The following is a 72089-nucleotide window of genomic DNA, read 5'->3' on the forward strand; positions in this document are numbered from 1 at the left end:
GATTATGTAAAGTGATTCTATTTAGATTGGAAATCCTATGTATATTATGTAAAGTGATTCTATTTAGATCAGAAAACCTATATAGATTATGTAAGTGATTCTATTTAGATTGGAAATCCTATATAGATTATGTAAGTGATTCTATTTAGATTGGAAATCCTATGTATATTATGTAAAGTGATTCTATTTAGATGAGAAATCCTATATAGATTATGTAAAGTGATTCTATTTAGATTGGAAATCCTATGTATATTATGTAAAGTGATTCTATTTAGATTGGAAATCTTATATAGATTATGTAAAGTGATTCTATTTAGATTGGAAATCCTATGTAGATTATGTAAAGTGATCCTATTTAGATTGGAAATCCTATATAGATTATGTGAAGTGATTCTATTTAGATTGGAAATCCTATATAGCTTATGTAAAGTGATTCTATTTAGATTGGAAATCCTATGTAGATTATGTAAAGTGATTCTATTTAGATTGGAAATCCTATATAGCTTATGTAAAGTGATTCTATTTAGATTGGAAATCCTATGTAGATTATGTAAAGTGATTCTATTTAGATTAGAAATCCTATATAGATTATGTGAAGTGATTCTATTTAGATTGGAAATCCTATGTAGATTATGTAAAGTGATTCTATTTAGATTGGAAATCCTATGTAGATTATGTAAAGTGATTCTATTTAGATTGGAAATCCTATATAGATTATGTGAAGTGATTCTATTTAGATTGGAAATCCTATATAGATTATGTAAAGTGATTCTATTTAGATTAGAAATCCTATGTAGATTATGTAAAGTGATTCTATTTAGATTGGAAATCCTATATAGCTTATGTAAAGTGATTCTATTTAGATTGGAAATCCTATGTAGATTATGTAAAGTGATTCTATTTAGATTAGAAATCCTATATAGATTATGTGAAGTGATTCTATTTAGATTGGAAATCCTATATAGATTATGTAAAGTGATTCTATTTAGATTGGAAATCCTATGTAGATTATGTAAAGTGATTCTATTTAGATTGGAAATCCTATGTATATTATGTAAAGTGATTCTATTTAGATTGGAAATCTTATATAGATTATGTAAAGTGATTCTATTTAGATTAAAAATCCTATGTAGATTATGTAAAGTGATCCTATTTAGATTGGAAATCCTATATAGATTATGTAAAGTGATTCTATTTAGATTGGAAATCCTATGTAGATTATGTAAAGTGATTCTATTTAGATTGGAAATCCTATATAGATTATGTGAAGTGATTCTATTTAGATTGGAAATCCTATATAGCTTATGTAAAGTGATTCTATTTAGATTGGAAATCCTATGTAGATTATGTAAAGTGATTCTATTTAGATTGGAAATCCTATATAGCTTATGTAAAGTGATTCTATTTAGATTGGAAATCCTATGTAGATTATGTAAAGTGATTCTATTTAGATTAGAAATACTTTATAGATTATGTGAAGTGATTCTATTTAGATTGGAAATCCTATGTATATTATGTAAAGTGATTCTATTTAGATTGGAAATCCTATGTAGATTATGTAAAGTGATTCTATTTAGATTGGAAATCCTATGTATATTATGTAAAGTGATCCTATTTAGATTGGAAATCCTATATAGATTATGTAAAGTGATTCTATTTAGATTGGAAATCCTATGTAGATTATGTAAAGTGATTCTATTTAGATTGGAAATCCTATATAGATTATGTGAAGTGATTCTATTTAGATTGGAAATCCTATATAGCTTATGTAAAGTGATTCTATTTAGATTGGAAATCCTATGTAGATTATGTAAAGTGATTCTATTTAGATTGGAAATCCTATATAGCTTATGTAAAGTGATTCTATTTAGATTGGAAATCCTATGTAGATTATGTAAAGTGATTCTATTTAGATTAGAAATCCTATATAGATTATGTGAAGTGATTCTATTTAGATTGGAAATCCTATATAGATTATGTAAAGTGATTCTATTTAGATTGGAAATCCTATGTAGATTATGTAAAGTGATTCTATTTAGATTGGAAATCCTATGTAGATTATGTAAAGTGATTCTATTTAGATTGGAAATCCTATATAGATTATGTAAAGTGATTCTATTTAGATTGGAAATCCTATGTAGATTATGTAAAGTCATTCTATTTAGATTGGAAATCCTATGTATATTATGTAAAGTGATTCTATTTAGATTAGAAATCCTATATAGATTATGTAAAGTGATTCTATTTAGATTGGAAATCCTATGTAGATTATGTAAAGTGATTCTATTTAGATTAGAAATCCTATATAGCTTATGTAAAGTGATTCTATTTAGATTGGAAATCCTATGTATATTATGTAAAGTGATTCTATTTAGATTAGAAATCCTATATAGATTATGTAAAGTGATTCTATTTAGATTGGAAATCCTATATAGATTATGTAAAGTCATTCTATTTAGATTGGAAATCCTATGTAGATTATGTAAAGTGATTCTATTTAGATTAGAAATCCTATATAGATTATGTAAAGTGATTCTATTTAGATTGGAAATCCTATGTAGATTATGTAAAGTGATTCTATTTAGATTAGAAATCCTATATAGCTTATGTAAAGTGATTCTATTTAGATTGGAAATCCTATGTATATTATGTAAAGTGATCCTATTTAGATTGGAAATCCTATATAGATTATGTAAAGTGATTCTATTATGATTGGAAAACCTATATAGATTATGTAAAGTGATTCTATTTAGATTATAAATCCTATATAGATTATGTAAAGTGATTCTATTTAGATTGGAAATCCTATGTAGATTATGTAAAGTGATTCTATTTAGATTGGAAATCCTATGTAGATTATGTAAAGTGATTCTATTTAGATTGGAAATCCTATGTAGATTATGTAAAGTGATTCTATTTAGATTGGAAATCCTATGTAGATTATGTAAAGTGATTCTATTTAGATTGGAAATCCTATGTAGATTATGTAAAGTGATTCTATTTAGATTGGAAATCCTATATAGATTATGTAAAGTGATTCTATTTAGATTGGAAATCCTATGTAGATTATGTAAAGTGATTCTATTTAGATTGGAAATCCTATGTATATTATGTAAAGTGATTCTATTTAGATTGGAAATCCTATGTAGATTATGTAAAGTGATTCTATTTAGATTGGAAATCCTATGTATATTATGTAAAGTGATTCTATTTAGATTGGAAATCCTATGTAGATTATGTAAAGTGATTCTATTTAGATTGGAAATCCTATATAGATTATGTAAAGTGATTCTATTTAGATTGGAAATCCTATGTAGATTATGTAAAGTGATTCTATTTAGATTGGAAATCCTATGTAGATTATGTAAAGTGATTCTATTTAGATTGGAAATCCTATGTAGATTATGTAAAGTGATTCTATTTAGATTGGAAATCCTATATAGATTATGTAAAGTGATTCTATTTAGATTGGAAATCCTATGTATATTATGTAAAGTGATCCTATTTAGATTGGAAATCCTATATAGATTATGTAAAGTGATTCTATTTAGATTGGAAATCCTATGTAGATTATGTAAAGTGATTCTATTTAGATTGGAAATCCTATGTAGATTATGTAAAGTGATTCTATTTAGATTGGAAATCCTATGTAGATTATTTAAAATGACTCTATTTAGATTGGAAATCCTATGTAGATTATGTAAAGTGATTCTATTTAAATTGGAAATCCTATATAGATTATTTAAAGTGATTCTATTTAGATTGGAAATCCTATATAGATTATGTAAAGTGATTCTATTTAGATTGGAAATCCTATGTAGATTTTGTAAAGTGATTCTATTTAGATTGGAAATCCTATATAGATTATGTAAAGTGATTCTATTTAGATTGGAAATCCTATGTAGATTATGTAAAGTGATTCTATTTAGATTGGAAATCCTATGTAGATTATGTAAAGTGATTCTATTTAGATTGGAAATCCTATGTAGATTATTTAAAATGACTCTATTTAGATTGGAAATCCTATGTAGATTATGTAAAGTGATTCTATTTAAATTGGAAATCCTATATAGATTATGTAAAGTGATTCTATTTAGATTGGAAATCCTATGTAGATTATGTAAAGTGATTCAATTTAGATTGGAAATCCTATGTAGATTATGTAAAGTGATTCTATTTAGATTGGGAATCCTATGTAGATTATGTAAAGTGATTCTATTTAGATTGGAAATCCTATATAGATTATGTAAAGTGATTCTATTTAGATTATAAATCCTATGTAGATTATGTAAAGTGATCCTATTTAGATTGGAAATCCTATATAGATTATGTAAAGTGATTCTATTTAGATTGGAAATCCTATATAGCTTATGTAAAGTGATTCTATTTAGATTGGAAATCCTATGTAGATTATGTAAAGTGATTCTATTTAGATTGGAAATCCTATGTAGATTATGTAAAGTGATTCTATTTAGATTGGAAATCCTATGTAGATTATTTAAAATGACTCTATTTAGATTGGAAATCCTATGTATATTATGTAAAGTGATTCTATTTAAATTGGAAATCCTATATAGATTATGTAAAGTGATTCTATTTAGATTGGAAATCCTATGTAGATTATGTAAAGTGATTCAATTTAGATTGGAAATCTTATGTAGATTATGTAAAGTGATTCTATTTAGATTGGGAATCCTATGTAGATTATGTAAAGTGATTCTATTTAGATTGGAAATCCTATATAGATTATGTAAAGTGATTCTATTTAGATTATAAATCCTATGTAGATTATGTAAAGTGATCCTATTTAGATTGGAAATCCTATATAGATTATGTAAAGTGATTCTATTTAGATTGGAAATCCTATATAGCTTATGTAAAGTGATTCTATTTAGATTGGAAATCCTATGTAGATTATGTAAAGTGATTCTATTTAGATTGGAAATCCTATGTAGATTATGTAAAGTGATTCTATTTAGATTGGAAATCCTATATAGATTATGTAAAGTGATTCTATTTAGATTGGAAATCATATTTAGATTATGTGAAGTGATTCTATTTAAATTGGAAATCCTATGTAGATTATTTAAAATGACTCTATTTAGATTGGAAATCCTATGTAGATTATGTAAAGTGATTCTATTTAAATTGGAAATCCTATATAGATTATTTAAAGTGATTCTATTTAGATTGGAAATCCTATATAGATTATGTAAAGTGATTCTATTTAGATTGGAAATCCTATGTAGATTTTGTAAAGTGATTCTATTTAGATTGGAAATCCTATGTAGATTATGTAAAGTGATCCTATTTAGATTGGAAATCCTATATAGATTATGTAAAGTGATTCTATTTAGATTGGAAATCCTATATAGCTTATGTAAAGTGATTCTATTTAGATTGGAAATCCTATGTAGATTATGTAAAGTGATTCTATTTAGATTGGAAATCCTATGTAGATTATGTAAAGTGATTCTATTAAGATTGGAAATCCTATGTAGATTATTTAAAATGACTCTATTTAGATTGGAAATCCTATGTAGATTATGTAAAGTGATTCTATTTAAATTGGAAATCCTATATAGATTATTTAAAGTGATTCTATTTAGATTGGAAATCCTATATAGATTATGTAAAGTGATTCTATTTAAATTGGAAATCCTATGTAGATTTTGTAAAGTGATTCTATTTAGATTGGAAATCCTATATAGATTATGTAAAGTGATTCTATTTAGATTGGAAATCCTATGTAGATTATGTAAAGTGATTCTATTTAGATTGGAAATCCTATATAGATTATGTAAAGTGATTCTATTTAGATTGGAAATCCTATGTAGATTATGTAAAGTGATTCTATTTAGATTGGAAATCCTATGTAGATTATGTAAAGTGATTCTATTTAGATTGGAAATCCTATATAGATTATTTAAAGTGATTCTATTTAGATTGGAAATCCTATGTAGATTATGTAAAGTGATTCTATTTAGATTGGAAATCCTATGTATATTATGTAAAGTAATTCTATTTAGATTAGAAATCCTATATAGATTATGTAAAGTGATTCTATTTAGATTGGAAATCCTATGTAGATTATGTAAAGTGATTCTATTTAGATTGGAAATCCTATGTAGATTATGTAAAGTGATTCTATTTAGATTGGAAATCCTATGTAGATTATTTAAAATGACTCTATTTAGATTGGAAATCCTATGTAGATTATGTAAAGTGATTCTATTTAAATTGGAAATCCTATATAGATTATGTAAAGTGATTCTATTTAGATTGGAAATCCTATGTAGATTATGTAAAGTGATTCAATTTAGATTGGAAATCCTATGTAGATTATGTAAAGTGATTCTATTTAGATTGGAAATCCTATGTAGATTATGTAAAGTAATTCTATTTAGATTAGAAATCCTATATAGATTATGTAAAGTGATTCTATTTAGATTGGAAATCCTATGTAGATTATGTAAAGTGATTCTATTTAGATTAGAAATCCTATATAGATTATGTAAAGTGATTCTATTTAGATTTGAAATCCTATGTAGCTTATGTAAAGTGATTCTATTAAGATTGGAAATCCTATGTAGATTATGTAAAGTGATTCTATTTAGATTGGAAATCCTATATAGATTATGTAAAGTGATTCTATTTAGATTGGGAATCCTATGTAGATTATGTAAAGTGATTCTATTTAGATTGGAAATCCTATGTAGATTATGTAAAGTGATTCTATTTAGATAAGAAAACCTATATAGATTATGTAAAGTGATTCTATTTAGATTGGAAATCCTATGTAGATTATGTAAAGTTATTTTATTTAGATTGGAAATCCTATGTAGATTATGTAAAGTGATTCTATTTAGATTAGAAATCCTATATAGATTATGTAAGTGATTCTATTAAGATTTTAAATCCTATGTAGATTATGTAAAGTGATTCTATTTAGATTGGAAATCCTATGTAGATTATGTAAAATGATTCTATTTAGATTAGAAATCCTATATAGATTATGTAAAGTTATTCTATTTAGATTGGAAATCCTATACATATTATGGAAAGCGATTCTATTTAGATTGAAAATCCTATGTAGATTATGTAAAGTTATTCTTGTTAGATTGGAAATCCTATGTATATTATGTAAAGTGATTCTATTTAGATTGGAAATCCTATGTAGATTATGTGAAGTGATTCTATTTAGATTGACAATCCTATATAGATTATGTAAAGTGATTCTATTTAGATTGGAAATCCTATGTAGATTCTGTAAAGTGATTCTATTTAGATTGGATATCCTATGTAGATTATGTAAAGTGATTCTATTTAGATTAGAAATCCTATATAGATTATGTAAAGTGATTCTATTTAGATTGGAAATCCTATGTAGATTATGTAAAGTGATTCTATTTAGATTGGATATCCTATGTAGATTATGTAAAGTGATTCTATTTAGATTAGAAATCCTATATAGATTATGTAAAGTGATTCTATTTAGATTGGAAATACTATGTAGATTATGTAAAGTGATTCTATTTAGATTAGAAATCCTATATAGATTATGTAAGTGATTCTATTAAGATTTGAAATCCTATGTAGATTATGTAAAGCGATTCTATTTAGATTGGAAATCCTATGTAGATTATGTAAAATGATTCTATTTAGATTAGAAATCCTATATAGATTATGTAAAGTGATTCTATTTAGATTGGAAATCCTATGTAGATTATGTAAAGTGATTCTATTTAGATTGGAAATCCTATGTAGATTATGTAAAGTGATTCTATTTAGATTAGAAATCCTATGTAGATTATGTAAAGTGATTCTATTTAGATTGGAAATCCTATGTAGATTATGTAAAGTGATTCTATTTAGATTGGAAATCCTATGTAGATTATGTAAAGTGATTCTATTTAGATTAGAAATCCTATATAGATTATGTAAAGTGATTCTATTTAGATTAGAAATCTTATGTAGATTATGTAAAGTGATTCTATTTAGATTGGAAATCCTATGTAGATTATGTAAAGTGATTCTATTTAGATCAGAAAACCTATATAGATTATGTAAGTGATTCTATTTAGATTGGAAATCCTATGTAGATTATGTAAAGTGATTCTATTTAGATTTGAATCCTATGTAGATTATGTAAAGTTATTCTATTTAGATTGGAAATCCTATGTAGATTATGTAAAGTGATTCTATTTAGATTGGAAATCCTATGTAGATTATGTAAAGTGATTCTATTTAGATTAGAAATCCTATATACATTATGTAAAGTGATTCTATTTAGATTGGAAATCCTATATAGATTATGTAAAGTGATTCTATTTTGATTGGAAATCCTATGTAGATTATGTAAAGTGATTCTATTTAGATTAGAAATCCTATGTATATTATGTAAAGTGATTCTATTTAGATTGGAAATCCTATGTATATTATGTAAAGTGATTCTATTTAGATTAGAAAACCTATATAGATTATGTAAGTGATTCTATTTAGATTGGAAATCCTATGTAGATTATGTAAAGTGATTCTATTTAGATTGGAATCCTATGTATATTATGTAAAGTTATTCTATTTAGATTAGAAATCCTATGTAGATTATGTAAAGTGATTCTATTTAGATTGGAAATCCTATGTATATTATGTAAAGTGATTCTATTTAGATTAGAAAACCTATATAGATTATGTAAGTGATTCTATTTAGATTGGAAATCCTATGTAGATTATGTAAAGTTATTCTATTTAGATTGGAAATCCTATGTAGATTATGTAAAGTGATTCTATTTAGATTGAAAATCCTATGTAGATTATGTAAAGTTATTCTATTTAGATTGGAAATCCTATGTACATTATGTAAAGTGATTCTATTTAGATTGGAAATCCTATGTAGATTATGTAAAGTGATTCTATTTAGATCAGAAAACCTATATAGATTATGTAAGTGATTCTATTTAGATTGGAAATCCTATGTAGATTATGTAAAATGACTCTATTTAGATTGGAAATCCTATGTAGATTATGTAAAATGACTCTATTTAGATTGGAAATCCTATGTAGATTATGTAAAGTGATTCTATTTAGATTGGAAATCCTATGTAGATTATGTAAAATGACTCTATTTAGATTGGAAATCCTATGTAGATTATGTAAAATGACTCTATTTAGATTGGAAATCCTATGTAGATTATGTAAAGTGATTCTATTTAGATTGGAAATCCTATATAGATTATGTAAACTGATTCTATTTAGATTGGAAATCCTATATAGATTATGTAAACTGATTCTATTTAGATTGGAAATCCTATGTAGATTATGTAAAGTGATTCTATTTAGATTGGAATCCTATGTATATTATGTAAAGTTATTCTATTTAGATTGGAAATCCTATGTAGATTATGTAAAGTTATTCTATTTAGATTGGAAATCCTATGTAGATTATGTAAAGTGATTCTATTTAAATTGGAAATCCTATATAGATTATGTAAACTGATTCTATTTAGATTGGAAATCCTATATAGATTATGTAAAGTGATTCTATTTAGATTGGAAATCCTATGTAGATTATGTAAAATGACTCTATTTAGATTGGAAATCCTATGTAGATTATGTAAAGTGATTCTATTTAAATTGGAAATCCTATATAGATTATGTAAAGTGATTCTATTTAGATTGGAAATCCTATGTAGATTATGTAAAGTAATTCTATTTAGATTGGAAATCCTATGTAGATTATGTAAAGTGATTCTATTTAGATTAGAAATCCTATATAGATTATGTAAAGTGATTCTATTTAGATTTGAAATCCTATGTAGCTTATGTAAAGTGATTCTATTAAGATTGGAAATCCTATGTAGATTATGTAAAGTGATTCTATTTAGATTGGAAATCCTATGTAGATTATGTAAAGTTATTCTATTTAGATTGGAAATCCTATGTAGATTATGTAAAGTGATTCTATTTAGATTAGAAATCCTATATAGATTATGTAAAGTGATTCTATTTAGATTGGGAATCCTATGTAGATTATGTAAAGTGATTCTATTTAGATAGGAAATCCTATGTAGATTATGTAAAGTGATTCTATTTAGATAAGAAAACCTATATAGATTATGTAAAGTGATTCTATTTAGATTAGAAATCCTATATAGATTATGTAAGTGATTCTATTAAGATTTTAAATCCTATGTAGATTATGTAAAGTGATTCTATTTAGATTGGAAATCCTATGTAGATTATGTAAAATGATTCTATTTAGATTAGAAATCCTATATAGATTATGTAAAGTGATTCTATTTAGATTGGAAATCCTATGTAGATTATGTAAAGTGATTCTATTTAGATTGGACATCCTCTGTAGATTATGTAAAGTGATTCTATTTAGATTAGAAATCCTATGTAGATTATGAAAAGTGATTCTATTTAGATTGGAAATCCTATGTAGATTATGTAAAGTGATTCTATTTTGATTGGAAATCCTATGTAGATTATGTAAAGTGATTCTATTTAGATTAAAAATCCTATGTAGATTATGTAAAGTGATTCTATTTAGATTAGAAATCCTATGTAGATTATGAAAAGTGATTCTATTTAGATTGGAAATCCTATGTAGATTATGTAAAGTGATTCTATTTTGATTGGAAATCCTATGTAGATTATGTAAAATGATTCTATTTTGATTGGAAATCCTATGTAGATTATGTAAAGTGATTCTATTTAGATTGGACATCCTCTGTAGATTATGTAAAGTGATTCTATTTTGATTAGAAATCCTATGTAGATTATGTAAAGTGATTCTATTTAGATTGGAAATCTTATGTAGATTATGTAAAGTGATTCTATTTAGATTGGAAATCCTATGTAGATTATGTAAAGTGATTCTATTTAGATCAGAAAACCTATATAGATTATGTAAGTGATTCTATTTAGATTGGAAATCCTATGTAGATTATGTAAAGTGATTTTATTTAGATTGGAAATCCTATGTAGATTATGTAAAGTGATTCTATTTAGATTAGAAATCCTATATACATTATGTAAAGTGATTCTATTTAGATTGGAAATCCTATGAAGATTATGTAAAGTGATTCTATTTAGATTGGAAATCCTATGTAGATTATGTAAAGTGATTCTATTTAGATTGGAAATCCTATATAGATTATGTAAAGTGATTCTATTTAGATTAGAAAACCTATAAAGATTATGTAAAGTGATTCTATTTAGATTTGAAATCCTATGTAGCTTATGTAAAGTGATTCTATTAAGATTGGAAATCCTATGTAGATTATGTGAAGTGATTCTATTTAGATTGGAAATCCTATGTAGATTATGTAAAGTGATTCTATTTAGATTGGAAGTCCTATGTAGATTATGTAAAGTGATTCTATTTAGATAAGAAAACCTAAATAGATTATGTAAAGTGATTCTATTTAGATTGGAAATCCTATGTAGATTATGTAAAGTGATTCTATTTTGATTAGAAATCCTATGTAGATTATGTAAAGTGATTCTATTTTGATTAGAAATCCTATATAGATTATGTAAAGTGATTCTATTTAGATTTGAAATCCTATGTAGATTATGTAAAGTGATTCTATTTAGATTTGAAATCCTATGTAGCTTATGTAAAGTGATTCTATTAAGATTGGAAATCCTATGTAGATTATGTAAAGTGATTCTATTTAGATTGAAAATCCTATATAGATTATGTAAATAGATTCTATTTAGATTGGAAATCCTATATAGATTATGTAAAATGATTCTATTTAGATTGGAAATCCTATGTAGATTATGTAAAGTGATTTTATTTAGATTGGAAATCCTATATAGATTATGTAAAGTGATTCTATTTAGATTGAAAATCATATATAGATTATGTAAAGTGATTCTATTTAGATTTAAAATCATATGTAGATTATGTGAAGTGATTCTATTTAGATTGGAAATCCTATATAGATTATGTGAAGTGATTCTATTTAGATTGAAAATCCTATGTAGATTATGTAAAGTGATTCTATTTAGATTGAAAATCCCATATAGATTATGTAAAGTGATTCTATTTAGATTGGAAATCCTATGTAGATTATGTAAAGTGATTCTATTTAGATTGGAAATCCTATATAGATTATGTAAAGTGATTCTATTTCGATTGAAAATCCCATGTAGATTATGTAAAGTGATTTTATTTAGATTGGAAATCCTATGTAGATTATGTAAAGTGATTCTATTTAGATTGGAATCCAATATAGATTATGTAAAGTGATTCTATTTTGATTGGAATCTTATATAGATTATGTAAAGTGATTCTATTTAGATTGGAATCCTATATAGATTATGTTAAGTGATTCTATTTCGATTGGAAATCTCATGTAGATTATGTAAAATTGTTCTATTTAGATTGAAAATCCTATGTAGATTATGTAAAGTGATTCTATTTAGATTGGAAATCCTATATAGATTATGTAAAGTGATTCTATTTAGATTGGAAATTCTATACAGATTATGTAAAGCGATTCTATTTAGATTGAAAATCCTATGTAGATTATGTAAAGTGATTCTTGGTAGATTGGAAATCCTATGTATATTATGTAAAGTGATTTTATTTAGATTGGAAATCCTATATAGATTAAGTAAAGTGATTCTATTTAGATTGGAAATCCTATGTAGCTTATGTAAAGTGATTCTATTTAGATTGGAAATCCTATGTAGATTATGTAAATTGATTCTATTTAGATTTGAAATCCTATGTAGATTATGTAAAGTGATTCTATTTAGATTTGAAATCCTATGTAGATTATGTAAAGTTATTCTATTTTGATTGGAAATCCTATGTAGATTATGTAAAGTGATTCTATTTAGATTGGAAATCCTATGTAGATTATGTAAAGTGATTCTATTTAGATCAGAAATCCTATGTAGATTATGTAAAGTGATTCTATTTAGATTGGAAATCCTATGTAGATTATGTAAAGTGATTCTATTTAGATTGGAAATCCTATGTAGATTATGTAAAGTGATTCTATTTAGATTGGAAATCCTATGTAGATTATGTAAAGTGATTCTATTTAGATCAGAAATCCTATGTAGATTATGTAAAGTGATTCTATTTAGATTGGAAATCCTATGTAGATTATGTAAAGTGATTCTATTTAGATTAGAAATCCTATGTAGATTATGTAAAGTGATTCTATTTAGATAAGAAATCCTATATAGATTATGTAAAGTGATTCTATTTAGATTGGAAATCCTATGTAGATTATGTAAAGTGATTCTATTTAGATTGGAAATCCTATGTAGATTATGTAAAGTGATTCTATTTAGATTGGAAATCCTATATAGATTATGTAAAGTTATTCTATTTAGATTGGAAATCCTATGTAGATTATGTAAAGTGATTCTATTTAGATTAAAAATCCTATATAGATTATGTAAAGTTATTCTATTTAGATTGGAAATCCTATGTAGATTATGTAAAATTATTCTATTTAGATTGGAAATCCTATGTAGATTATGTAAAGTGATTCTATTTAGATTTGCCATCCTGTGTAGATTTTGTAAAGTGATTCTATTTTGATTGGAAATCCTATGTAGATTATGTAAAGTGATTCTTTTTAGATTGAAAATCATATATAGATTATTTAAAGTGATTCTATTTAGATTTGAAATCCTATGTAGATTATGTAAAGTGATTCTTTTTAGATTAGAAATCCTATGTAGATTATGTAAAGTGATTCTTATTAGATTGGATATCCTATGTAGATTATGTAAAGTGATTCTTTTTAGATTAGAAATCCTATTTAGATTATGTAAAGTGATTCTATTTAGATTTGAAATCCTATGTAGATTATGTAAAGTGATTCTATTTAGATTGGAAATCCTATGTAGATTATGTAAAGTGATTCTATTTAGATTAGAAATCCTATATAGATTATGTAAGTGATTCTATTTAGATTGGAAATCCTATGTAGATTATGTAAAGTGATTCTATTTAGATTGGAAATCCTATGTAGATTATGTAAAGTGATTCTATTTAGATTGGAAATCCTATGTAGATTATGTAAAGTGATTCTATTTAGATTGCAAATCCTATGTAGATTATGTAAAGTAATTCTATTTAGATTGGAAATCCTATGTAGATTACGTAAAGTGATTCTATTTAGATTAGAAATCCTATATAGATTATGTTAAATGATTCTATTTAGATTGGAAATCCTATGTAGATTATGTAAAGTTATTCTATTTAGATTAGAAATCCTATGTAGATTATGTAAAGTGATTCTATTTAAATAAGAAATCCTATATAGATTATGTAAAGTGATTCTATTTAGATTGGAAATCCTATGTAGATTATGTAAAGTGATTCTATTTAGATTGGAAATCCTATGTAGATTATGTAAAGTGATTCTATTTAGATAAGAAATCCTATGTAGATTATGTAAAGTGATTCTATTTAGATTAGAAATCCTATGTAGATTATGTAAAGTGATTCTATTTAGATTGGAAATCCTATGTAGATTATGTAAAGTTATTCTATTTAGATTAGAAATCCTATATAGAATATGTAAAGTTATTCTATTTAGATTGGAAATCCTATGTAGATTATGTAAAGTGATTCTATTTAGATCAGAAAACCTATATAGATTATGTAAGTGATTCTATTTAGATTGGAAATCCTATGTAGATTATGTAAAGTGATTCTATTTAGATTGGAAATCCTATGTAGATTATGTAAAGTGATTCTATTTAGATAAGAAATCCTATGTAGATTATGTAAAGTGATTCTATTTAGATTAGAAATCCTATGTAGATTATGTAAAGTGATTCTATTTAGATTGGAAATCCTATGTAGCTTATGTAAAGTGATTCTATTTAGATTGACAATCCTATATAGATTATGTAAAGTGATTCTATTTAGATTGGAAATCCTATGTAGATTATGTAAAGTGATTCTATTTAGATCAGAAAACCTATATAGATTATGTAAGTGATTCTATTTAGATTGGAAATCCTATGTAGATTATGTAAAGTGATTCTATTTAGATTGGAAATCCTATGTAGATTATGTAAAGTGATTCTATTTAGATAAGAAATCCTATATACATTATGTAAAGTAATTCTATTTAGATTGGAAATCCTATGTAGATTATGTAAAGTGATTCTTTTTAGATTAAAAATCCTATGTAGATTATGTAAAGTGATTCTATTTTGATTGGAAATCCTATGTAGATTATATAAAGTGATTCTATTTAGATTAAAAATCCTATATAGATTATGTAAAGTGATTCTATTTAGATTGAAAATCCTATGTAGATTATGTAAAGTTATTCTATTTAGATTGAAAATCCCATATAGATTATGTAAAGTGATTCTATTTAGATTGGAAATCCTATGTAGATTATGTAAAGTTATTCTATTTAGATTAAAAATCCTATGTAGATTATGTAAAGTGATTCTATTTAGATTGAAAATCCTATGTAGATTATGTAAAGTTATTCTATTTAGATTAAAAATCCTATATAGATTATGTAAAGTGATTCTATTTTGATTGGAAATCCTATGTAGATTATATAAAGTGATTCTATTTGGATTGGAATCCAATATAGATTATGTAAAGTGATTCTATTTAGATTGGAATCCTATATAGATTATGTTAAGTGATTCTATTTCGATTGGAAATCTCATGTAGATTATGTAAAATTGTTCTATTTAGATTGAAAATCCTATGTAGATTATGTAAAGTGAGTCTATTTAGATTGGAAATCCTATATAGATTATGTAAAGTTATTCTATTTAGATTGGAATCCAATATAGATTATGTAAAGTGATTCTATTTAGATTGGAAATCCTATATAGATTATGTAAAGTTATTCTATTTAGATTAGAAATCCTATGTAGATTATGTAAAGTGATTCTATTTAGATAAGAAATCCTATATAGATTATGTAAAGTGATTCTATTTAGATTTGAAATCCTATGTAGATTATGTAAAATGATTCTATTAAGATTGGAAATCCTATGTAGATTATGTAAAGTGATTCTATTTAGATTTGAAATCCTATGTAGATTTTGTAAAGTGATTCTATTTAGATTGGAAATCCTATGTAGATTATGTAAAGTGATTCTATTTAGATTGAAAATCATATATAGATTATGTAAAGTGATTCTATTTAGATTTGAAATCCTATGTAGATTATGTAAAGTGATTCTATTTAGATTGGAAATCCTATATAGATTATGTAAAGTGATTCTAGTTAGATTGGAAATCCTATGTAGATTATGTAAAGTGATTCTATTTAGATTGAAAATCATATATAGATTATGTAAAGTGATTCTATTTAGATTTGAAATCCTATGTAGATTATGTAAAGGGATTCTATTTAGATTGGAAATCCTATGTAGATTATGTAAAGTGATTCTAGTTAGATTGGAAATCCTATGTAGATTTTGTAAAGTGATTCTATTTAGATTGGAAATCCTATGTAGATTATGTAAAGTGATTCTATTTAGATTGGAAATCCTATGTAGATTATGTAAAGTGATTCTTTTTAGATTAGAAATCCTATATAGATTATGTAAAGTGATTTTATTTAGATTTGAAATCCTATGTAGATTATGTAAAGTGATTCTATTTAGATTGGAAATCCTATGTAGATTATGTAAAGTGATTCTATTTAGATAAGAAATCCTATGTAGATTATGTAAAGTGATTCTATTTAAATAAGAAATCCTATATAGATTATGTAAAGTGATTCTATTTAGATTGGAAATCCTATGTAGATTATGTAAAGTGATTCTATTTAGATTGGAAATCCTATGTAGATTATGTAAAGTGATTCTATTTAGATAAGAAATCCTATGTAGATTATGTAAAGTGATTCTATTTAGATTAGAAATCCTATGTAGATTATGTAAAGTGATTCTATTTAGATTAGAAATCCTATGTAGATTATGTAAAGTGATTCTATTTAGATTGGAAATCCTATGTAGATTATGTAAAGTGATTCTATTTAGATAAGAAATCCTATGTAGATTATGTAAAGTGATTCTATTTAGATTGGAAATCCTATGTAGATTATGTAAAGTGATTCTATTTAGATTAGAAATCCTATGTAAGTTATGTAAAGTGATTCTATTTAGATTGGAAATCCTATGTAGATTATGTAAAGTGATTCTATTTAGATTAGAAATCCTATATAAATTATGTAAAGTGATTCTATTTAGATTGGAAATCTTATGTAGATTATGTAAAGTGATTCTATTTAGATTGGAAATCCTATGTAGATTATGTAGAGTGATCCTATTTAGATTGGAAATCCTATGTAGATTATGTAAAGTGATTCTATTTAGATCAGAAAACCTATATAGATTATGTAAGTGATTCTATTTAGATTGGAAATCCTATGTAGATTATGTAAAGTGATTCTATTTAGATTGGAAATCCTATGTAGATTATGTAAAGTGATTCTATTTAGATTAGAAATCCTATATACATTATGTAAAGTGATTCTATTTAGATTGGAAATCCTATGTAGCTTATGTAAAGTGATTCTATTTAGATTGGAAATCCTATGTAGATTATGTAAAGTGATTCTATTAAGATTGGAAATCCTATGTAGATTATGTAAAGTGATTCTATTTAGATAAGAAATCCTATATAGATTATGTAAAGTGATTCTATTTAGATTGGAAATCCTATGTAGATTATGTAAAGTCATTCTATTTTGATTGGAATCCAATATAGATTATGTAAAGTGATTCTATTTAGATTGGAATCCTATATAGATTATGTTAAGTGATTCTATTTCGATTGGAAATCTCATGTAGATTATGTAAAATTGTTCTATTTAGATTGAAAATCCTATGTAGATTATGTAAAGTGATTCTATTTAGATTGGAAATCCTATATAGATTATGTAAAGTGATTCTATTTAGATTGGAATCCAATATAGATTATGTAAAGTGATTCTATTTAGATTGGAAATCCTATATAGATTATGTAAAATGGTTCTTTTTATATTTAAAATCCTATGTAGCTTATGTAAAGTTATTCTATTTAGATGTGAAATCCTATGTAGATTATGTAAAGTGATTCTATTTAGATTGGAAATCCTATGTAGATTATGTAAAGTGACTCTATTTAGATTGGAAATCCTATGTATATTATGTAAAATTATTCTATTTAGATTGACAATCCTATATAGATTATGTAAAGTGATTCTATTTAGATTGGAAATCCTATGTAGATTATGTAAAGTGATTCTATTTAGATTAGAAATCCTATATAGATTATGTAAAGTGATTTTATTTAGATTGGAAATCCTATGTAGATTATGTAAAGTGATTCTATTAAGATTGGATATCCTATGAAGATTATGTAAAGTGATTCTATTTAGATTAGAAATCCTATATAGATTATGTAAAGTGATTCTATTTAGATTTGAAATCCTATGTAGATTATGTAAAGTGATTCTATTTAGATTGGAAATCCTATGTAGATTATGTAAAGTGATTCTATTTAGATTAGAAATCCTATATAGATTATGTAAAGTGATTCTATTTAGATTTGAAATCCTATGTAGATTATGTAAAGTGATTCTATTTAGATTGGAAATCCTATGTAGATTATGTAAAGTGATTCTATTTAGATTAGAAATCCTATATAGATTATGCAAGTGATTCTATTTAGATTGGAAATCCTATGTAGATTATGTAAAGTGATTCTATTTAGATTGGAAATCCTATGTAGATTATGTAAAATGATTCTATTTAGATTAGAAATCCTATATAGATAATGTAAAGTGATTCTATTTAGATTGGAAATCCTATGTAGATTATGTAAAGTGATTCTATTTAGATTGCAAATCCTATTTAGATTATGTAAAGTAATTCTATTTAGATTGGAAATCCTATGTAGATTATGTAAAGTGATTCTATTTAGATTAGAAATCCTATGTAGATTATGTAAAGTGATTCTATTTAGATAAGAAATCCTATATAGATTATGTAAAGTGATTCTATTTAGATGTGAAATCCTATGTAGATTATGTAAAGTGATTCTATTTAGATTGGAAATCCTATGTAGATTATGTAAAGTGATTCTATTTAGATTGAAAATCCTATGTAGATTATGTAAAGTGATTCTATTTAGATTGGAAATCCTATGTAGATTATGTAAAGTGATTCTATTTAGATTGGAAATCCTATGTAGATTATGTAAAGTGATTCTATTTTGATTAGAAATCCTATATAGATTATGTAAAGTGATTCTATTAAGATTGGAAATCCTATGTAGATTATGTAAAGTGATTCTATTTAGATTGGAAATCCTATGTAGATTATGTAAAGTGATTCTATTTAGATTGGAAATCCTATGTAGATTTTGTAAAGTGATTCTATTTAGATTGGAAATCCTATGTAGATTTTGTAAAGTGATTCTATTTAGATCAGAAAACCTATATAGATTATGTAAGTGATTCTATTTAGATTGGAAATCCTATGTAGATTATGTAAAGTGATTCTATTTAGATTGGAAATCCTATGTAGATTATGTAAAGTGATTCTATTTAGATTGGAAATCCTATGTAGATTATGTAAAGTGATTCTATTTAGATTAGAAATCCTATATAGATTATGTAAAGTGATTCTATTTAGATTGGAAATCCTATATAGATTATGTAAAGTGATTCTATTTAGATTGGAAATCCTATATAGATTATGTAAAGTGATTCTATTTAGATTGGAAATCATATATAGATTATGTAAAGTGATTCCATTTTGATTGGAAATCCTATGTAGATTATGTAAAGTGATTCTATTTAGATTGGAAATCCTATATAGATTATGTAAAGTGATTCTATTTAGATTGAAAATCATATATAGATTATGTAAAGTGATTCTATTTAGATTGGAAATCCTATATAGATTATGTAAAGTGATTCTATTTAGATAGGAAATCTTATGTAGATTATGTAAAGTGATTCTATTTAGATTGGACATCCTATATAGATTATGTAAAGTGATTCTATTTAGATTGAAAATCATATATAGATTATGTGAAGTGATTCTATTTAGATTGGAAATCATATATAGATTATGTAAGTGATTCTATTTAGATTGGAAATCCTATATAGATTATGTAAAGTGATTCTATTTAGATTGGAAATCCTATGTAGATTATGTAAAGTGATTCTATTTAGATTGAAAATCATATATAGATTATGTAAAGTGATTCTATTTAGATTGAAAATCCTATGTAGATTATGTAAAGTGATTCCATTGAGATTGGAAATCCTATATAGATTATGTAAAGTGATTCTATTTAGATTGCAAAATCCCATGTAGATTATGTAAAGTGATTCTATTTAGATTGAAAATCCTATATAGATTATGTAAAGTGATTCTATTTAGATTGGAAATCCTATGTAGATTATGTAAAGTCATTCTATTTAGATTGAAAATCCTATGTAGATTATGTAAAGTTATTCTATTTAGATTGGAAATCCTATATAGATTATGTAAAGTGATTCTATTTAGATTGGAAATCCTATATAGATTATGTAAAGTGATTCTATTTAGATGGAAAATTCTATGTAGATTATGTAAAGTTATTCTATTTAGATTGAAAATCCTATATAGATTATGTAAAGTTATTCTATTTAGATTGAAAATTCTATGTAGATTATGTAAAGTGATTCTATTTCGATTGGAAATCCTATATAGATTATGTAAAGTGATTCTATTTTGATGGAAAATCCCATGTAGATTATGTAAAGAGATGTTATTTAGATTAGAAATCCTATGTAGATTATGTAAAGTGATTCTATTTAGATTAGAAATCCTATATAGATTATGTAAAGTGATTCTATTTAGATTAGAAATCCTATATAGATTATGGTCAGTGATTCTATTTAGATTGGAAATCCTATGTAGATTATGTAAAGTGATTCTATTTAGATTGGAAATCCTATATAGATTATGTAAAGTTATTCTATTTAGATTAGAAATCCTATGTAGATTATGTAAAGTGATTCTATTTAGATTGGAAATCCTATATAGATTATGTAAAGTGATTCTATTTAGATTGGAAATCCTATATAGATTATGTAAAGTTATTCTATTTAGATTAGAAATCATATATAGATTATGTAAAGTGATTCTATTTAGATTGGAAATCCTATGTAGATTATGTAAAGTGATTCTATTTAGATTGGAAATCCTATGTAGATTATGTAAAGTGATTCTATTTAGATTGGAAATCATATATAGATTATGTAAAGTGATTCTATTTAGATTGGAAATCCTATGTAGATTATGTAAAGTGATTCTATTTTGATTAGAAATCCTATATAGATTATGTAAAGTGATTCTATTTAGATTAGAAATCCTATATAGATTATGGTCAGTGATTCTATTTAGATTGGAAATCCTATGTAGATTATGTAAAGTGATTCTATTTTGATTAGAAATCCTATATAGATTATGTAAAGTGATTCTATTTAGATTAGAAATCCTATATAGATTATGGTCAGTGATTCTATTTAGATTGGAAATCCTATGTAGATTATGTAAAGTGATTCTATTTAGATTGGAAATCTTATATAGATTATGTAAAGTTATTCTATTTAGATTAGAAATCCTATGTAGATTATGTAAAGTGATTCTATTTAGATTGGAAATCCTATATAGATTATGTAAAGTGATTCTATTTAGATTGGAAATCCTATGTAGATTATGTAAAGTGATTCTATTTTGATTAGAAATCCTATATAGATTATGGTCAGTGATTCTATTTAGATTGAAAATCATATATAGATTATGTAAAGTGATTCTATTTAGATTGAAAATCCAATACAGATTATGTAAAGTGATTCTATTAAGATTGAAAATCCTATATAGATTATGTAAAGTGATTCTATTTAGATTTAAAATCCTATGTAGATTATGTAAAGTGATTCTATTTAGATTGGACATCCTATATAGATTATGTAAAGTGATTCTATTTAGATTGAAAATCCTATATAGATTATGTAAAGTGATTCTATTTAGATTGGAAATCCTATATAGATTATGTAAAGTGATTCTATTTAGATTGGAAATCCTATATAGATTATGTAAAGTGATTCTATTTAGATTGAAAATCCTATATAGATTATGTAAAGTGATTCTATTTAGATTGGAAATCCTATATAGATTATGTAAAGTGATTCTATTTAGATTGAAAATCATATGTAGATTATGTGAAGTGATTCTATTTAGTTTGGCAATCCTATATAGATTATGTAAAGTTATTCTATTTAGACTGGAAATCCTATGTAGATTATGTAAAGTGATTCTATTTAGATTTAAAATCATATTTAGATTATGTGAAGTGATTCTATTTAAATTGGAAATCCTATATAGATTATGTAAAGTGATTCTATTTAGATTGAAAATCCTATGTAGCTTATGTAAAGTGATTCTATTTAGATTGGAAATCCTATATAGATTATGTAAAGTGATTCTATTTAGATTGGAAATCCTATATAGATTATGTAAAGTGATTCTATTTAGATTAGAAATCCTATATAGATTATTTAAAGTGATTCTATTTAGATTGGAAATCCTATATAGATTATGTAAAGTGATTCTATTTAGATTGAAAATCCTATGTAGATTATGTAAAGTGATTCTATTTAGATTGGAAATACTATATAGATTATGTGAAGTAATTCTATTTAGATTGAAAATCATATGTAGATTATGTGAAGTAATTCTCTTCAGATTTGAAATCCAATGTAGATTATGTAAATAGATTCTATTTAGATTGAAAATCCTATATAGATTATGTAAAGTGATTCTATTTAGATTGGAAATCCTATATAGATTATGTAAAGTGATTCTATTTAGACTGAAAATCATATATAGATTATGTGAAGTGATTCTATTTAGATTGGAAATCATATATAGAGTATGTGAAGTGATTCTATTTAGATTGAACATCATATGTAGATTATGTGAAGTGATTCTATTTAGATTGGAAATCATACGTAGATTATGTAAAGTTATTCTATTTAGATTGGAAATCCTATATAGATTATGTAAAGTGATTCTATTTAGATTGAAAATCATATATAGATTATGTGAAGTGATTCTATTTAGATTGGAAATCATATGTAGATTATGTGAAGTGATTCTATTTAGATTGGAAATCCTACATAGATTATGTAAAGTGATTCTATTTAGATTGGAAATACTATAGAGATTATGTAAAGTGATTCTATTTAGATTGAAAATCCTATATAGATTATGTAAAGTGATTCTATTTAGATTGGAAATCCTATGTAGATTATGTAAAGTGATTCTATTTAGTTTGAAAATCATATGTAGATTATGTGAAGTGATTCTATTTAGTTTGGCAATCCTATATAGATTATGTAAAGTTATTCTATTTAGACTGGAAATCCTATGTAGATTATGTAAAGTGATTCTATTTAGATTTAAAATCATATTTAGATTATGTGAAGTGATTCTATTTAAATTGGAAATTCTTTTATAGATTATGTAAAGTGATTCTATTTAGATTGAAAATCCTATGTAGATTATGTAAAGTGATTCTATTTAGATTAGAAATCCTATATAGATTATTTAAAGTGATTCTATTTAGATTGGAAATCCTATGTAGCTTATGTAAAGTGATTCTATTTAGATTGGAAATCCTATATAGATTATGTAAAGTGATTCTATTTAGATTAGAAATCCTATATAGATTATTTAAAGTGATTCTATTTAGATTGGAAATCCTATATAGATTATGTAAAGTGATTCTATTTTGATTAGAAATCCTATATAGATTATTTAAAGTGATTCTATTTAGATTGGAAATCCTATATAGATTATGTAAAGTGATTCTATTTAGATTAGAAATCCTATATAGATTATTTAAAGTGATTCTATTTAGATTGGAAATCCTATGTAGATTATGTAAAGTGATTCTATTTAGATTAGAAATCCTATATAGATTATGTAAAGTGATTCTATTTAGATTAGAAATCCTATATAGATTATGGTCAGTGATTCTATTTAGATTGGAAATCCTATGTAGATTATGTAAAGTGATTCTATTTAGATTGGAAATCCTATATAGATTATGTAAAGTTATTCTATTTAGATTAGAAATCCTATGTAGATTATGTAAAGTGATTCTATTTAGATTGGAAATCCTATATAGATTATGTAAAGTGATTCTATTTAGATTGGAAATCCTATATAGATTATTTAAAGTGATTCTATTTAGATTGGAAATCCTATGTAGATTATGTAAAGTGATTCTATTTAGATTAGAAATCATATATAGATTATGTAAAGTGATTCTATTTAGATTGGAAATCCTATGTAGATTATGTAAAGTGATTCTATTTAGATTGGAAATCCTATGTAGATTATGTAAAGTGATTCTATTTAGATTGGAAATCATATATAGATTATGTAAATTGATTCTATTTAGATTGGAAATCCTATGTAGATTATGTAAAGTGATTCTATTTTGATTAGAAATCCTATATAGATTATGTAAAGTGATTCTATTTAGATTAGAAATCCTATATAGATTATGGTCAGTGATTCTATTTAGATTGGAAATCCTATGTAGATTATGTAAAGTGATTCTATTTTGATTAGAAATCCTATATAGATTATGTAAAGTGATTCTATTTAGATTAGAAATCCTATATAGATTATGGTCAGTGATTCTATTTAGATTGGAAATCCTATGTAGATTATGTAAAGTGATTCTATTTAGATTGGAAATCCTATATAGATTATGTAAAGTTATTCTATTTAGATTAGAAATCCTATGTAGATTATGTAAAGTGATTCTATTTAGATTGGAAATCCTATATAGATTATGTAAAGTGATTCTATTTAGATTGGAAATCCTATGTAGATTATGTAAAGTGATTCTATTTTGATTAGAAATCCTATATAGATTATGGTCAGTGATTCTATTTAGATTGAAAATCATATATAGATTATGTAAAGTGATTCTATTTAGATTGAAAATCCAATACAGATTATGTAAAGTTATTCTATTAAGATTGAAAATCCTATATAGATTATGTAAAGTGATTCTATTTAGATTGGAAATCCTATGTAGATTATGTAAAGTGATTCTATTTAGATTGGAAATCCTATGTAGATTATGTAAAGTGATTCTATTTAGATTGGAAATACTATAGAGATTATGTAAATTCATTCTATTTAGATTGGAAATCCTATATAGATTATGTAAAGTGATTCTATTTAGATTGGAAATCCTATATAGATTATGTAAAGTGATTCTATTTAGATTGAAAATCCTATATAGATTATGTAAAGTGATTCTATTTAGATTGGAAATCCTATATAGATTATGTAAAGTGATTCTATTTAGATTGAAAATCATATGTAGATTATGTGAAGTGATTCTATTTAGTTTGGCAATCCTATATAGATTATGTAAAGTTATTCTATTTAGACTGGCAATCCTATGTAGATTATGTAAAGTGATTCTATTTAGATTTAAAATCATATTTAGATTATGTGAAGTGATTCTATTTAAATTGGAAATCCTATATAGATTATGTAAAGTGATTCTATTTAGATTGAAAATCCTATGTAGCTTATGTAAAGTGATTCTATTTAGATTGGAAATCCTATATAGATTATGTAAAGTGATTCTATTTAGATTGGAAATCCTATATAGATTATGTAAAGTGATTCTATTTAGATTAGAAATCCTATATAGATTATTTAAAGTGATTCTATTTAGATTGGAAATCCTATATAGATTATGTAAAGTGATTCTATTTAGATTGAAAATCCTATGTAGATTATGTAAAGTGATTCTATTTAGATTGGAAATCCTATATAGATTATGTAAAGTTATTCTATTTAAATTTTAACTCCTATATAGATTATGTAAAGTGATTATATTTAGATTGAAAATCATATGTAGATTATGTAAAGTGATTCTATTTAGATTGGAAATCCTATATAGATTATGTGAAGTAATTCTATTTAGATTGAAAATCATATGTAGATTATGTGAAGTAATTCTCTTCAGATTTGAAATCCAATGTAGATTATGTAAATAGATTCTATTTAGATTGAAAATCCTATATAGATTATGTAAAGTGATTCTATTTAGATTGGAAATCCTATATAGATTATGTAAAGTGATTCTATTTAGACTGAAAATCATATATAGATTATGTGAAGTGATTCTATTTAGATTGGAAATCATATATAGAGTATGTGAAGTGATTCTATTTAGATTGAAAATCATATGTAGATTATGTGAAGTGATTCTATTTAGATTGGAAATCATACGTAGATTATGTAAAGTTATTCTATTTAGATTGGAAATCCTATATAGATTATGTAAAGTGATTCTATTTAGATTGAAAATCATATATAGATTATGTGAAGTGATTCTATTTAGATTGGAAATCATATGTAGATTATGTGAAGTGATTCTATTTAGATTGGAAATCCTACATAGATTATGTAAAGTGATTCTATTTAGATTGGAAATACTATAGAGATTATGTAAAGTGATTCTATTTAGATTGAAAATCCTATATAGATTATGTAAAGTGATTCTATTTAGATTGGAAATCCTATGTAGATTATGTAAAGTGATTCTATTTAGTTTGAAAATCATATGTAGATTATGTGAAGTGATTCTATTTAGTTTGGCAATCCTATATAGATTATGTAAAGTTATTCTATTTAGACTGGAAATCCTATGTAGATTATGTAAAGTGATTCTATTTAGATTTAAAATCATATTTAGATTATGTGAAGTGATTCTATTTAAATTGGAAATCCTATATAGATTATGTAAAGTGATTCTATTTAGATTGAAAATCCTATGTAGATTATGTAAAGTGATTCTATTTAGATTAGAAATCCTATATAGATTATTTAAAGTGATTCTATTTAGATTGGAAATCCTATGTAGCTTATGTAAAGTGATTCTATTTAGATTGGAAATCCTATATAGATTATGTAAAGTGATTCTATTTAGATTAGAAATCCTATATAGATTATTTAAAGTGATTCTATTTAGATTGGAAATCCTATATAGATTATGTAAAGTGATTCTATTTAGATTAGAAATCCTATATAGATTATTTAAAGTGATTCTATTTAGATTGGAAATCCTATATAGATTATGTAAAGTGATTCTATTTAGATTAGAAATCCTATATAGATTATTTAAAGTGATTCTATTTAGATTGGAAATCCTATATAGATTATGTAAAGTTATTCTATTTAAATTTGAACTCCTATATAGATTATGTAAAGTGATTATATTTAGATTGAAAATCATATATAGATTATGTAAAGTGATTCTATTTAGATTGAAAATCCTATGTAGATTATGTAAAGTGATTCTATTATGATTGGAAATCCTATGTAGATTATGTAAAGTGATTCTATTTAGATTAGAAATCCTATATAGATTATTTAAAGTGATTCTATTTAGATTGGAAATCATATTTAGATTATGTGAAGTGATTCTATTTAAATTGGAAATCCTATATAGATTATGTAAAGTGATTCTATTTAGATTGAAAATCCTATGTAGATTATGTAAAGTGATTCTATTTAGATTAGAAATCCTATATAGATTATTTAAAGTGATTCTATTTAGATTGGAAATCCTATGTAGCTTATGTAAAGTGATTCTATTTAGATTGGAAATCCTATATAGATTATGTAAAGTGATTCTATTTAGATTAGAAATCCTATATAGATTATTTAAAGTGATTCTATTTAGATTGGAAATCCTATATAGATTATGTAAAGTGATTCTATTTAGATTAGAAATCCTATATAGATTATTTAAAGTGATTCTATTTAGATTGGAAATCCTATATAGATTATGTAAAGTTATTCTATTTAAATTTGAACTCCTATATAGATTATGTAAAGTGATTATATTTAGATTGAAAATCATATATAGATTATGTAAAGTGATTCTATTTAGATTGAAAATCCTATGTAGATTATGTAAAGTGATTCTATTTAGATTAGAAATCCTATATAGATTATTTAAAGTGATTCTATTTAGATTGGAAATCCTATGTAGCTTATGTAAAGTGATTCTATTTAGATTGGAAATCCTATATAGATTATGTAAAGTGATTCTATTTAGATTAGAAATCCTATATAGATTATTTAAAGTGATTCTATTTAGATTGGAAATCCTATATAGATTATGTAAAGTGATTCTATTTAGATTAGAAATCCTATATAGATTATTTAAAGTGATTCTATTTAGATTGGAAATCCTATATAGATTATGTAAAGTGATTCTATTTAGATTAGAAATCCTATATAGATTATTTAAAGTGATTCTATTTAGATTGGAAATCCTATATAGATTATGTAAAGTTATTCTATTTAAATTTGAACTCCTATATAGATTATGTAAAGTGATTATATTTAGATTGAAAATCATATATAGATTATGTAAAGTGATTCTATTTAGATTGGAAATCCTATGTAGATTATGTAAAGTGATTCTATTTAGATTGGAAATCCTATATAGATTATGTGAAGTAATTCTATTTAGATTGAAAATCATATGTAGATTATGTGAAGTAATTCTCTTCAGATTTGAAATCCAATGTAGATTATGTAAATAGATTCTATTTAGATTGAAAATCCTATATAGATTATGTAAAGTGATTCTATTTAGATTGGAAATCTTATATAGATTATGTAAAGTGATTCTATTTAGACTGAAAATCATATATAGATTATGTGAAGTGATTCTATTTAGATTGGAAATCCTATGTAGATTATGTAAAGTGATTCTATTTAGATTGGAAATCCTATATAGATTATGTGAAGTAATTCTATTTAGATTGAAAATCATATGTAGATTATGTGAAGTAATTCTCTTCAGATTTGAAATCCAATGTAGATTATGTAAATAGATTCTATTTAGATTGAAAATCCTATATAGATTATGTAAAGTGATTCTATTTAGATTGGAAATCTTATATAGATTATGTAAAGTGATTCTATTTAGACTGAAAATCATATATAGATTATGTGAAGTGATTCTATTTAGATTGGAAATCATATATAGAGTATGTGAAGTGATTCTATTTAGATTGAAAATCATATGTAGATTATGTGAAGTGATTCTATTTAGATTGGAAATCATATGTAGATTATGTAAAGTTATTCTATTTAGATTGGAAATCCTATATAGATTATGTAAAGTGATTCTATTTAGATTGAAAATCATATATAGATTATGTGAAGTGATTCTTTTTAGATTGAAAATCATATATAGATTATGTGAAGTGATTCTATTTAGATTGGAAATTATATGTAGATTATGTGAAGTGATTCTATTTAGATTGGAAATCCTACATAGATTATGTAAAGTGATTCTATTTAGATTGAAAATCCTATGTAGATTATGTAAAGTGATTCTATTTAGATTGGAAATCCTATATAGATTATGTAAAGTTATTCTATTTCGATTGAAAATCATATGTAGATTATGTGAAGTGATTCTATTTAGATTGGAAATCATATGTAGATTATGTAAAGTTATTCTATTTAAATTGGAAATCATATATAGAGTATGTGAAGTGATTCCATTTAGATTGGAAATCATATGTAGATTATGTGAAGTGATTCTATTTAAATTGGAAATCATATGTAGATTATGTAAAGTTATTCTATTTAGATTGGACATCCTATATAGATTATGTAAAGTGATTCTTTTTAGATTGAAAATCATATATAGATTATGTGAAGTGATTCTATTTAGATTGAAAATCATATGTAGATTATGTGAAGCGATTCTATTTAGATTGGAAATCCTACATAGATTATGTAAAGTGATTCTATTTAGATTGAAAATCCTATGTAGATTATGTAAAGTGATTCTATTTAGATTGAAAATCCTATGTAGATTATGTAAAGTGATTCTATTTAGATTGGAAATCTTATATAGATTATGTAAAGTGATTCTATTTAGATTGGAAATCCTATGTAGATTATGTAAAGTGATTCTATTTAGATTGGAAATCCAATGTAGATTATGTAAAGTGATTCTATTTCGATTGAAAATCCCATGTAGATTATGTAAAGTGATTCTATTTAGATTGGAAATCCTATAGATTATGTAAAGTGATTCTATTTAGATTGAAAATCCTATATAGATTATGTAAAGTGATTCTATTTCGATTGAAAATCATATGTAGATTATGTAAAGTGATTCTATTTAGATTGAAAATCCTATGTAGATTATGTAAAGTGATTCTATTTCGATTGAAAATCCCATGTAGATTATGTAAAGTGATTCTATTTAGATTGGAAATCCTATATAGATTATGTAAAGTGATTCTATTTCGATTGAAAATCCTATGTAGATTATGTAAAGTGATTCTATTTAGATTGAAAATCCTATATAGATTATGTAAAGTGATTCTATTTCGATTGAAAATCCCATGTAGATTATGTAAAGTGATTCTATTTAGATTGGAAATCCTATATAGATTATGTAAAGTTATTCTATTTCGATTGAAAATCCCATGTAGATTATGTAAAGTGATTTTATTTAGATGGGAAATCCTATGTAGTGTATGTAAAGTGATTCTATTTAGATTGGAATCCAATATAGATCATGTAAAGTGATTCTATTTTGATTGAAAATCCCATGTAGATTATGTAAAGTTATTTTATTTAGATGGGAAATCCTATGTAGTTTATGTAAAGTGATTCTATTTAGATTGGAATCCAATATAGATTATGTAAAGTGATTCTATTTAGATTGGAAATCCTATGTAGATTATGTAAAGTTATTCTATTTTGATTGGAAATCCTATGTAGATTATGTAAAGTGATTCTATTTAGATTGGAAATCCTATGTAGATTATGTGAAGTGATTCTATTTAGATTGAAAATCCTATATAGATTATGTAAAGTGATTCTATTTAGATTGAAAATCCTATATAGATTATGTGAAGTGATTCTATTTAGATTGAAAATCCTATATAGATTATGTAAAGTGATTCTATTTAGATTGGAAATCCTATATAGATTATGTGAAGTGATTCTATTTAGATTGAAAATCCTATATAGATTATGTAAAGTGATTCTATTTAGATTGAAAATCCTATATAGATTATGTAAAGTGATTCTATTTAGATTGGAAATCCTATGTAGATTATGTAAAGTGATTCTATTTAGATTGGAAATCCTATATAGATTATGTAAAGTGATTCTATTTCGATTGAAAATCCTATGTAGATTATGTAAAGTGATTCTATTTAGATTGAAAATCCTATATAGATTATGTAAAGTGATTCTATTTCGATTGAAAATCCCATGTAGATTATGTAAAGTGATTCTATTTAGATTGGAAATCCTATATAGATTATGTAAAGTGATTCTATTTAGATTGAAAATCCTATGTAGATTATGTAAAGTGATTCTATTTAGATTGGAAATCCTATATAGATTATGTAAAGTTATTCTATTTCGATTGAAAATCCCATGTAGATTATGTAAAGTGATTTTATTTAGATGGGAAATCCTATGTAGTTTATGTAAAGTGATTCTATTTAGATTGGAATCCAATATAGATCATATAAAGTGATTCTATTTTGATTGAAAATCCCATGTAGATTATGTAAAGTGATTTTATTTAGATGGGAAATCCTATGTAGTTTATGTAAAGTGATTCTATTTAGATTGGAATCCAATATAGATTATGTAAAGTGATTCTATTTAGATTGGAAATCCTATGTAGATTATGTAAAGTGATCCTATTTAGATTGGAAATCCTATGTAGATTATGTAAAGTTATTCTATTTAGATTGGAAATCCTATGTAGATTATGTAAAGTGATTCTATTTAGATTGGAAATCCTATATAGATTATGTGAAGTGATTCTATTTAGATTGAAAATCCTATATAGATTATGTAAAGTGATTCTATTTAGATTGAAAATCCTATATAGATTATGTGAAGTGATTCTATTTAGATTGAAAATCCTATATAGATTATGTAAAGTGATTCTATTTAGATTGGAAATCCTATATAGATTATGTGAAGTGATTCTATTTAGATTGAAAATCCTATATAGATTATGTAAAGTGATTCTATTTAGATTGAAAATCCTATATAGATTATGTAAAGTTATTCTATTTAGATTGGAAATCCTATGTAGATTATGTAAAGTGATTCTATTTCGATTGAAAATCCCATGTAGATTATGTAAAGTGATTTTATTTAGATGGGAAATCCTATGTAGTTTATGTAAAGTGATTCTATTTAGATTGGAATCCAATATAGATTATGTAAAGTGATTCTATTTAGATTGGAAATCCTATGTAGATTATGTAAAGTGATTCTATTTAGATTGGAAATCCTATGTAGATTATGTAAAGTGATTCTATTTAGATTGGAATCCAATATAGATTATGTAAAGTGATTCTATTTAGATTGGAATCCTATATAGATTATGTAAAGTGATTCTATTTCGATTGAAAATCCCATGTAGATTATGTAAAATGGTTCTATTTAGATTGAAAATCCTATGTAGATTATGTAAAGTGATTCTATTTAGATTGGAAATCCTATATAGATTATGTAAAGTGATTCTATTTAGATTGGAAATCCTATATAGATTATGTAAAGTGATTCTATTTAGATTGGAAATCCTATATAGATTATGTAAAGTGATTCTATTTCGATTGAAAATCCCATGTAGATTATGTAAAGTGATTTTATTTAGATGGGAAATCCTATGTAGTTTATGTAAAGTGATTCTATTTAGATTGGAATCCAATATAGATTATGTAAAGTGATTCTATTTAGATTGGAAATCCTATGTAGATTATGTAAAGTGATTCTATTTAGATTGGAAATCCTATGTAGATTATGTAAAGTGATTCTATTTAGATTGGAATCCAATATAGATTATGTAAAATGGTTCTATTTAGATTGAAAATCCTATGTAGATTATGTAAAGTGGTTCTATTTAGATTGGAAATCCTATATAGATTATGTAAAGTAATTCTATTTAGATTGGAAATCCTATATAGATTATGTAAAGTTATTCTATTTAGATTGGAAATCCAATATAGATTATGTAAAATGGTTCTATTTAGATTGAAAATCCTATGTAGCTTATGTAAAGTGATTCTATTTAGATTGGAAATCCTATGTAGATTATGTAAAGTTATTGTTGCAATCTTTTTTTCAGATATTATTGGAAATTTTAGACAGCTCAAACCATATTACATTTTTCTTCTAAAATAATTTATTTATTTACCTTGAAATAAATGAAGGTGGAAATTTTCAACCTTATCAAATGTTTAGTTTTTTTAGTCATTTTTCCGTCGGAGATATAAAAAGTTCTCTCAAAGATGTAAGCCCATCAAGTTGTTGATCGTGGATTATCTGATAAACTCTTGTGTCGCCAGTGGTTTACGTTGCATGGTAAATGAAATAATATTGGCAGTTTATATATATCTTCTAAAATTTGAAATATTATTATGCATTTAAGAACATCAAAAAGATATGAATTTTTAAAATAAATTGTTTACTTACCTTAAAAGCGAGTTTTTTTTTTTACCATATGAGCCTTTTGTAGAGCGTTGTTTTAAATTAATTATAATTCCGTCGAAAATATGAAAAAAATCTCTCCATCATGGAAGTCTGTCGACGTGTTAATTGCAGATGACTTCATGGTCTGGCTTTCTTTTCTTTAGCTGTTTTTTGAGTTTGCTCACAACCACAAACTAGAACACCGCGAGCCTGTGTGTGTTCAGTGTACAGGCCGTTATTGTCCGCTCATTTTGCAGGTTTTTAGTCGTTGTTCGAGTCTAACCCCAGTCGCAGTTCATCAAATAAAGTCGAAACGTTTAAAGCAAGGAAACATTGTTAACCTTTATATGTTATAAACATATTTACAAACGAGCAAACTTAGCTAGACCGAATCAAAACATAATTCCAAGTAGCACGTTTTATTAGCTAACCGTTCAAATGCCTATCTTGCATGAAGATGCAATCCAATCTCACACAAATAACACAGTTATTTAAACGGGTTTTGACCATGGTGGTTCTCAAACAACTTTGTAAACATTAATAACATTTTTTAAATGTAATTTTGTAATTTTGATGTTATTTTCCAATTACATTTACTAATTACCTATCCAAAGAAAGAGGAGAAACACCTTAGATCCTATTTCAGGAAAAACTAGTATACAACACCATATTTACAACCGAAGCTTTATATAACAGGTGGATTTGACAAAATACTTTTGGCCTGCATCTAATTGAAAATACTCTGATGATTCCGTGGACCAACTCTATCGGTAAATATCATAAGAGAGGAGGAGACAGTTTGAAGATGATTGTATGCACTCTCTCAAATTTGAGTTTCCGTTTCTTTTATACGCCCTTGTATGCATTTTCTTGTAAGAAGGGTTTACGTGAATTTAACGATGACATTAACCTAGAATTTCTTTCATGTTAGAGATTTTTATCATTTAGTTTCTGTAAATGTAAAATTACAAATATTAGTAAATAAAAAAGAATAAACGATGTAAATTACGATTACTCTATGATGTGAGAGTCGCAAAAAGAAATGATGCAATGAAGTTTCAGGTGTTGATTTTAAAGGCAATTTGCAACTCCGATGCACGCATTTTCATTGGTCATGCAATCTTTCATGAAAAGGAAAAATAATAAATAACCGCTTCCATTTCTTTTACATTTTTCCGCCTTGAACTTGATATAATTATTGCTGCTATAGATACACATTATAAAAGAATTGTTTATATTGAACGTGAAAACGACTATGTCATAGGTAGTTGAGAAGCAGCCTTGCCTTTTGGGTCCTACGGGTAGTTTAAGAAAAATAAATTGTTCATATAATTTTTGTTTAGCTTACTGAAAAGATTTCGCTTGAGGTGCAATAATATCAATGATTATGTATATGATACCCGTCGCGGCAATCACTCCAGATGAGTCGAGAAATATTCTAATAAATTGAGGCCTCACAATCGTTTCGCAGTCGCGTGTAATGACCCTCTTGTAACGTAGTCATTAATCTTCTTCGATGGTATCGTTACATTTTTACAAGTTCAACACGTTTTATGCGGAGACAGTCGTAAAGAAACAAGAAAAGATAATTCGGCTCTGCTTTTTTTCTAGTTAGAATAAAAGACATTTATTAACAGTATTTTCCAACTAAAGCATTCACCTTGTATTTTTAAAAGGTTCTTACTTCATTATATAGCTAAAGCAATCTCTGCTGTGTCAAAAAACGTGCTTTTTTTTCTCGCGTCGACATATCTGCTTCTCGTGTCACTAGGCTGATTTTTCAAATCTCTCTCGCAGGCACGTCCCCCGACTCGCTGTCGCCACCTTCGCTGTCGATCCTTCTTGTACACATTTCTTTTCGTTCCCCTTCTCCGCTGCGACGTCACCGCACGCACCGACTAGGTTATTTGCATATATGAGATGCCCCTGCTGCCACACACGTGTTAGTGGCTCTGCTATATTATTTTTTATCTATGTTTTAAAAAGAGGTGTCGTCAGCCATTCATATACCGTACCTGGTATTCAAAATCAGCTACCCATTTGTTACTGAGCAAAGTTAACGTCGCATACTTTCAGTGAGCTAACAAGAACCAGTGGGTCAACGGGATTATGGCGTGTCCTGGGTGTCAAATATTAAGTAGACTTATAACTGTCCATTCCGAAGCAGTTATCTAAGCCACAGTATTAACCTTTCTCCCATTGCAGAAAGACTGGACAGAAGACTGAAAGTAAGGTATATAAAGGATAACGCACCAGAGATGGTATACTCTTGTCGCTTGGAAAAAGGGGCTTAAAAGTTTTTCTATGGAAAATGGTTAAAATTTCTCCCATTTTTCGCCTACTACTTCCCTGGCGGGAAGGAGGTTGATTTCCCCTCTCTTGCATTAAAGCATGTACAAATTGCAGGAGTATGTCTAAAAAAGAATGCTTTTGACGAATGCTATTTTTAAGGTTACTCAACTCGATTGGCGGGAGGCGCAAAATCACAGATGTGATTCCCATTTGAAAATTTCCTGGTTGTGTTTTTCTTTCTTCTGCTTTTTTTATATTCGTTGACTTATGTGATTCTTAACCGTCAGTATTTCAGCTAAATCCTTACGTATCTTTTTGATCTTAATGTGTCAGATTTTAAAGTCGTTTTCTGCCCAGATAGTCAAACTCACATTTTCCTCGGACGTATCGTGTTTAGCTAATGATTGGTGCTGGATTGCTATATCATTTATAAAAAACATATCTACATCGTACAAAATGGGGCTTGATACCAAATTTGCCGGCATGGATTACTGAACACTCATCTATTTCACGTTGAATCAGTGTTTTCTGTTAAATTTAGACTTACATTTATAATTTGGAGTAAAGGTTTAAGAAGATGTAGAGGTTGTGGGTTATGGTTATGATTATAGATTCAGTTAATTATTAGGATAAATGGATTAGTTTTAAGGTTCCATGTCTGGTAAACGTACATTCTTTCGAAACCAACTAGGTGGTTTGTTTTCTCTGATTTTGCATTCTGTTAATTGAAATATTGACATATAAAAGTGAGGATATCATAATAAAATTGGTCTATGATATGTCGATCATTAATCAAATCCGCATCCTCATGGTGTATATACTTTGCTTTGATTTGAAGCTAACAATCTCTATATTACAAGATGAGCTTTTATTCTTAGACACGTATCTCATTTGATGAGCTTGTGTGTTCAAATCATATTTCGGGGTGAGAATATTGTCTTGTCACGGATAAAATGATATGTTTTAAAAAAAATTGAATGACAGCTTCAATTAATCATGGGTTTTAATTAATACACAGTAACGGAATTTATTTTTGTTTTTAATAATCATAACATGGAAAATAAAATACAAATGCACATCAAATAAAAGTACATAAAACAAGACGATCGCATAAATATTTATTCGTATAAATATTGTATGATAATATTTCTGCTTAAAACCCCTCCATGACCAATATGATAACACTCAGGACCTAGTATTCACGTCTGACTCCAGGCCGGCTAGAAACCGCCTCATCACCGAGTTCCTTTAAGGAGTGCCACTTTCTCGATCAGGATTTCTGTACGTTGAAATAGACTTCGAAGAAGTATAGTAAATTCACAAACGAATCTGCTATTCTAAGCGAAATTGGCCACCAAAAAGTCTTTTGTGTTAATTCTGTCCCATATCCCTAGATGATAATTCTATGTATACATTCTATCAAATTTATTTAGTAAAATTTAAATATTTATTATAAACCGAAATATTGATCGCTGCTTCAAGTATAAAAAAAATGTGATGGATAAGATTCTGTAAGTTCTAAACAAGATTGATATCATCCAGGCCAATGCGAATCGGAACTTCCACGATGAAAGCAAAAAAAACAAAAAACAAACGACAGGCAACGTAAATTATTAAACGATTGCAATATATTTGAGACTGCCGTATAAATAAACACAATGACATGGCAAAAATATTTTTTCTAAAACCATTGTATTCAAGAGGCAACCGTGAAATGCAAAGTAAAAGGACAGGAAAACTAAACCATTCAATAGAATAAGACAGGAAACCCTCAATAGAAAAGTATGTAATTTTATCTCACGAATCTATGATTTTTGTTTACGACTTTACATTAAGAATGCAATGAGGCCATCAACAAAGCAGAAAAGCAGTTTCACACGTTTGCAATGCTTAATCAAATAAGGATTTATGGTCGCTGTATGCGCATGGTTTGTACATTATATTTATGCAAATTTGATTTAATCAGGAGAATCAAAATTGACTTGTATCAAAGTCATTTAAAAATATAATATATCACGTCGTCAAAAGCTTTAGATGTTGTTTCAATTTCGTTCAGATGAGGATTGATAATTTCTTTTATGTGGACATGTTGAACTTCTCTTCTTATTTTTCTGTAATTCGCACTAATTCCTATGCAATAAAACCTCTAACAGCGAAGCGGGTATCCGAGCGTACATAAAAGTCCAGCACCAAGCATGTGTATCTTTGTAAGCATATATATATATATATATATATATATATATATTGTGTACAGAAAGTTGTTAGTTGAGACAGATCATTGGTACCGTCGGTTTCAAGCTCGATAATAAGGCCCATTTAAGGTATCCTTATCAAGCTCTCTTCAGCCAATATTCGTCTCTTTTTTCCTTTTAATTGAGCACTCTGCTGGAATTCTTTTTCCCCCAAAAAACTAATGATATATATATATATATATATAATGATAGTAATTTATAAAATATATATGGCGATTAAGCTACACTGAATATTCTGCGTTTCATCCAACTATAGGATTCGTCAGGCTTATGCGCCTAGGCGCATAAGCCTGACGAATCCTATAGTTGAGTGAAACGCAGAATATTCAGTGTAGCTTAATCGCCATATATATTTTATAAATTACTAACTAGCTCTACCTACGTATTGAGCACTTTTGAAGTAAATACTTAAAGTTTACGCATAAATCTATACTTTCGTATATTAAATTTATGTGAATAAATGAAGTAGTTATATATATAATGATATATATATATCATTAGATATTATTCAAAATGACAATAAAATAAATATATACATATATATCATTAGATATTATTCAAAATGACAATAAAATAAATATATATATATATCATTAGATATTATTCAAAATGACAATAAAATAAATATATACATATATATCATTAGATATTATTCAAAATGACAATAAAATAAATATATATATATCATTAGATATTATTCAAAATTAAGTTTTTCTATGTTTCTACTATTTTAGATGAAATTGACCATTTGTATTACTTCGATTCTATCTATCTTGGCGGGATTGGGTGTTGTCTAATCATCCAGCGAAATGCTATGGCCGACCGTACACGAGAAACCAACTCTTTTTATATAGATGCAGATGTAAACGTTTATGTATTAGAATGATAGGAATATATAAACTAGTCAAAATTTTAACATTTCTTGTATAAAAATAACATATACACATAAGTATATGTGTGCATGTTTGTGCGTGTGTGTATGTCTTGTATTAATATAATCTATAATACACATATGCATATGTATATACATATGTATATATGTGTGTATGTGTGTGCGTGTGTGTATGTCTTGTATTAATATATATATAATACACATATGCATATGTATATACATATGTATATATGTGTGTATGTGTGTGCGTGTGTGTGTAAGTCTTGCATTAAAATAATATATACATTCACATATAAATATGTATATACATACAGTGATGATCATATTTATTGGCACGGTAAAATAAAAGTTAAATTTTGTCTAATAAATTCTAAAAAAGGGATTAAATTAAAGAAAATAACAAAGTATATTATGTATTTTTAACTGGCCTTTCCGATGCAGCAATCGGATTTTAGAAAAAATAAATAACAAAGGAACAACAAACATAATTGCAAAAAACCCTTGTTCAAAATTATTGGCACGATTTATTTAATAATCAATTGTATAGCCTTTGGCCTTGATTACCTTCCTCAGTCGCTTTTCATAGTTTACAACCAAGTTGTTGCACTCTTCAGTAGTAATTTTAGCCCACTCTTCCTGACAATAATCCTCCAATTGAATAAGATTCTTAGGCTTCCTTTGCATTACCCTCAATTTTAATGTTCTCCATAAATTTTCAATTGGATTAAGGTCTGGGCTTTGTGATGGCCACTCCAAAACATTAATATGATTGTCCTCAAGCCATTTCTTAGTCAGTTTAGCCGAATGCTTTGGGTCATTATCTTGCATGAACCACCAACGACGACCAAGTGAGAGCTCTTTAGCAGAGTCTTTCAGGTTTTCATCCAATATTTTAACATAATCTTCCTTTTTTATGCTACTTGTGACCTTAACAAGTCGCCCTGGTCCAGAGGCAGCAAAGGATCCCCAAAACATCAAACTGCCTCCACCGTGCTTCACTGTGGGTATGGTGTTCTTAGGCAGGAAAGCTTCGCCAGATTTTCTGTAAATATAAGACACTTTATTATGGCCAAATAACTCTATTTTCGTTTCGTCAGTCCATAGAACACGTCTCCAGAATGCAACATCTTTATCAATATGACGTTTTGCAAAGGCTAGCCTTGCTTTCAGGTGCATAGGCTTCAATAAGGGAGTCTTTCTCGGACGACATGCTTTTAAACCAGCTCTCTTCAAAACTCTACCAACTGTATGTCGAGATACATTCACTCCAGAGGTGGTCTGTTCATCAACAATCTCCCCAACAGAGATCCTTGGGGTTTGTTTTACTTGTCGAACAATTTTCCGTTCATCTCTTGGGGAAAGAATCCATTTTCTCCCTCTACCCTCTAAACTCATAACGTGGCCTTGCGATTTGAACTTGTTTATTATGGCTCTAACAGTGGATTTGGGAAGGTTTAGCTTCTTTGAAATCTTATCATAGCCCTCCCCATTGGTATGGCATGCTACAACAAGCTTCCTGACGTCTTCGCTGTGTTCCTTAGTTTTAACCATGGCGATTGAAAATTATAATTTAGTCACTTATAATAGTTTAAATAAATCGCTATCTAAAAATTATCTGAAAAAAATTATTCACTGAATTAGCGTTAAACAAGCATAATATAGCTATAAAAAAGTTCAGAAAGCACGTAAACCGGAAATTGATTGATATTATACTGATACTAAAAGAAAAACAAAGCCGTGCCAATAATTTTGAACAAGGGTTTTTTGCAATTATGTTTGTTGTTCCTTTGTTATTTATTTTTTCTAAAATCCGATTGCTGCATCGGAAAGGCCAGTTAAAAATACATAATATACTTTGTTATTTTCTTTAATTTAATCCCTTTTTTAGAATTTATTAGACAAAATTTAACTTTTATTTTACCGTGCCAATAAATATGATCATCCCTGTATGTATATGTGTGTGTATGTGTGTGTATGTCTTGTATTTAAATAATATATACACGTATGCATATGTATATACATATATTTGTGTATGTGTGGGTGCGTGTGTGTATGTCTTTTATTAAAATAATGTATACATATATACATATGCATATACATATGTATATATGTGTGTACGTGTGTGCGTGTGTGTATGTCTTCTATTAATATAATTTTATATACACATATACATATGTACATACATATTTATATGTATGTGTATGTGTGTGTGCGTGTGTGTGTATGCCCTCTTTTAATATACTTTTATATTTGCGTTTACTCTTTAATTCAGCACATCTTTGTGTTCAGTTAAAAGAACAAATGTGGCCTTTGTTGTAATTTTATAATTCCAAACTCCCATACATTGTTTTACGGAGTGCGTGTTGGTATTATACTATATGTTCTATCATCAAGACACAAACCTCAACGACATTACTCCCTACGTTGAGAAGTATTGTAGCATTTGATAAGTTGTCACGTAAGTATCCTCCTATGCATTACCTATTTTTTTTGTATCGATGCAGTTTTAAGATTAATTCTGCTGTCATAAAACAATCTTGCGTGTTTGGACCTCCTCCATTATTGGTGGGATGTAGTGATTGTATTGTGATGATCTTCTCTTCGACAATACCTGATCGTTTCAAGGAGATAGCGTAGTATCTTTCCCGTAGTCATGGTAACATGCTCATCGGCGTTATCTTCTTTTTGATGAAATGTTGAGAAACGTGTGCGTGTCTATCGTGGTAGCATGCTCCCACACATTTTTTATTTGCGAAAACAATAGTATATGTTAATTGTTAATGGTATTATCCTTTCCACGCATTATTTTCTAGGTTTTGGAGACGGAAATGTGTTGTATCTGCCGTATGAATATGATAACATTCTTACAGGGATATCCTCTATATGGGAGTGCAATTATTTACCAAATAAATATCAATTATTAATAATATCAAATAGTAATAGGTGGTATCGTTTATATCATTTTGAATATTCCGACTAATGTTCTCATCTTTAGCGTTTTATTCCCAACATTTCGGCCGATGTAACCTGCGATCATCTTAAGTTGTCTGTTGTTTAAATTCTGAATATTTCAGTCAAACGGGATAATATGTATATGGGTTTGAAAATATAATACTCTATATAAGCAGCCATGACCACACAGAAGCAATACGTTATTCGCAATTATATTCTAACTAGCGGAAACACGGAGGATTGAACATTTAACTTCCAAATGAGTTCAATTATTCTTAAGGTTGGATACTCAATCACCTAGCACTTTACCCGTTGCGCCACAGATATTGATAAGGGTTTTATTCGAATATCCGTGCAGATTCCTGAGTTCGACAAAGGACACCTAAGAAAGGTTAGGGGTCATATCGGCCGAAACGTTGTGGAAATAGCAGTAAGGATAATGAGAGTAATCCAAATAATGCAAATAATCCCAAATGTATATGTTTAGATCACGAATCGTGTTAATTAAACAGTAAAAGCAAAATCCGGACATTTATTAATACAAGATAGGACGATAAATTCCTCGCTCTAGAAGACGACATGAGATCTCTACAACTTATGCTCTCTACAAATTCAAGGTATTATAACAGGACCATTGCCAGCACTCTTACAATACATCGTTGGATTGCCACAAATAACAGGGATGGGCCGAAGAGTGTAGTAATCCCTTAGTACAATCAGCTGGCCGCTTTCCGGAGACTCTGGGGGTTACAGCAGGACCACAATCGAAAGAGACACAGGCTTGTCTTCAAAAGGAGTGCTACGACTTTGTACCCTTCTCTGACCCCACTGAACTATTTATTTGGTCAGAACATCACCAACATGACATCCCACAACACCAAAGTCAACCTGATCGCCGCAATTCACCTAGCTACCACCGGCGCTTTTGGAAAAGACATGCTTCCAATTACGGAACCCTATAGTCGGTGATTGAGGCTGAAGGTGGCTACATTGAATAAATGTCAGCTCTACTACATAATCAAGTTACCTGAATTGTTTTTTTTCACTAAAAGCTTTAAAATAAAGGTGCAGTGTTGTTTTCCTTAAGCTGGCAATTTTATCGTCCCACCCTATCCTGGGTGATTGTCGTCGATATTTTACTGTTTTTCACTCTAGAAACAATCCGCATGTTTCTGTTTAAATAAAAATGTTTTTGCTCTTTGTTTATTTTGCAAAATACTTTGAAGCGTTGAAGAATTGCTTGTCTTTGCTTATTTAAAAACAGCGATAATTTCACAACGTTTGAAAGCCCCGCATAATTAGATATCGTAAACGAGAATAGACATACAACGCGAGTGATGGACGATGGGGCACAAGTGTGGGAAACGGTAATAGGTTTTTAAAGAAAGTTGGATTTGCCATGATAAAGAAAACGCTAAATTGAAACCAGAAAGATACAAAAAGACAATAAGATTCGCGTAGAGAGAAGGAGAAAATAGCTGATGAATGACAAAGTCGCCATTTGACGATGAATTATGTATTGTATTTCAATGTAGACTGAGAAGGTATTTGCATAAATTGTGATGACTTCCGGTGTGTGTGTGTGTGTGTGTGTGTGTATGTGTGTGTGTGCGCGTGCGTGCGACGGTGAGACCATCTATGCGTTGTAATCAGTCACTCTTTCGTTTGACTTCTGTAAGACGTACATACAAATGAGTAATGCGTCCAATGACTGACTTTGCTGCCTCTCTCTGAAAGGCCGATAAAACAAACGCGGATTTAATGAAAGACAGAGAGTAAATTAAAACAAACCTTGTCATTAAAACTTGCTCTTGTGATGACGTCATAAAATTTCAAAGGAAAACTCAGAGCGAAAAAGGATACCTTTACTTCAACGCCAATTTAGTTTAGATATGCGTTTTATTGTATTAGATTATGTGTTGAAAGCCACGTCTCTCTAATTCGTAATTATTTTTATACACTATTATATATATTATACACTATTATACTCGCCTTTTTATAGCGATTAACTATTTATCAAGGCTCACTATAGGATAAAGGTGATTGTTTAAAGTGGACGGCCATACTTCATTTTGGTGATCCGTAAAAGTGGTTGATACTGGGCAGAATTGGCTTATTTACAAGGACAATTCAACTAAAATTATTAACATTAAACTTGAAAGCGGCCATCTTGTATTAATTTGGGAAGTAACAGATTGGAGTTGTTCGACGGAAACTTTATTCAGATAAGTTCAAATCGGATGGCTCTCGTCTTGGGGAGGCTCCGTGTTTTGACAAACTTCTGGGTTTGACCTTTACTCCTGATCTGAAATGGAACACGTACATCAAGTCTGTTGCCAGGGACGCTGGGAAAATGGTGGGATCCTTATACCGCTCCAGAAGATATCTCACTACTGATGCAATTTTCTATCTGTATAAAAGCCAAGTACGCCCAAGGATGGAGTACTGCTGCCACATCTGGGCAGGAGCTGTTAAAAACAGCCTACCCTGCCTTGACAGAGTAAAAAATAGACTTCGTGGTTTAGTGGGGGATACCCTTTTCTCTTCCCTGCAGTCTCTCTTCCACAGAAGAGACGTTGCGAGCCTGTCTTTGTTTTATCGTTATTTCCATGGCAATGCTCGTCTGAACTCCAATCTCTCGTCCGCCCCACGCCAATCTTTCACGAGAAACACCCGTCTGGTTGAGACTACTGTTAATAATTTTCCCCACTCTTTATCTGTGCCTAAATCCAAACGTAGATTCCATGAGCAGAGTTTCTTTCTCAGAAGTGTACGATTGTGGAACTCTCTGCCGCTTGCCTGTTCCCCACCTGACTACAACTTGGAATTCCTCAAATCCAACATAAACAAATTCCTGACAAACCGGCTCCTAAAGTAAGACACTTTATCAAATCTCCAATACTAATGATTACTACAATACTATCTCATTGATTACTGTACACGCAATAACCCTTATCCCTGAGTGGCCTCCGGGCCTTGATAAGTGGTGACCCCCATGTAAAAAAAATTAGTTGTAAGTATGCAAAGAAAGAAAGGGATATTATTTCCAGTAGTTGTAAGTAGGCGAGTGTTGTAGTGAATGCTTTACATACAAGAACGATGCTTGATTGGGGCTCAGTCAAGCACGTACCATGAAACTATATAATATCTTAGCAGCTTCTCTTTTGTGAGAAAGAGGTTTTAGTGACATTAGGGAGGAAAAGCGGACAAAATGTTTTTCATTATCATTTTCTCATTTAATGTTAATTTTCGAGTATGCTACTATTGTTGTATATTGGTTTATATTGAAGGAGATGATATATTAAAACGTGTCATGTGTTATCTAGTGGATGTGAGATATTGTTCTTTAACAGACAGATAATAAACGTATTAATCGTGTGTATGTTGTTTAACCAGGGGACACGATATTGACGTGTAAACCGAGTCATGCTGTATCAGACTGATCGCACGGGATATTTTTACAGTTCATATATAAGAAGAATAATATATGCTTCATACCGTTTTCTTGAAGAGTTCTTTTAACTTCCTGCTGCTTCGTGACGAACCATGAAGCGATCAGCACCATATAATTGAGACAACTGTTCTTATTTGTGAAACCATTAAAACAACTCTTTATATTTTTGTAATATAAATTTATTACAGTTGTCTCAATTGCTTTTCACAGGATCTGCAGTTTCTACATTTTCTGTTCATACAGCCCGCTCCTAGCTGTCGGTCCACCCTTGTCTAGACGTCTGTCTGCTCTGGTGGTCAATCCTCAACTCTCTGAATCTCTCCAAAATTAGATAACTTTAATCTGAAGTATATATATATATATATATATATATATATATATATAAGCAAACAGTTAATAAAACATGTTAAAAAACTTTGAAAAAGAGTTAAGAACATATTTAATCTTGAAAAGAAACACTTGATAAGTGGATAGTCCTTAATCCGCGGAGTTTCCAAGAAATACTTTCCTTCTCATCAGAGGGTAGGAATTAGCAAAATGCAGGATCGGATTTTGCATGCAAAAGTATTTGATGAAACAACAAGTAAGTACAAAGATCTTACTTGATAACAAAAACGTGAAGCAGAGGGAATATGGTGAAGAAAAAGGTGATTACACATGAATGGATAGTCTGGTTGAAGATAAATAATCCAGTGACGGTAAAATCCAAACATATAACTTCAAGAAAGTTAATTGAATTTCCATTTGCACAAGTAAAATCCAAGGAAATCCCGTAAATGGAAGATGGTACAAAATAATTAAAAGGCAGAAATCGATGGAATAATTCACAAAAATGTGTACAAGTGAAAAAGGGAAAACTCCAATACTATTAATAAAAGAAAAATAAGATATGCTTTTCACTCTACTGCATAAATATCAACAAGAAATATCAGGGAAGACGAAGAGGAAAAAATTAAATAGTGATAGAATTTAATATAAAATAGGAAAACAAATGTCAAAATGACCAAACAGGAAATGCTAAAAGGTGCGAAAAAATATATAGGGCAAAATAATATAGGTCAACTGAAGTGTGCAGGTCATCACTTAAAAAATGTCAGCAATGTTAGAAGACACTGAATGGAAAATAAATAAATTAATTAATAAATAAATAGAAAATAATAAATAAACAATAAAAAAAAATATAAATAAAAAATAAAAAATAAAAAAATAAAAATTATTTAAGGGGAAAGGATTGCCGGTATCTGCAAATTCAGGAAAAAGGAAGCAAGAATGTAAGTAAATGCATATAGTAAAATATGAGTAAATATACATACAAGATATGAAATATATGAAAGTATGGGTAGATTTATATTTTACTTTAGTTTTATTTTATTTTAGGTTTTATTTTTTTTGCTTCAGGTTTTATTTTTTTTTAGATTTTAAGTTACTATTACTTTGTTGAAGGATTTCAATATGGGGGTTTCATTCTTATATTCTCATCGGTAGATTCATGTGCGTTTTTGCTGCTAAATAACTTTAGTCGGTGTTCGATTCGTAGGAAAATCATGTTTAATTTTCGATTTTTGAGCGATTATTCGGAAAACTAGACAACTTTACACTGATAGGGAAGATTTTTTCATGTTTGAGTGATCCGTCCGTGATTTTTCATTTTAATATACTTTCACAGAAATGTTTCTGTTATGTAAAAAAAAAAAACACCTATTTTCTTTACGTCACAAATGTCACGCTCATACATGAATTGCATAGCTAATACAACATACTGACCCAACAGGTCACGGGTAGTCTAGTATATGCATATATAGATTAGGTTAATGCAAATATAATGTGTGTTTATATATATAGTTGGATGTCAAAAACGACATTATTTTTGCACCAACCTAATATATATATATATATATATATATATATATATATATATATTAGTATATCCAGGTCTGGCTGAGTATCTGCGCTAAAAGTTCTTGTGATCTTCACTATATATGTCAAAATTGCGTCTGATACAAAGCAAATGGCGCACCTTTTATAGTAAAATAAAGCCCAATAATAGAGATACACTTTGCTAAACATTACACCGCGATTAGGCACCCATTTATTTAGAATGCTGAATGACGTACCAAACTAAGTACGGGTATCATTGTAGTAAATCTCTCATATGTATGTCATCATTAGACACACGTGGATGCTCAACGATTCCCATAGACAAAAATTTCACGGGTCGCTGGCATGGAACAAACGAAAAAGTAAATAGGGCTTTGCTTTCGGTAGAATTGGCACGTTGTACAAAAGTTGTTTTATTTCGATGTAATGATCAAGCTGAATAGGCAGGCATATTTATTAGGCTAAGCCTGTTAGCCAAGGAGGTTCGCCTCCAAAGATCTATATTAAGATCTCTACCTTTCAAACTAAAAGTATATTGTGCACTTCATTATATTTTATGTACGTATATACAAAAAAGACGTTACGGGTGTGAGATTATCGGCTGATTTCGAAAGAAACACGATTAAAAACCTAAAGAAAAGGAAAAAAATGAATTAAAAAAACGGCGGGAAGTTTTTTCACGCATGAAAAGTTATGTTTTTTAAGCAAAAAGGGGGGTAGGTGACTAAGAGCTTGTTTGGAATTATCATAAAGAAAATTACGTATTGCAAATGTGGAAAACGAACGCTTGTTGGTCATTGTTCCAGAAAAATAATACAATTAAGCGGTATTAAATAAAATCAAACTGGACGTAGCAATAAACCAGGCATTAATATCATATGTTTCAGTTTGAAAAGATACAGTTTGAGCAGGTGGACCTCTTAAATTGAACAAATCTCATCTTTAGTATTTAGCCCCATTTTACGATTGGGGCATAGGCTCACATTAACTTTTGAAAGAAAAACTACCGCACTAGGAAAAATGGAATCTGGCCTCAAAATGCCTGAACATCCCCATTAGTTTGGACAAGTCAGGTCATCACAGTCTAACTAATAATAATCCCTCTCCAAAGAAAGAATGTAAAGCCAATGATGGGGGATCTCATAGAACTGAACAAACCTAAGTATTAACTCAGCAGTAGGAGAGTGCATCTTAAACTAATTGCCATAGGTGTATTCTCTATTCGTATGAAAAACAAAAATTCATCTGTTAAGGATTGAGTTTCCTTTAAGAAATCTTATAACTTGCGCTTTGCTCATTTTATTCTTTAGTCCTCACATTCCACGAGCGATGTTTCTGATAAGGAGGACGAATTGCTGCTTTTTGAGTTGAAATCCATACGGCTAACATATAATAATTGCTAATTATTGACATTTAAGAAGTATTTCATTTTATTTTTATCTTCTTTACATCAAGGTGCTTAAGGCCTTATCTGGGATATTCCTATACAAATTCTTCTTACAAAGCAAAAGTGTATTATATCTTTATCATCCTTATACATGATACAATCTAATTATGTTGCTATTTAAATTACACACGCGTTTCAGTTTTGTACGATAACCCAATGTAAATAAGCTGGCATCAGAGAGTCACTCTTTTACTAAATGTTCAGAGACATTACAATGTTTAGACAGTGGTTGACCGAACATGATCTAAAAAAGGGAAGAGAATGCATTAATATTTAAATGGTATAATAGCGGCTTGTACAGTTTATTGCCGATTTTTACTGATCCGATTAAATAAAACAGATTAAAGACATATATAATCTAAGAGTCAATATACTGAAACCACCAGAAAACGCATTGAAGCTCAAAAATTAGGAACTGGTGATTTATGGAAAATCTAGTGTAGTAAATAATGGAAATCGACAATACCCCCCTCCCCACTATCATACAATCGTGATGTTGTTTGCACAGGAACTGAGAAAGCTAACATGTTTGCTTGTCAGTTTGCCTCAAACTCTACCTTGAACCCAGCAAGCCATTCCCTCCCTGATTTTCTTCTTCGGACAGAAACCACACTAGATGATCTAAAGATCACGCCCTCCCAAGTACATGATATTCTAAAAAAGCCTAGACATCTCAAAAGCATGAGGACCTGACCTCATCCCGGCTGTGCTATTAAAAAAATGCTCCGCTGAGGTCGATCTTATTCTCTCTAAACTCTAACAAATGCCTTAACGAATCTTGCTTTCCTGGCTACTCGAAAACTGCTCTAGTAACAACAGTTTGCAAAAACTCTGGCGAAAGAACTGACCCATTAAATTATCGCCCAGTTAGCCCCCTACATCTTTTCGCCAAAATATTTCAGTCCTTAACAAATAAAGCTCTAGTCCAACACCTTACAGCTGCTAAACCTGCGGTTACAGATGCTGATTGCAGTCCAATAACAATCAGACGACACTTACAACAAGAAGGCATGGTAAATAAAAAGCGTAAACAAATTCCTCGATTGCTTCTACGTTACAAAGTGAAACGCTTGAGATTTGGTCGTGAATACGAAACCTGGGACGTTGAAAGTAGATGAAAGTCCTGTTTTCTGATGAGAAAAACTTCAATTCAGATGGTCCTGATAGTTTCCAGCGATATTGGCATGACAAAAATATGCCCCTTGAATTTTGTTCCACATGTCATAGTGGTGAAGGGTCCTTAATGGTATGGGGTGCTTTTTCGAGCTGCAGGTGGTGCAGGGTCGTCAGACAGCAGCTGGTCATGTTAGCATGCTACAAAAAGCATTTTTGGTGATGAAGAGTCATCGTTTGTGTGGGATGGATAGTTATTCCAAGAGGATAATGCTGCAATCCACACTGCAAGATCGACCTTGAGCTTTCTACAAGAGAGTCCAACTCTTGGGACACTCTGCATGATCCCCAGACTTGAACCCAATTGAAAATGTTTGGGGATGGATGACAAGAGAGGTTAATCGAAATGGCAAACAGTATTCAACAAAAAATGAACTTCGTGAAACCATCTTAAGAAATTGAAGCATGATCCCTCGCACCTTTATGAAAACTCTTATTTCTAGCATGCACCAAAGAACTTTTGAAGTCATCAAAAGCAGTGGACGTAGAACTCATTATTAAGTTTGATTGTTGAATCTTTTCATACACTTTTCGTACACTTTGTGGGCAGTTTAGTAGAATTTTGGTCTCTGATCTTAAAATTTTGATAATGTGTAAAAAGCCTAATTTAATAAAAATGTAATTTTTAAAAATAAATGCTTGGAATGTAGCTTTTTATTTCCATAGCCTTTTAGCATTGGTAACCTTACATCCGAAGAGTTTAAACTCTATTTGTAGAAAGGTTTGTTTTTAAAGAATTTAAAATGGTCTTAAATTTTTGATCAGCAGTGTATATAAACATCATACATTACTGTTCTGCTGTTTCACAGTTCAGCAGTGCAGCTTTACAAGCAACTACGTCAAGCCAGGATATATATATATATATATATATATATATATATATATATATATATATATATATAGAGAGAGAGAGAGAGAGAGAGATAGTACAAAACTTGTTGAAATTCAAAGACTTAGTTTCGTTAATGGGATGGCAATGTTATTTTATTTTTATTTTTTTACACAGTGATCACCACTTATCAAGGCCCGGAAGCCACTCAGGGATAAGGGTTATTGCAAGTACATTACGTTAGTGTGGAGATTTGATGAAGTGTTTACTTAAGGGGGCGGTTCATTAGGAATTTGTTAACATCGGACTGGAAGACATCCAAGTTGTAGTCCGGTGGGAAGCAGGCAGACGGAACAGAGTTCCACAGGCGTGCAGTTCTAAGAAATAAATAATTTAAAAAAAAATGAAATCAAAGCAAAAAATAAAAAAATACGAAATTAAGGTTAAGAGAGATCGTTGACATTTACAGCCTTTGATGTGTTGCCATAGATAGTCGTGTCATCAGTATAGATGTCAACGAATGATTTTACTATGTGTTTTGGGAGATCATTGATATACATCAAGAAGAGAGTTGGGCCCAGGATGGACCCCTGAGGGACTCCAGCATTAATACTGTGGGCCTCTGATTTCTGCCCATCAACCACTACTCTTATGAGCCTATCAGAGAGAAATGATTTAATGATAGAGAAAACATTTCCAAGAAATGATTTAATGATAGAGAAAACATTTCCAGTTATACCGTAGCTGGAAATCTTGTGAAGTAGACCCTTATGCCATACTTTAACGAAGGCCTTTGATATGTCAGGAGCAATTGAAATGAGACCTTTGTCGAGAGATTTGCTAATTTTATGTGATATAACTGTTAGCACGTCACCTGTAGATCAAGCAGAACGGAAGCCATATTGCGTGCCACTGAGAAGGTTATTTCTGCTGAGGTGGTTGACTACTTCTCTATTAAATATGGATTCCAGCAACTTACTCATGACACTCAGGAAACTTAATGGTCTGTATTGAAAGAGAGATGACTTATCACCTGAATTCTTACATACAGGGCACACTGATGAGGTTTTTCAGGGTGTTGGAAAGCACTTCTCCTTAAGGCAATGTTTAAACAGTTTGGTAAGTATGGGGGTAAGTTCTGGTTGTAGCTTTTTTAATACTATAATTGGAATACCGTCAGGACCAGTTACTTTACTGGAATCAAGGTTCTTGATTAGCTTGGCGACCTCACGCACAGATATTTGTACGTTACCTTGCGTGTTCTGTGTTGTAGGAGGAAATACGCTGAGTTGATGACCTTCGTCGCATATGGTAGAATTTGCTGCAAAGTTCTTTGCAAATAGTTTGGCCTTGTCTGATGCTGACGAGATGACCTTTGGACCATTGATAATGGTTGGGATAGAACGCACGCTTCTGTTCAGGATCCTATTTGCTATTTGCCAGAACTGCTGGGAACCAAGCCGCTGCTTAGCTACTTTAGATTTAATGGATTGAGCATATAGCTCTCTTGCATTTTTTATTACTCTTTTACAGTGGTTGCTGGCGTTCCTGAAAACAACTTTAGTCTCAGTGCAGCTATTACGTTGGTAGCTATGGAAAAAGTTATTTATATGTGCGATGGCAGCAGCACATTCAGGGGAAAACCGTGGCTGGCTGTTAGGTTTTTGTTGGAATTTTTTGGATGGGATTAATTGGTCTATGCCAGCAAGTAACCATTCGGTCAGGTCTGATACTATAGAGGACACATCCTTTTTAAACATGGAATGGAGAGGTAGATCAGATATGAATGTACGGAAGCTATCCCAGTCAGCCATAGAATATCAGTATGCAGTACGGTGGAGAGGTACATCTGTAGTATTATTATATTTCATTTTTATCTTAACTGATACAACAGAGTGGTCGAAGGATCCTAGATGGGATAGAACGGCACATGAGTATAGCCTTGAGGAGGTGGAGAGAAAAAGGTCAAGAAGGCTTGTGTACTGACCCGTAGTATCGGGCACACGGGTGGGCTCGTGAGGTCATAGGCAACGGTAAAATCATGAGAGAACCTCCCCTTATCGTCAGTCTTATTTGAGTGGGTCAATCATTCAACATTGTGGACGTTGAAGTCACCGCAAATGTGAATGTCAACTGTGGGATGAGCAGACATATTTTGAATGGATAGTTTTTGCGATATATATATATATATATATATATATATATATATATATATATATATATATATATTGTCGAAGCTGTTTGCTTCCTCGAGAGGAGAGGTATTTATTTTAATTGAAGCCAGGTAGGAATCAGAGCGTTAGTTTTGAAAAATTACAAACTTGGTTTCACTTGCATTAAAAATACCAAGCCATCTTTTACCCCATTGTATCTAGTTCTCTGGGGTGAAAAATTGTCGGAGGAGATAGACCAAGAGAGACCTTAGTCCTTCCTGGCTTTGAGGTGTTGCCATAGATGGCAGTGTCGCCTGTGCTTATGGAAGGTAAATATTTGTAGACTTCAGTGTAAGGTCAAATGTTATATTCAGTTTATTGGCGATAACATTGAACAATTCATATACATGAACCAACCGAGGAGACTGGACGACATAATGACGCCAATTAGTGATTCTACTCGTTGCCTGATCGGATATGAATTGTGCTGATAGAATTTTGCGTCTTTGTCCGTTCTTGAAATGAGTAGACTTTAAATAGACATGGTTATTGGCATAATTCATAAGCATTACAGTATCGGATGGGGATCAGAACGAGGGTCATTTGTCCTTGGCCGAAGGGCATTTATCTGAGGTAGAATTGGCTGCAGGGATTGATTAATTCGAGTAAAAGGTTACCACATGAGAATGAGATCAGAATTAAAAGAAATTAATTCTCTCAGGATGACTGACTTTATCGTTGAGTTTAATTTGAGAACATGGGTGTCTAAAAGCAATAGCAGTTATTCAATGACTACTTTATTCTATGCCATAGACAATGGCGCAAAATTAAATGACAAACGTATACTCCACAAATAATGGGACAAAAGCGGAAATAAATACGAATTTATGTTATTGCACTAAATAAAAGTAAATCGATGTTTGTTTACTTAAGAATTTTTGTGTATTTGATTCAATGATACACACTGTATACAAACATATAACTTAGTTCTGGGATTGATTTATGCTTGAAAAAAAATCATGAGTTGTATCAAGGATACACGTGTTTATTTAATAGCGGAAACAAATTCTGTTATTTATGTGGAAATCTGACCGTCTACCACTTATTGTTTACTGATTCTACCAAATACTGTCTAAATCAGTTTTGATTCATATTTTGTTTTAATTGTAATACTATTACAAGTAATTTATACTACAAGTAATTTATATTACAAGTAATTTCTATTACAAGTAATTTATATTACAAGTAATTTCTATTACAAGTAATTTCTATTACAAGTAATTTCGATTACAAGTAATTTATATTACAAGTAATTTCGATTACAAGTAATTTATATTACAAGTAATTTCTATTACAAGTAATTTATATTAAAAGTAATTTCTATTACAAGTAATTTCTATTACAAGTAATTTCTATTACAAGTAATTTATATTACAAGTAATTTCTATTAAAAGTAATTTCTATTACATGTAATTTATATTACAAGTAATTTATATTACAAGTAATTTATATTACAAGTAATTTATATTACAAGTAATTTCTATTAAAAGTAATTTCTATTACAAGTAATTTCTATTACAAGTAATTTCAAGTACAAGTAATTTATATTACAAGTAATTTATACTACAAGTAATTTCTATTAACAGTAATTTCTATTACAAGTAATTTATATTACAAGTAATTTCTATTACAAGTAATTTCTATTACAAGTAATTTATATAAAAAGTAATTTATATTACAAGTAATTTCTATTACAAGTAATTTATATTACAAGTAATTTCTATTACAAGTAATTTATATTACAAGTAATTTCTATTACAAGTAATTTCTATTAAAAGTAATTTATATTACAAGTAATTTCTATTACAAGTAATTTATATTACAAGTAATTTCTATTACAAGTAATTTCTATTACAAGTAATTTATATTAAAAGTAATTTATATTAAACGTAATTTCTATTACAAGTAATTTACATTACAAGTAATTTATATTACAAGTAATTTATATTACAAGTAATTTATATTACAAGTAATTTATATTACATTAATTTCTATTAAAAGTAATTTATATTACAAGTAATTTATATTACAAGTAATTTCTTTTACAAGTAATTTCTATTACAAGTAATTTCTATTACAAGTAATTTCTATTACAAGTAATTTATATTAAAAGTAATTTCTATTACAAGTAATTTCTATTAAAAGTAATTAATATTACAAGTAATTTATATTAAAAGTAATTTTTATTACAAGTAATTTCTATTACAAGTAATTTCTATTACAAGTAATTTATATTACACGTTATTTCTATTACAAGTAATTTATATTACAAGTAATTTATATTACAAGTAATTTATATTACAAGTAATTTATATTAAAAGTAATTTACATTGAAAGTAATTTCTATTACAAGTAATTTATATTACAAGTAATTTCTATTAAAGCAATTTATATTACAAGTAATTTATATTACAAGTAAATTATATTACAATAATTTATATAAAAAGTAATTTATATTAAAAGTAATTTTTATTACAAGTAATTTCTATTACAAGTAATTTCTATTACAAATAATTTCTATTACAAATAATTTCTATTACAAGTAATTTATATTACAAGTAATTTATATTACAAGTAATTTCTATTACAAGTAATTTCTATTACAAGTAATTTCTATTACAAGTAATTTCTATTACAAGTAATTTATATTACAAGTAATTTCTATTACAAGTAATTTCTATTACAAGTAATTTATATTACAAGTAATTTATATTACAAGTAATTTATATTACAAGTAATTTCAATTACAAGTAATTTCTATTACAAGTAATTAATATTACAAGTAATTTCTATTACAAGTAATATCTATGACAAGTTATTTCTATTACAAATAATTTCTATTACAAGTAATTTGTATTACAAGTAATTTCTATTACAAGTAATTTATATTACAAGTAATTTATATTACAAGTAATTTCTATTACATGTAATTTCTATTACAAGTAATTTCTATTACAAGTAATTTATATTAAATGTAATTTCTATTACAAGTAATTTCTATTACAAGTAATTTATATTACAAATAATTTATATTACAAGTAAATTATATTACAAGTAATTTTTATTACAAGTAATTTATATTACAATAATTTATATTCACATTAATTTCTATGACAAGTAATTTCTATGACAAGTAATTTCTATTACTAGTAATTTCTATTACACGTAATTTATATTACAAGTAATTTATATTACAAGTAATTTATATTACAAGTAATTTCTTTTACAAGTAATTTATATTACAAATAATTCATATTACAAGTAATTTATATTACAAGTAATTTCTATTACAAGTAATTTATATTACAGCTAATTTATATTACAAGTAATTTATATTACAAGTAATTTCTATTACACCTCCTTTCTATTACAAGTAATTTATATTAAAAGTAATTTCTATTACAAGTAATTTATATTAAAAGTAATTAATATTACAAGTAATTTATATTAAAAGTAATTTATATTAAAAGTAATTAATATTACAAGTAATTTTTATTACAAGTAATTTCTATTACAAGTAATTTCTATTACAAGTAATTTATATTACAAGTAATTTATATTACAAGTAATTTACATTACAAGTAATTTATACTACAAGTAATTTATATTACAAGTAATTTATATTACCAGTAATTTCTATTACAAGTAATTTATATTACAAGTAATTTATATTAAAAGTAGTTTCTATTACAAGTAATTTATATTAGAAGTAATTTATATTACAAGTAATTTATATTACAAGTAAATTGTATAACAATAATTTATATTAAAAGTAAATTATATTAAAAGTAATTTTTATTAGAAGTAATTTATATTACAAGTAATTTCAATTACAAGTAATTTATATTACAAGTAATTTATATTACAAGTAATTTTTATTACAAGTAATTTATATTACAAGTAATTTGTATTAAAAGTAATTTCTATTACAAGTAATTTCTATTTCAAGTAATTTATATTACAAGTAATTTCTATTACAAGTAATTTATATTACAAGTAATTTATATTACAAGTAATTTATATTAAAAGTAATTTATATTACAAGTAATTTATATTACAACTAGTTTATATTACAAGTAATTTATATTACAAGTAATTTATATTACAAGTAATTTATATTACAAGAAATTAATATTACAAGTAATTTCTATTACAAGTAATTTATTTTACATTAATTTCTATGACAAGTAATTTCTATTACAAGTAATTTCTATTACACGTAATTTATATTACAAGTAATTAATATTACAAGTAATTTATATTACAAGTAATTTATATTACAATAATTTCTATTACAAGTAATTTCTATTACAAGTAATTTCTATTACAAGTAATTTCTATTACAAGTAATTTATATTACAAGTACTTTATATTACAAGTAATTTCTATTACAAGTAATTTCTATTACAAGTAATTTATATTAAAAGTAATTTCTATTACAAGTAATTTCTATTAAAAGTAATTGATATTACTAGTAATTTATATTAAAAGTAATTTATATTAAAAGTAATTTATATTACAAGTAAATTATATTACAATAATTTGTATTAAAAGTAATTTGTATTAAAAGTAATTTTTATTACAAGTAATTTATATTACAAGTAATTTCCACTAAAGGTAATTTCTATTACAAGTCATTTCTATTACAAGTAATTTATATTAAAAGTAATTTCTATTACAAGTAATTTATATTACAAGCAATTTATATTACATTAATTTCTATGACATGTAATTTCTATGACAAGTAATTTCTATTACAAGTAATTTCTATTACACGTAATTTATATTACAAGTAATTTATATTACAAGTAATTTATATTACAAGTAATTTCTATTACAAGTAATTTATATTACAAATAATTTATATTACAAAAATTTCTATTACAAGTAATTTCTATTACCAGTAATTTCTATTATAAGTAATTTATATTACAAGTAATTTCTATTACAAGTAATTTTTATTACAAGTAATTTATATTACAAGTAATTTATATTAAAAGTAATTTCTATTACCAGTAATTTATATTAAAAGTAATTAATATTACAAGTAATTTATATTAAAAGTAATTTATATTAAAAGTAATTAATATTACAAGTAATTTTTATTACAAGTAATTTCTATTACAATAATTTCTATTGCAAGTAATTTCTATTACAAGTATTTTATATTACAAGTAATTTATATTAAACGTAATTTCTATTACAAGTAATTTATATTACAACTTATTTATATTACAAGTAATTTATATTACAAGTAATTTATATTACAAGTAATTTATATTACAAGTAATTTCTATTACAAGTAATTTATATTACGAGTAATTTATATTACCAGTAATTTCTATTACAAGTAATTTATATTACAAATAATTCATATAAAAAGTAATTTCTATTACAAGTACTTTATATTACAAGTAATTTCTATTACAAGTAATTTATATTACAAGTAATTTATATTACAAGTAAATTATATTACAATAACTTATATTAAAAGTAAATTATATTAAAAGTTATTTTTATTACAAGTAATTTATATTACAAGTAATTTCTATTACAAGTAATTTATATTACAAGTAATTTATATTACAATAATTTCTATTACAAGTAATTTCTATTACAAGTAATTTATATTACAAGTAATTTATATTACAAGTAATTTATATTACAAGTAATTTATATTACAAGTAATTTATATTACAAGTAATTTATTTTACATTAATTTCTATGACAAGTAATTTCTATTACAAGTAATTTCTATTACACGTAATTTATATTACAAGTAAATAATATTACAAGTAATTTATATTACAAGTAATTTATATTACAATAATTTATATTACAAGTAATTTCTATTACAAGTAATTTATATTACAAGTAATTTCTATTACAAGTAATTTATATTACAAGCAATTTCTATTACAAGTAATTTCTATTACAAGTAATTGATATTACTAGTAATTTATATTACAAGTAATTTATATTAAAATAATTGATATTACTAGTAATTTATATTAAAAGTAATTTATATTAAAAGTAATTTATATTACAAGTAAATTATATTACAATAATTTGTATAAATATAATTTGTATTAAAAGTAATTTTTATTACAAGTAATTTATATTACAAGTAATTTCTACTACAAGTACTTTCTATTACAAGTAATTTCTATTACAAGTAATTTATATTAAAAGTAATTTCTATTACAAGTAATTTATATTACAAGTAATTTATATTACATTAATTTCTATGACAAGTAATTTCTATGACAAGTAATTTCTATGACAAGTAATTTCTATGACAAGTAATTTCTATTACAAGTAATTTCTATTACACGTAATTTATATTCCAAGTAATTTATATTACAAGTAATTTCTATTACAAGTAATTTATATTACAAATAATTTATATTACAAGTAATTTATATTACAAGTAATTTCTATTACAAGTAATTTCTATTACAAGTAATTTATATTACAAGTAATTTCTATTACAAGTAATTTTTATTACAAGCAATTTATATTACAAGTAATTTATATTAAAAGTAATTTCTATTACAAGTAATTTATATTAAAAGTAATTAATATTACAAGAAATATATATTAAAAGTAATTTATATTAAAAGTAATTAATATTACAAGTAATTTTTATTACAAGTAATTTCTATTACAAGTAATTTCTATTGCAAGTAATTTCTATTACAAGTATTTTATATTACAAGTAATTTATATTAAACGTAATTTCTATTACAAGTAATTTCTATTACAAGTAATTTATATTACAAGTAATTTATATTACAAGTAATTTATATTACAAGTAATTTATATTACAAGTAATTTCTATTACAAGTAATTTATATTACATATAATTTATATTACCAGTAATTTCTATTACAAGTAATTTATATTACAAATAATTTATATAAAAAGTAATTTCTATTACAAGTACTTTATATTACAAGTAATTTCTATTACAAGTAATTTATATTACAAGTAATTTATATTACAAATAAATTATATTACAATAATTTGTATTAAAAGTAAATTATATTAAAAGTTATTTTTATTACAAGTAATTTATATTACAAGTAGTTTCTATTACAAGTAATTTATATTACAAGTAATTTATATTGCAAGTAATTTCTATTACAAGTAATTTATATTACAAGTAATTTATATTAAAAGTAATTTCTATTACAAGTAATTTATATTACATGTAATTTATATTACCAGTAATTTCTATTACAAGTAATTTATATTACAAATAATTTATATAAAAAGTAATTTCTATTACAAGTACTTTATATTACAAGTAATTTATATTACAAGTAATTTATATTACAAGTAATTTCTATTACACGTAATTTATATTACAAGTAATTTATATTACAAGTAATTTATATTACAAGTAATTTATATTACATGTAATTTATATTACAATAATTTATATTACAAGTAATTTCTATTACTAGTAATTTATATTACAAGTAATTTCTATTACAAGTACTTTCTATTACAAGTAATTTATATTACAAGTAATTTCTATTACAAGTAATTTCTATTACAAGTAATTTATATTAAAAGTTATTTCTGTTACAAGTAATTTCTATTAAAAGTAATTACTATTACAAGTAATTTATATTAAAAGTAATTTACATTAAAAGTAATTAATATTACAAGTAATTTCTATTACAAGTAATTTCTATTACAAGTAATTTATATTACAAGTAATTTATATTACAAGTAATTTATATTACAAGTAATTTATATTACAAGTAATTTATATTAAAAGTAATTTAAATTGAAAGTAATTTCGTTTACAAGTAATTTCTATTACAAGTAATTTATATTACAAGTAATTTCTATTACAAGTAATTTCTATTACAAGTAATTTCTATTACAAGTAATTTATATTACAAGTAATTTCTATTACAAGTAATTTCTATTACAAGTAATTTCTATTGGAAGTAATTTCTATTAACAGTAATTTCTAGTACAAGTAATTTATATTACAAGTAATTTATATTACAAGTAATTTCTATTACAAGTAATTTCTATTTCAAGTAATTAATATTACAAGTAATTTCTATTACAAGTAATTTCTATTACAAGTAATTTCTATTACTAGTAATTTCTATTACAAGTAATTTATATTACAAATAATTTATATTACAAGTAAATTATATTACAAGTAATTTATATTACAAGTAATTTCTATTACAAGTAATTTCTATTACAAGTAATTTCTATTACAAGTAATTTATATTAAAAGTAATTTCTATTACAAGTAATTTATAATACAAGTAATGTCTATTACAAGTAATTTATATTACAAGTAATTTATATTACAAGTAATTTCTTTTTCAAGTAATTTATATTACAAGTAATTTATATTACATTAATTTCTATGACAAGTAATTTCTATGACAAGTAATTTCTATTACAAGTAATTTCTATTACACGTAATTTATATTACAAGTAATTTATATTACAAGTAATTTATATTACAAGTAATTTCTATTACAACTAATTTATATTACAAATAATTTTTATTACAATAATTTCTATTACAAGTAATTTCTATTACATGTAATTTCTATTACAAGTAATTTATATTACAAGTAATTTCTATTACAAGTAATTTATATTACAAGTAATTTCTATTACAAGTAATTTATATTAAAAGTAATTTCTATTACAAGTAATTTATATTTAAAGTAATTAATATTACAAGCAATTTATATTACAAGTAATTTATGTTAAAAGTAATTAATATTACAAGTAATTTTAATTACAAGTAATTTCTATTACAAGTAATTTCTATTGCAAGTAATTTATATTACAAGTAATTTATATTACAAGTAATTTCTATTACAAGTAATTTATATTACAAGTAATTGATATTACCAGTAATTTCTATTACAAGTAATTTATATCACAAGTAATTTATATTAAAAGTAATTTCTATTACAAGTAATTTATATTACAAGTTATTTCTAATACAAGTAATTTATATTACAAGTAATTTCTATTACAAGTAAATTGTATTACAATAATTTATATGTAAAGTAAATTATATTAAAAGTTATTTTTATTACAAGTAATTTATATTACAAGTAATTTCTATTACAAGTAATTTATATTACAAGTAATTTATATTACAAGTAATTTCTATTACAAGTAATTAATATTACAAGTAATTTATATTAAAAGTAATTCATATTACAAGTAATTTCTATTACAAGTAATTTATATTACAAGTGATTTATATTACAAGTAATTTATATTACAAGTAATTTCTATTACAAGTAATTTCTATTACAAGTAATTTCTAGTACAAGTAATTTCTATTACAAGTAATTTCTATTACAAGTAATTTATATTACAAGTAATTTATATTACAAGTTATTTATATTACAAGTAATTTGTTTCCTGTTCTTAGCTATTTATGTATTTATGTTGCGTTATGTTGATTTAACTGCAAAATTTCAAAATGTTTTCGTAACCGCTTTTAGAAAGATAGATTTTCTTTTCAAACGTCATTATCTAATTTTTAACACGTGATAGACACTTATGTAAATTAGATGATAAAATTAGAAAAAGATACAATTTTGTGTGAAGATAATAAAATATAATTATATATCTACTGCATAATAAGGGAAACACCGGAATAAAAATATTTGACAAGTCAAAGTATATATATATATATATATATATATATATATATATATATATATATATATATATATTTATATATATATATATATTCATTTTTATACTATGAAAAGCTTAGTAATTGCAATTAAGAATAGGAAATTGGATCAAATGTTTGTAACATATCTTATTCCTAAGATTAAGGGTGGTGGTGTTTGATCAACACTGCTGGGGAGCCATGATGTAATATACTGCTTTGTTTTCAAATCCCCGAAACAGTGTTTCATGGTAAACAACTGGTAATCCCTTGAAAAAAATGGTATTATAGTAAATTCGAGAGAGTTGATGCAGTGATTGCAGGTGATTAAATGACTTACTGACTAGATGTTTTTTTAACGAATGATAAAAAGTCATTTTTTGTATAGTTTTAAAGGTTAAAAACTTCAAAGACTATATATATATATATATATATATATATATATATATATATATATATATATATATATAACTAAACCTGTTCTGACAGGATATTATATCTACAAATGTAGTAAAATTTGGCCCTATTTTACTGGTTAAAAATATAGCTTTCTTTTACCAATTACCATAAAAGTTTACCAATAGAATAGCATTATAATCTTCAAAAAGCCTGCAAATTTTCATGCATATCAATTGTGACGACCTGAATTGTGTAGTGGGCTATGTGACATTTGCCATTAATGCATCACATGATTGAGGAGAGACTAAAACTTGGTTTAAAATGATCTGACATAACAACAAGGAGGGAACTTCAACAAACTATTTTTCATATATTATATCTCCCTTTCTGTTTTGGAAATAGGGTAGGATTATGTATAACTTCAGTATAAAATATTCCTTATACACTGTGAAATTTACTTTTTGTATGAAAAGAGAAGAGATATAACATATGTGAAATATTTGGAATTAAGTGTACCCTTGATGTTCTTTCAGATCCTCTGAAACTATTACAGCAAGTTTTGGTCTCCCTCCATAAAGGCCAGATATTCTCGGGAAATATCATGTATTTTGTAATTCATATGCAAAACTATGAAAACAAATGATCACAATTAAAACATATAATGCGTGTAAAAAAGTGATAAAAAGAGGCTCTGAATGATGGAGTATCCACTTAATGTACAACTTTAAGGGCAAATGCCACATAGTCCACTACATAATACAGGTCTTTACATTTCCAACGATCCTTCATTTCTAATCAATAGTCGCTGGGATTGGGAACTTTCAAAAATGCCACAATAATTGGTATCTATCTATCTATCTATCTCTATCTATCTTTCTATCTCTGTATATAACTTATTAATAGCCAAATTTTATATTGAAATGTTAATATCCTTGGTTCTATAGAACGGAACTACATGGTAATTTTCAGGGTTTTTGATAAACCTATATTTCCAAACAAAAATATGCTCAAATTTTCCTACATTTGTATACATAGTGTCTTGCAGGCCATCTTATGTTTTGCTGTTTTGGTTGTATCCTCTGTGGACTTGCCAGGCCACTAATATATATACATATATATAGTGTAAAATTTTGGTTAAAATTCAAAGACTCCCGTTTTCTTTTTATAACCTTCGTTTATTTCTTGAATATTTTCCATTACACTGTTTCATTAATGAGTAGGCAATTTTACGATTTTTGTGTCCATAAAAATTATCCTGTCCCCACCAACTTCTTCAGATGTTTATCCATTAGATTTTTACAACAAAAAGTATATTTTTAACATGCTGAACATCGTATTCGGGTAAAAATCCCTGAGTGGCTTCCGGGCCTTGATAAGTGGTGATCACTGTGTAAAAAGAAAAGATTTCCAAGGCCAAGCAAGCATATATATATATATATATATATATATATATATATATATATAGTGGATCCTTTCATCGTAGACGATGAATAAGGGTTTAATATGCAATCTTCAGCAACTTCTAATCTCTGTGACACCACATCCATAATTACAACCCTGTAGACGTCCGGCACACCCCTCCACATATGAATGAACAGATAATCCTTCTTTGCTTCGTGCTTGGAAACCACAGTGGCATACATATTCATTTGCTTTGTTGCTTTTTCTGGTGTTTTACTTTCATATTTGCACGAAGGGCGTCACTGTGACGAAAATTGTTATTTTCAAATACTCTGGTCCCTAGAAAACATATTTGCCTTCAATACCAGTGATTTCACACCTCTCTAATAATTCATAATTGTTAATAGGATATAGGGGACTCTCGGTAAACATAATACGTTTGAATCTTTGGCTGCTGCGCCGAATAGGCTGAATAGGATCACTGGTCCTCACTCATCTAAATCTCTCACTTTCTAGCTCCAAGAACTATACCCTTGGATGCTGGCTGCAGCAGGCTTGACAAACATTTTGAAAGGACGGTGTTGGTGCAGCATCGCTGGGCAAAGTGTCCACTAGACCGAACTAACAATCAGTAACAAGAACCAAAGAAATAACAACTATGTTGTCCAGTTGACCAGGATTGTTCACGCCCTTTAGTGTAGATTGATCTAGAAGATGGAACACCCTTACAAGAAAATCCTGCGATCGTTTTTATCATCTGACGTATGACACAATGTGCACCTGTACAGACCATGTTAATTCGATGGAGAGAGCGTGTTTGCTTCAACAAAAGCAATGACAACTTTAAACAAATCAAAGTGCCGGTTGTTCAATGAACCATTTTAACTCATTTAAGCCTAAGATCTGGCACATAGATATTTGTTTTTTATTATAAATAACAAAAAAATCCTGTGGCAATGATGGGATTGTGACGGGAACAGGCGAAGAATGTCACTGATATTCCCTAACATAAATATTGTATATATGTTGTGAAAGGTAGATGGTCGTTTTCCATAACACCCGCAAGTAATTGTGTGATTCATGCCCTCCTTTCATAACAAAGCACCCCTTTTATAGGACCGTACTGCTTTCCTCTTCATGGGGATGGGTCTATAAAGTATGACGTAAAAATTGTTAACTTGCTCTTGTTCCTGTCATCAGGTGCAGATGTCTGGGCATCCAATATTTGAACAAAAATCAAGAATAGAAACATAATTCATGGGACGAATATTTTCATTGCGATTTGGAATGTAAGAACACTCTAAGATAACTGTAGCGATATGCAAATTAATATAATTTACATATGAGCTCATATTTTGCAACCCTCACCAGCTGGAACAGGTGGTTGTTGAACGCTTGCTTAGCGTTATACACGACATATAAATGGGCATCACCCATTGTGCTATTAAAAGAAAGACGGTGACTTGAGAATTTGCGGATATTATAAAATAGGAATGCGCCATAAATTTGCGCCGACTCGTACCCTATTCCGAATGTGGAAGTAGCTTTACATAAACTTGCTGATAGACCTAAAATGAGCTTACCACCAAATTCCCATAGATTAAAAGTTTAAAGAAGTGACGACGATAAACACACCTATAGGCCTGTTAAGGTGGAAAAGGGTGTCGTATGGCAGAAAAAAAGTGCAATTTTTCAAAAAGCTATTGAAAACGTAATAGGAAATGTTGTAAATAGCATCTGTTATCAAGACGATATATGTGTTGGAGATTTAAATGAAGAAGACTTAAAGAAAAAAAACTGAAAATATACTAAACCGGCTAAGAGACGCTGGCATGACAAAAAATACAAAAAAGTGTATAACCAACAGTAATGAAATATCATTTTTGGTTACTCAATATCAAACGAAGGCATCTCTCCAGATGAAGCGCTAATAGATAAAATTCTAAAAGTGGTTACACCAAAAAATAAAAAAAGACTTGGAGTCATTCTTGGGGTTTAGTAAATTTTTATATAATGAGTTCACAGAACCATTTGCGAAGAAAAAACTGCGGAGTTCATTTGGTTAGAACACTAACAGAAAGCCTTTGAAAACTTAAAACAGATTCTAGCGAAAAAGCCAATAGTACAATTTTTTTTACCCTAAGCACATAACTCTAACTACTGACGCTATTGAGCATTCGTGCACCTTGTAGAAACCGATGTAATTTCTATAGACAAAATGGCTACTGAAACTACAAATGATCCCGTGTTAAACAGAATAGTGTTGAGGATAAAAGAGAACCGCTGGGGAAATTGTTCAATGGCTGAAAGACTATTCAAAGAAATAAACTGACTATAGAAAACAAAGAAATAAACTGACTATAGAAAATACGTAATGGAGACTTGGTAAGTCTCCCAGAAACACAGAGGAGACAGGTTATAAAAAGTGTACATGTATATTGTGTAGTAGTAGCTTCGCAAATAAGATTAAAATTGGAAGCATGGTGGCTGGGGAACTCAAGAGACGTAGAGGAATACGTAAAAAAAAAATGCACAAAATGCACAGAACTCAGGAATTTTAAGCTAAAGAAAATGCATGTGTTGCACCGAGAAGCAGAAACGTGGAGCAGAGTACACATGGATCATGCCTATATTAATGGGAGAGGACTATTATCAATATTAGTAGACGCATATTCAGGTTGGTCTGAAGTGGTGAGAGTATCTGATAAAAAAGAACTGCCGTAAAAAATATTAAGAGGTTATTTTCGAGAAATGGGATACCGAAAACAATTAGTGACGGATGACGCGCCTGTATTTGCGGATGTTTATTTGCATGAATGGTTAAAAAAAAGGATGCAGATGTTACAACCCTCAACGTCAAAAGGATGCAGATGTTACCACCCTCAACGTCACGTGATAGCGGTAAGGATAGTCCAGACGGTAAAGAAGAGCATACAAGCTAATTTAAAGAACAATTCCGCATGAAGGCAGGTCAGAAAGTCCATCTGTCTTAGTACGCAATCCATTAAGGTCCCCTTTGACTATGTCATATGCCATAAATAAAATGTTACAAAAGAAATATGAATACGGAAGCCGAGACAGCAGAATTTATTATGCGGAAAGGACATAATACTGCAATATTAAATAAAGAAAATGGGAACAGTCTTCTAGTCCATGCTGACGGAATAAGATGCCAAGGAGAACAATCGGATGAGGAAATGCCTTCAGAGCTGCCCATTATTGACGTAACAGAAGCGTTACTGCAGAATGAGACTGCGGAGGAAGAAGCAGAGATCGAGTTAGAAGAGGAAGATGTAGAATGGGACAAAACAGAAGAGGAATATCAGAATATGGAGGAGGAACACTGCGATTATAGGGAAAGACGTGATAGATCCAGATCTCCAAGGAAAATGGGAGAGATAAAGGAAGATGTTCAGGGGGGCATGAGAAGAAGTACAAGGAGTACTCGCGGCATAAAGCCGCTCCGTTATAGGGAGATGTAGTTATATTCAAATTAAGTATAATTTACATATGAGCAGATAGCTCATATTCATAAACCGACACCAACTAGAACAGGCGGTTGGCGAACGCTTGCTTAGCGTTATACACGACATATCAATGACAAAAAGACCTCTGAACGAAAAACCGCTATCATAGCACGTGCTAAGGCATCATTAAATTTGTGTTGCAGCTCTTTCCGAAACTAGAGTTGCTTAGAAAGGAAGTTGAAAATGGATACACATTTTATTGGATTGGAAAACCAAATTCTGAGAAACGTGAATCCGGCGTTAGTTTTGACATCATGAATGATATTGCAAAAAATTATGAGTCCCTGCCTGTTGGTATAAATGGCAGACACATATGCCACATTTCTGGGTAGCTATGCACCTATACTTAATTTATCTGACAAGCTAAAAGAGAGCTTTTACTCCTCTTTAGGTGAACATATTAACAAAGTATTATACAGGATAACCCGTAAGTCTTGTGTGACTCCAATGCTCGTGTGCGTAGTGATACACACTTTTGGAGAAATGTCATTGATTCACATTGTTTTGGTAAAGTAAAATCAATCATCTTTGCAGAGAATTTGATCTTTTGCTCATTAATAGAGTGTTCCAGCTGCCTAAATGCAAGAAAGCCAGTTGGAAACATCCCCAGTCTAATCATTATCATCTCATTGACTATCTCATTGTACGTCGTTCTGATAGACAAGATATAACGATTGCACGCTCTCACAGTATCGGGGAATGATGATCAGATCATGAATTGATCTGCCCTGGAGTCAGGATGAAAATCACGCGGCCTGTTAGAAATCAACTTAATTCTTCCATCAAGAGAATTGATGGAGGCAAGTTAAAAAATTGATGTAGGCAAGTTAAAAAATTGATGTAGGCAAGTTAAAAAATTGATGTAGGCAAGTTAAAAAATTGATGTAGGCAAGTTAAAAAATTGATGTAGGCAAGTTAAAGTTTAAGGAGACAATGCACTCGTTTCAAAAGGCTACTGATGAAAAGCTATCCTCCATTGTATGTTGGAATTGTATTGAGGCATCTATTCATGCCCAAACCCATCAACTGTAAATTACTGACAAAAATATTTCAGTGAAACACGATTCCAGAAAATGAAACAAATCTGGCAGGGGCTGAAAGCTAAGGCCTTACAAGGTGCTGGATAAGTGTGATTTTAAAGCTTTCTACCAAAACCGCAAGGGTTCTTTTTGTTCCATTTTATGGTGAGCATCTCACATATTTTAGTCGGATGGCATTCTCCTCACTGGTAAGAAAGAAATTACTAGGCGATCTGCTGAATACTTTTCAAATATTTAAAACAGAATCGACAGTAGATGGAGGAGTGCTTGATGATATTCATCAGACGCCAACCATTGAGGGACTTGATGACAGTACATCCATGTCGTAGATTAAATGGGTCGTACAGAACTTTCAACTGGTAAAACTCCAGGTGATGACGACATACCTGCAGAAGTATTCAAATGTGGAAGCCCACTGCAAATCCGAAAACTAAGTGCCTGTTTTCATTAATATCGGAACTTGGTACCGTGCTCCTACAGTTCAAAGACGCGACCATTATTCACCTGTTTAAGCTCAAAGGAAATAATTGTGAGCATAATAACCATAAAAAAATTTCTGGTAAGATTCTAGTTCGTGTAATCTTGAACAGACTCAATGGTTAAATTTGTAAAAATGTGCTGCTAGAAACCCAGTGTTGTTTTAGAGCAGGAGGTGACACTGTGGACATGATATTTAGCCTTCGGAAACAACAGGAGAATGCGAGGGAGCAAAATAAGGACTTGTTGATCTCACAAGGGCGTTTGTTACCGTCCTCAAGGATGCCCCGTGGACTGTTTTAAAGCTGCTCGGTTTTCCAGAAACAATGTTGAATGTGACTATTTCCTTTCACTGGAGAATGGTGGGACAGTACGATGTGGCTGTGAACAAAATGAACTATTTGGAGTGTCAAATGGAACTAAGCAAGAATGTGTCCATGCCTCGATCCTTTTTGCTCTTTTCTTTTTGGTGATGCTTGAGATAGCTTTCCAGAACACCTCAGAAGGTGTAGGTGTTGAGTATCGATTAAGTGGAGGGTTATTTTACTAGCAACTATTCGAAGGCAAAACCAGGATTTCTATGTAAACTGTTCTTGATCTCCTTTATGCTGATGACTGGGCTCTTGTCACCCATAGTCTTGATGAGATGCAGAACATCACCAGTAGCTTCTCTGATTCATATGAAGCCTTCGGTCTTGCAATCAGCATAAAAAATAACAGAACTGATTCACCAGCTAAAACCAAACGCTACGCCATCTTCACAGCCAGTGATATATGTTGATGGTGAAGCTTTGAAAACAGTATCTTTTACATACCTTGTATCTGTTGCGTCTGATGACACTAAAGTTGAAAAGGACATTCGAAGTAGAATTAATAAAGCTAGGAAGGCATTTCGTAGGTTGCGACACAGACTCTGGAACAGCCACGATGTGTCTAGAAGTGAGTTGATCTGCCTACTCTTCTGTATGGTGCCAAAACGTTTTGCAAATAGTTTTAAAAGTCGGAGATCACTTTTGCATATTAATTTAATTTTAAAATGAGCCCCCGCATTAGTTGTTATGTATTTTAGTTAAAACACATGTCTTCTACAGGTTTTCGGTGTGATGAGAACGAATATCGCATTTAAATTCTCCACAAATATTTTTTCGAGTATAAAGCAAAAGTATGCGCAAAGAGTTTTACATTGCTTGAATACTCGAAAAAATACGCATTTTACGAAAATTTAAATGCAATATGCGTTTTCAGAACACTCGAAAACCTATGAAAGAAGTTTATTAAGGAAGGTTTTATGTTGGTCTTCCAGGCCACAATTACCACCACTAAAAAATAAATGACGCACCTTCCCCGCAGAAGGTGGCTTGTAAAGAGGGCGTTTATTTTACATTAAATTAATATAGAAAAGTAATTCCCGAATTTTTCAAACTATAATTTATACGTATCTTGGAGACTATTTGTTTCCGGGAATTGTAAACGTTATTTATGTTTTCAGCACTCTCAAACACCTATATTATAATTTTAAAAGATAATTCGGGGGTGGAAAAACACTGCAAACTTTTCAGTGTTTTAATCATAGTTACCTTTTTTCCTAGTTTTGCATATGAATTACAAAAATACCTTATATATTCCCAAAATAAATTAATATATATATATATATATATATATATATATATATATATATATATATACTAGCAAAAGTACCCGTCGTTGACTGGGTTCAAAAACAGCCTACAGAAAATTGACTCTGATTTATGAAAGAATAATAGGTTATGAAAAGGAAGGCTTGTAAAGAGATAGCTTCGAATTTTGGGGTATCAAAACCAAAGCAAAATATGATGAATATAAAAATAAAATAGATAAACCCCATAATTTATTATACCATACCTGTTCACACTGAAACACTTATTACAGTATTCTGTGTATCTATATTAAAAAAACCTTGTCAAACTTTGTGACATATTTCCATTCTATGGAGGTCGGGCGCGAACGAACACCCCATAATTTTATTATACCATATTTCTTCAAACTGAAACATAATTATCAAAATATACTTACGGAGATAGCTATTCTATGGAGGCCAGGCGCGATTTTATTGTACCATCCCTATTTAAGTTAAAACATACTTATCAAAGTATTATTATGTACATCTATATCAAAAACACTTGTAAACGTTTTTTTTTTAATTTTTAATTTTTTATTTCCATACTTTGTGGACCAGGCGTGTACGCAGACTCCACAATTTTAATGAATCATCATTATGCCAGATCAAACATACCCATTCCTGTGTCTCGATACATCTTCTAGCATCATATGTGATCAGTGTTCTATATTAGTCAACTATATAGGAGCCTATTCGTGACCAGACACACACAGACGTTCAGCTTTATATATATATATATATATATATATATATATATATATATATATATATATATATATATATATATATATGTGTGTGTGTGTGGGGGGTGCGTGTGTTTGTATGTGTGTACGGGGTTGGATTTAATAATAAAACCATTTTGAAATAATATTTATTTAGCTCAATGATGTAAACAATTCCGCTTCCAACCTA

The sequence above is a fragment of the Euprymna scolopes genome, chromosome 8, assembly GCF_053919585.1.
Source record: "Euprymna scolopes isolate OS-2025 chromosome 8, ASM5391958v1, whole genome shotgun sequence".
NCBI classification, from domain to species: Eukaryota; Metazoa; Mollusca; class Cephalopoda; order Sepiida; family Sepiolidae; genus Euprymna; species Euprymna scolopes.